General features: G+C 39.0%; 4 protein-coding genes and 1 non-coding gene across 7 annotated transcripts; 2 read left to right on the forward strand and 3 right to left on the reverse strand.

Annotated features, from left to right (window-relative positions):
* Nucleotides 1-2,226: 2,226 nt before the first annotated feature.
* LOC131326910 (uncharacterized) lies at nt 2,227-3,937 on the reverse strand. Its single transcript, XM_058359817.1, has 2 exons — nt 3,122-3,937; nt 2,227-3,043 (listed from the first exon to the last, which is right to left on the reverse strand). Exons 1-2 carry the CDS (start codon nt 3,878-3,880, stop codon nt 2,423-2,425), a joined length of 1,380 nt encoding a protein of 459 aa, XP_058215800.1. The 5' UTR covers nt 3,881-3,937; the 3' UTR covers nt 2,227-2,422.
* A 20,082-nt stretch (nt 3,938-24,019) lies between these two features.
* LOC131326565 (dicarboxylate transporter 2.1, chloroplastic-like) lies at nt 24,020-30,446 on the forward strand. The gene is made up of 4 exons (XM_058359392.1): nt 24,020-24,943; nt 26,214-26,527; nt 27,093-27,541; nt 30,127-30,446. Exons 1-4 carry the CDS (start codon nt 24,122-24,124, stop codon nt 30,240-30,242), a joined length of 1,701 nt encoding a protein of 566 aa, XP_058215375.1. The 5' UTR covers nt 24,020-24,121; the 3' UTR covers nt 30,243-30,446.
* On the reverse strand, nt 29,417-29,528 carry LOC131328119 (small nucleolar RNA snoR100). Its single transcript, XR_009200400.1, has one exon. It is a non-coding gene; the product is annotated as a small nucleolar RNA snoR100 (small nucleolar RNA).
* A 1,112-nt stretch (nt 30,447-31,558) lies between the features above and the next one.
* LOC131325755 (uncharacterized) lies at nt 31,559-48,724 on the reverse strand. Of its 3 annotated transcripts, none has more exons than XM_058358180.1 (14): nt 48,444-48,724; nt 45,820-45,896; nt 43,585-43,743; nt 42,649-42,862; nt 42,172-42,258; nt 41,894-42,033; nt 41,424-41,504; nt 40,894-40,958; nt 40,390-40,565; nt 37,775-37,905; nt 37,583-37,670; nt 33,610-33,823; nt 33,283-33,389; nt 31,559-32,362 (listed from the first exon to the last, which is right to left on the reverse strand). In XM_058358180.1, exons 1-14 carry the CDS (start codon nt 48,609-48,611, stop codon nt 31,868-31,870), a joined length of 2,202 nt encoding a protein of 733 aa, XP_058214163.1. In that variant the 5' UTR covers nt 48,612-48,724; the 3' UTR covers nt 31,559-31,867. The 3 variants fall into 3 exon arrangements, with proteins under 3 accessions (XP_058214163.1, XP_058214164.1, XP_058214165.1); XM_058358181.1 differs by having other exon boundaries at nt 43,585-43,721; nt 48,444-48,490; XM_058358182.1 differs by lacking the exon at nt 31,559-32,362 and adding an exon at nt 32,444-32,856 and having other exon boundaries at nt 48,444-48,719.
* A 17,795-nt stretch (nt 48,725-66,519) lies between these two features.
* On the forward strand, nt 66,520-69,508 carry LOC131326619 (uncharacterized). The gene is made up of 4 exons (XM_058359464.1): nt 66,520-67,287; nt 67,391-68,338; nt 68,433-68,954; nt 69,063-69,508. Exons 1-3 carry the CDS (start codon nt 66,796-66,798, stop codon nt 68,952-68,954), a joined length of 1,962 nt encoding a protein of 653 aa, XP_058215447.1. The 5' UTR covers nt 66,520-66,795; the 3' UTR covers nt 69,063-69,508.
* Nucleotides 69,509-71,602: the final 2,094 nt, after the last annotated feature.

A 71,602-nucleotide genomic window follows, 5' to 3' on the forward strand; every position in this document is an offset into this window, starting at 1 on the left:
GCCTCCTACGAGAAAGGAGTGTGAAGCAAAGTCTCCTGTAACGAAGAAACAGGCGTTAGCCGAACAAGATCCCCTGGAATGGAAGCTGTTTGTTGATGGGTCAGCTTGCAACACCGGTTCAGGTATTGGAGTTGTGTTTTTACCCCCTGAAGGGTCAATGTTAGAATTATCTGTTCGGCTAGGGTTCAATGCATCAAATAATGTGGCAGAGTATGAGGCACTCTTAGCTGGTTTAAGAAGTGCAAAAACCCTAAAAGCTGAACGAGTTAGGGTGTATTCTGATTCACAGCTCGTGGTCCATCAACTGTCCGGGCAATATGAAACCCGGAGCGAGAAGATGGCAGCATATGTACAGGTGACCAGAGATCTACTTGATACCTTCGAAAGCGTGTATATTGAACAGATAAGTTCTGGGAAGAATGCTCATGCAGATTCATTGGCATGGTTAGCCGCAGTTGTACCATCTGAGTTTAAAAGAAAAATAGCCGTAGAGTATTTGGCTGAGCCGAGCATTGGCAGAAGTGTAGAGATGGTCTTGGACGTGAACCAAGGACCAAGTTGGATGGACCCAATAGTGGAGTTTTTACGAGATGAAGTACTCCCTTTGGACAAAAAGGAGGCACATAAAATCAGGACCAAATCTGCTCGGTTCTGGTTATCCCCAGAGGGAAAACTATATAGGAAGTCTTTTACAGGACCCTACTTGCTTTGTGTGCATCCTGAGATGGTGCAAAAGTTCCTCCACGAAATTCACGAGGGGACTTGTGGAAGCCATGCTGGTGGTCGGTCCATAGCCCACCAAGCAATCACCCAAGGGTATTGGTGGCCGTACATGCAAGAAGATGCTAAGGTGTACGTAAAAATTTGTGAGAAGTGTCAGAAGTTTTCACCAATGATTCGAACACCAGCCGAGGACCTGGTGCCGCTGACAAGTCCCTGGCCGTTTGCTCAATGGGGAATGGACATAGTGGGTCCACTACACAAAGCAACTGGGAATCGAAAATTCCTATTAGTTGCAACAGATTACTTCACTAAATGGATTGAGGCTGAGCCGTTGGCCAAGATTTCTGAACCTATGATAGAAAGGTTTGTGTGGAAAAGCATCATAACTCGCTTTGGGGTACCCTATTCGTTGATTACAGACAATGGGACGCAATTTCAGAAGAAATTCAAAACTTTCTGTGCCCAGTATGGGATAAGAAATTATTACTCGACTCCAGCCTACCCTCAAAGCAACGGACAAGCAGAGGCTTCGAATAAAACGATCCTTGATGGGATTAAGAAACGTTTGGATAAAGCAAAGGGGAAATGGCCCGATGAATTGCCATTGGTCCTATGGGCATACCGAACAACGCCTAGGAGGTCTACGGGAGAGACCCCCTATTCATTGGCATATGGAACGGAGGCTGTTATTCCATTGGAAATAGGTCTGCCGACCAACAAGACCACTTTGGTTGAAAGTGGAGGAAATGAAAGAGCCTTGGAGATTGAGTTAGACTTTGCCGAGGAACGACGAGAACGGGCCTTGGTGCACTTGGCCTCATACCAAGAGCAGCTCATCAAAAGTTATAACAAGAATGTACACCCACGAGAGTTTGGTGTTGGAGACCTTGTGCTACGAAAAGTGCTCGGCAATACTAAAGTGGCTAATGAGGGAAAGCTAGGGGCCAATTGGGAGGGCCCATATCGAGTTACTGAGATTGTAGGCATTGGGGCTTATCGACTGGCAGACCTGGATGGGAACCCGGTGCCAAGGCCTTGGAATGTCCATAATTTGAGGAAGTTTTTTATATGAAAAATACTTTTTCTTTGTACACATCGTGATTGTGTGAGAGTTACGAATAAAACTCTCTTATGTTCTAGTTCTGTTATTTTAGCTGCACGGGGTACGAATAACGCCCTCTTGAGCTCTATAGCTTATGAATAAAGTCGCCTTTTTTTTATAACTATTGTTGTTTCTGGTATTTGTTTTAAATACGAATTACGAAGTAAAATTCCCTCATTCGTATTGGGGAGCAGGGTATATGACATCCATTTAAAGTACGTGACACTTGAACACAAGTTCGAAATACTTGTGTAAATTGAACACAAGTTCGAAATACTTGTGTAAATTGAACACAAGTTCGAAATACTTGTGTAAATTTCAAACATTTACGTACGTGAAACTTAAACGTTTAAAGTACGTGAAACTTAAACTCTACGAGACTATGCAAAGCATATGAATACATGCATAAGCATACGAGAATATGCACAAAACTGTTCAAATCATACAACGAATGTGCACAGACTTAGAAGCATTCAAATATATGCATAAGTACGAGATACTTAAAGACAAGTACGAAATACTGTTAGAATTTTTTAAACACTTTGGCTAGGCCCAGAAACAGAAAGCCAAACATATTGTCACAATACAAAGACATATTCACTCATCTTCAGTCAGGTCTTGAACGGTTGTAGGAACAGTTGGAGGAGCTTCAGCTGCAGTTAGATTCTCATCTTCAAGTTGACCACCACTGGCTTCCTTTTGGCCAGAGTTGGTCATATCACTCTGAGGCTCCACTTCGGTAACAGGAGGCTCCGCTGTCTGCAAGACCTGTTCTTCATCTCCCTCTTCAACAATTTCCTCCTGATCACCAGCTGCTGCGCTTGGAAGCTCAATGTTGGTCCAAAGTGGAGATGACTCAGGAATCTCTGCTTTTTCAAGGCAGGCCCTCCAAGACGGCACCCAAACTTGATCCTGAATTCCAGGCATCTGGTTTGTGTAGCTCTCTGTGGCAACTTTGATTCCTTCGTTATATCCCTTTTCAAAGGCAGCCTTGGCTTCATTCTGGGACGTCTCGAGCTCCTTCAAAGTCTGGGCAAGACTGTCCTCAGTCCCCTTCAACTGTCCTTTCAGGCCATCTGCAACCCCCTGGGCCTGGTTCCTTTCTCTCTCAAGCCTGATGATGGTACGTTGGAGCTTGGAGTTTTCACTGACAAGTTTTGCTCGTTGGGGCTCTGATTGGCTAAGTTTTTGAGCCATGGCCACCATTTTTTGCATCACCTGGAAACATTCAAAACAATTGTGATAAACATAACTGTTAAGTTCTGTGTACACTATGATCACAAAAAGAAATTTTACCTTGGCGTTGTGGGACATGAAGGAACTGAGAAGATTGTCTGGAGACATTGCAACTTCTTTTTGCATGTCCCCAGGCAACAAAAAGGCCTGGGACAATGCAAGGGCAGTCCCTTCGGTCTCGACAGTGTCCCGAGCAGTGATAGCTCGGTTCCCATGAGAGAAGGAGGGAGCCCATATTGGAGCAGGAGACGAGGAGGAAGGTGGGGGTCTTTCTTGAGGCTGTTCCACCCGTTGACGTTTTTCTCTGTGGATGGCCTCGATTTCTTCTGGGGAAAAGCCAGGAGGAGCATCAGTCTGAGTCTGAGTACGGCGGCCACGACCTTGGCCATCTTGGCCCCGAGCAGCGCCACGACCTCGACCAGGTATGGTGAGAAGACTCCCTAAATCAATTGGCTGGTTCATTGCTGGAGGTGAAGGCGTGTAACCGCTGGAAGAAGAACTTGATGTGGGACTGGAGGCTTCTTCGGCAAGGGGAATTGGTTCGTCGGAGATTGGAGGTGTCCGAGAACGCCTTTCTTCGGGAACAGGTCTTGAAGGACCAGCCGCTGCAAGGTTGTCCGCTGCTCGGGTACGCCGATCAATAAACCCCCCGTATGACGCTTTGTAACTCAGCAGAACCTGAGCCGCTCTTGCTCGGCCAGCAAGGTAAGTCCCTTCGCCGTTGAAAGCAAGTGCTCGCTTGATATCAGCTACGTGCACTTGAGGGGTTATGATATTATAACCCCGGTTAATGTTCGAAGCTGCAGCCGAGCAAAGCATAAATAATTAGAAAGCATGAAAAAGCTTTTCCTATGAAAAAGGACAAGGATTTGAAATTAGGGGAAAGCATTAACGTGGGCTCCCGAATACATGAGGAGCGTGAAAACCAATCACTTGGCCGTCCTCATCTCTGGGTTCGAAGTTGCCCGTGACAATCAGGAAGTCGTCGTCATCCCCTCGAGCAGAGTCAGGGAGTTCAAGGACAAGCTTCTTCCTAGAATCCCTACTCTTTAAATAATATGTGAGGGCATCCCCGGTTCTAGAGATACTATATAGGTGATGAATGTCGTATAAACCTAAAGAGGTCCCTAACATCTGATTTATGGTGTTGATGCCCATAACTACTCGGAAGAAGTTGGCAGAGACTTGCATTGGGGAAAGTCTATAATACGCCAAAACTTGGCGAAGCAGAGGAGCCAAGGGAAACCTAACTCCGCCTTCAACGACGGCTACTACTGGAATATGAAGGGTGTCAAAATCGAAGCTTTCACGAATGGCATCCTCAGGAGCCAAAACAGTGGCTACGTTGTCAGGAATCCCATATCGAGATCTAAAACTAGCCATGGTTTAAGGAGTATTACAATGTCTACGAAATCTCCCCATTACCAGAAAACCTTTTGGGGTTCTTTGAAGTATAAAGAAAGGGGACGATGAAACCCTAACGAAAGATTGTGAACAATCTACCAAGAGAAAAAGAGCAGTAAGGAGAGGAATGATGACTTACGACAAATAGTCGATTGAATCCCTAAAAGCAGAAAGGAGGAGGTCTTGAAATGATGAACAGAGCTTCAATGGCGGGTAAACCTTGAAATCGCCTCTTTCTGCTGAGGAAGTCTAAGAGAGAGATTGAGATTTTTGAAAATGGGACGAAAACCCAAAAATACCCCAAAAGTGGGTGGCGTACGTGAAACGTCATCCCAGACGCCGTTTGAGCGTTCCGTTTTCCCATAAACACGTCTGTTCGTATTTAATGAAACGCAATACGATGATCGACGCGTGTAAAGGTTAGGGCTAAAAGCCTGTGACGGCCACAAGAAAAGATGATTTTTTCTTAAGCAAAGTGATGAAACATTGCACCAATATGTGAAATAGGGTGCAGAAACAAAGTGAATTTGTTCGGTTAAAAGCTTTACTCGTCATCTGAGTAAAATATAAACGAGCAAAGCTGGGGAGCAATTGTAGGGAGGTATTCCCGAGCAGATACATTTAGTTACCAAACACGTGATGTTTGGGAACACGTGGTAAATACGACTGGACTTATCGCCGAGCAGTTCGGTGAACAGCGATATGGACCAGTGATATGAGAAGTCATGGCTATAAATAGACTGTTCGGTTATGATACAGCCGAACAGATGATGTAAAGAACCTAGCACGTGATACGAGTGATCACGGGTTGAAAGCAATGCAATCGATATCCGAATAAATGGTACGTGGGACCATAGTTTGAATATAGACAGGACAGTCATCATGCTAAACAAGTGTTCGGCAATATGGACCAGTGACATGAGAAGTCAATGGTCCAGGAAGGTTGTACGGGCTCAAGGACCAGTTACATGTGAGGTAACTAGTCCAAGCCGTCTGTTCGGCTATGAGATGGCCGAACAAAGATGGAACTCCAATCGAGAGTAAGAGCAGAGAGAATACTCTGGAAGATTCCAGAATAGTCATGTCTCATATAGGGATAAAGATCCCAAGAATATAGGATCTGAGAAAGATACCCAACGAGTATGGGATGTTCGGCTCTTAAAGGAAAAGAATCCTAAAAGGACTCTTTTCCATAAATTGATAAAGGAAACGAGAATCCTTGATATCCTGGGTTTCCTATACGAGTTGGGAATCCTATGGCAATAGGGATGCTTGGGCACCAAGCATCCGAATGTCTATATAAACAGAGCAAGCCTAGAGGTGAAAGGTACGCAATACACTGCAATCTTATTGCTTTCCTACTGATAATTAGGGTTTGATCATTAGTACGAAATACTAACAAAGGCATCGGAGGGCCTTTGCCACGAGAGGCAAAGGTGCGCTCACTCCTTGTCTGTTTTGCAGGATAAGGGTTTCTCTGACGAATTAGGGTTACGTTCAAGAGGCACGTGGAGCCGCTGCATTCCAGTGCTGTTCAAAGCACTACTTGAATTTATCCACCTACAGGCATGGTGAGGCCAGGCTCAGGCACTCCAGCAGATTGCGGCAGAAGTGAGGTTAAGACATCCAGATAGGGTTTGACGAAATGCATCCTTGTGTAACCTCCCCACCAACTATCAAATTTGGCCCCTTTATCAGTGCGTTCAGCATAGCGATGAAGGGCAAAGGTCTTTCGAAGCTCAGGGAGAGTGTTCCTAACCCTTTCTAGGTCATTTGGTTGAACGACTGGCCTGTCTGTAAAATCCTCATTCAGGGACTGGTACAGAGGTAATGGAGTGAGTTGACAAAGGCCGAATTGTTTGGCAAATTGGGCTGCATTATAATATTCAACTCCACACTTGTAGTTGGTGGGAGTGTAGGCCATGCCATACATAAGGTCCCTGGAAATTAGAAAGCTGCTCCAAATTTCGAGATGGTCATCACCTGAATCTGAGGCTTCTTGTTTCAGCCACCAGGACACCGTGTCCCTAACAAAGGGCAGCCAGGACTTCCCCATCCCAGTGAGTTCATGGTAGAAGAATTTGAAGTAGGTCCCAAAGGCATATCGAAGGCCACGAGCATCTGTGTAATGGAGGCCGTAACAGGTGTGTTCTGGCTTTTTGCTCATGGGTGGGGCAAGTTTAGGAAAGTAAGACCATAACCATAAGGTCATAATCCACAGGGGTCCAGGGGCAAAGATAAATTTATTGCTAATCAGTTCCTTCATACCACGGTAAAGATGGGCTAAGACCAAAGGGCCTAATGCCAGCTTCTGCCCAGAAGCTAGGGCACAGGCCAAGTCTATAAAATCCTTGGTGACTCTATTCGCAGAGACATAAAAGATGAACTTGTTTAACCAATACAGAAGGAAGGCCACGTGTTCACTATCCTCAACGAGGCCCTTTTTGGCATAATGATTAATGAAAGGGGCAAAAGACAAGGGTTCTTTATACTCAAAGTAAAGAGTTTTCTGTGACAGAAAGTAATTGGCCTCTATCCCATGGGGACGGAGGCCTGTCAGGAAAGCCAAGTCCTGAAGGGTAGGGCTCATAAGGCCCACCTTAAATTGGAACGAGTTTGTGGTAACTGACCAGAACTAAGAGGCAGCTAGGAAGAGATTTTTGTCCATATCAATAAGTGATCGACTGAGTAGAATGGCATCTTGGATCCCTATTTGCTTCCACAGATCGCCTTTGGCCTCGAGCATTCGATCAAGCCACTCCACATACTTGGCATCAGGTTTATGCCAAAGACGATTGGGGATATCAGAGCTAAAACGATTCCAGTCAAGGGATGGAGATTCAAAGGGAAGAACTTCCTCAGCTAATGGGTACATCGGTGCAAACTGAGAAGGAAACCCTAGTTGAAACGCAGGCCCCAACCCAACTCGATCAGCGTTAGCAATAACCAGGATGTCATTAGTGATCGCTTTACGCTCTTCGTCAATGATCTTGCGTATTTGAATGGCGAGGCTGTTAGGATTTGGTGGAGGAGCGTTAGCTTTGTGGGTCGCCATCTCTGGTGCAGATCAGAGGATTTGAATGGAAGAATGGCGGTTTAGGGCTTTTTCTGGACTTCGTTCGTGCAAGAGAGGATGTAGAGAGAGAATGAAAGGAAAGAATGGAGCTTTGTGGATCGCGGCACAATTGGTGCCATTGGTTTCTCTTTCTATCTCTATCTCTTTGATCGAGATTGAAGAAGCAACTCAAGGGTTGGACTCTTGATTGACGCAAAGAGTCCTGACGGTTTTGAAAAGCTGCATGGCAGCCAATGCACGGCCTGAGGTGATGCCACGTGTCCCTCAGGCCTAAAATGATGATAGTTGTTGCTGTCAACAGGACTCTTTAGGGGGTTATTTATTTCGGAAACTGTTGAGATTCAACATGGAGAATTCAAACCCAATTGGGAGACGTGCTTTGGAACTTAAAAAGTTGTTAGGCTTAAATATGGCCTAATTATCTTTTTAAGTGTAAAACATTTGAACTTTTGAAAAATTCTTAGGCTATACAAGCCTGATTATTTTTCGAATCTAGCGATAAGGACTCGTTTGGTTATGCCAAAAACCGTACTTTGTCCTAATTTACAAGCCTAGATCTTGAACAAGATCAAGGCATGGGGGGGCATTGTTTACACCCGTTTTTGGCACTCAGTCCTAGACTAGCGTTGCGCGGCCATTTAATTGAACTTCAATTAAATTGGGCTTAGAAATGGAGTTAATTGGGTTTAAAATTAATGGGCCAAGGTTGTGTTCAATTGGGCCTGATTAATTTTAATGCAACTCAGTAATGGGTTTAATTTACTTGGGCCTCGTTATTTGAGTTCGGTCAGGGAATTCTATTATCCACGGCTAAGAAGGAGAAATTCCAGAATGTTCATTAAAATAATTGTATCAGTTATTTACAAAAGGCTACTTGACAAGTCAAATGGCCCATGTCTCCTTAATCCCCACGAAAACAGGTAGTGGAGGAAACCCACTACTTCAAGCATTTCCTCTTGTAACTGCCGTTAACTACCCACTCACACATGATAGAAGTTCATGGGACACTTGGCGCGACAAGAAGCAAGGCTGGAAAATTGCTCCAAAACCGTGAAGAACATTTCGGCCTATAAATACAAGTTTCGAAGGCTTAATCCGGGTCCACACACCAATCAAGCTCAACACTTAAACCAAAGCCTTCCCAGCGAAGCAATTATCTCATTTCTCTCCCATTTCTATCTCTCTTGTACCCCAACTTTATTATTACTACATAATAAAGTTATTCATATCTCCCTTCATCCCCTACTTTATTATTACGATATAGTAAAGTAATTCTACGCTGTTACTTTCTTTCCTACACGGTTAGGAAATTATTAAGTCCTCGCACAAAGAGGCAAAACCACGGACCTTCACTGCAATCCAGCCCTTAGGTTGCAGCGTTATCGCCCTCTCAGATCTAGAAGTCAGAAAAAGGACGCTCAGCCCTTTACGTTAGACGCGACAAGTCTTAGCACGCCCGCTCAGTCCTTTGAGCCACCTCGCGCGCAAACATAAAGACATCATACGAGGGTAGTAGAACACTGTTGATATGGATACTGTTATGAAGTAACATCATCTGAAAGAACCTAATCTGTAGACATAATATTCGCTCAAAGATGAAACTAAAAACTCTCACAGAAAGGAGAGACAAACTCTCACAGAAAGGAGAGACAAAACTCTCACAAATCAGATGATAAGTCATTAATTTGAAGAGACACGAGAAAAACAAACTATGAACTAGAAAAAAAGGAGATTGATAACTAGTGTTATGGCTTTCCCCTCCGGCCGCCGTATTAGGGTTGTGAAACCCGTGGGGTGGGGGGGAAGGGGAGGGGCGGAAGGGAAAAGAAAGGTTAGTGTGGCGGCTAAGGTTTTGAGAGAGAGAGAAGGGGGGGTGAGGGGGGGATTTGTAGGTTTAAGGAGTTCAAAACATGTGTTCAAGTTTTTAACAGTGCACACTTATAGACACCCCAATCTGAGTTTTCCAAATTAGTTTAGTTACGGTATTTGATTCCTCAATGATGAAATGGATCAAGAACACACCGGGAATGATAGCATGATTGACCTTTGAATGTTCGATACCCTGTTAAACCCAGCCAATTTAAAAAAGCCAAAACCTTACCTGCACGCGTTCGTCTGATACCAATGCGCGTTGGTCCAAGTGCCACGTGTTGGTCAATGGCCAGCTTTGACCATTGATCAGGGCAGGGGCAGTTGGACCTGCGAGCTCAGGTCAACTAGTAGTGCACGCTGGTCAAACACCAGTCCCATCACCTTTTCTCAGCCATGATCATAGGACTTTTGGGGCACCCTTGACCCTTTTTATTCGTCTGAAAGGTGATCTCAAGGCAAAGGATGTCCCCTTACCCCCTCTTATACACATCCCATCACCGTTCCCTGTCATTAAGTCCTTCCCTCCGAGACAAACCAACCATTACTTCGTTGGTTACTCCTCTCCACCCCCTATAAATACCCCTCATGTTCACCATGCTAAAGGGTTCATCAGGTTACAAGGTTACAACACTTAGTTATCAACTTTGTACTCTTCTTTGTTCAAAGCACACTAAAGAGATACAAAGGCATTCAAAAACATAACACTTGTTCTTCACCCTCTAACACACAACCATCCTCCAAGCATCATCAAACCAATCCATCCATTCAAAACTCAATCACTCTTTCAAACCCAAAAACCAAAGGTATAACACCTTTGAACTGCATTCTGTTATGATCCCTGAGGGGGGCTGGCAGGAAAGCTAGTAATCAATACCAAGTCCTGGCCCTAAAGGTAGCAAGGTTTCAAAAATCGTGTTGCAGGTGACCAGCACGCGCTGGTCCATAACGCGCACGCTCTGTGGCTGTGCGCAGATCTTGCATGGAGACTGGAACCCTGTTATTTTGTATTCTCCTTTGCATATACATCACTGCAAGTATGCTAAAAACTAGTTTGCTGCTTTCCTTGGCTAGAACTGTTAGTTTTATTTCAATACTTATACCTGCTGCAATGGAATTCCCCTGGGGCCTTTCTAGACATGTCCTAGAAACATGTAGAACCAAGCACTGGTTTGTTGACTCAAACCTGCGCGTAGCAGTGGTCTACCCGCGCATACAGATCTAGTCTCGACTAGTGGCTAGCCTTTGCATGGGTAACTAGGCTTTGGCCTCTGTTTTTGTCCCCACACAGTTTATAAGGTGTTTTATTCATTTGGTGGCTTTGTAGTCCATTCAAACTGCCTGTAACTATATATTAACTGCCATACAAACTGCATAGTTTGTCCTGGGTGTGCACTGGTTATTCCAGAGCCCAGAGGGTTGAGAATAAGAACTATGGGTTTGAGCTTACTGGGGCACACAGGTCGTGTTAGTGGCACGCGTAGGTTGGGCCAGCATGCAGTGACTTGTTCGGTGCATGCTGGTTTCTTTCTCCGCACAACACTCCAAAACGGTGGCCTTTCAGTCTGTTTAAATTCTCACAACAATATGTTTTCATCCTATACTAACTTTTTCAATAAGCGAGCATGCCATCTATCACATCCTGCAAACTTGTTACAGTTTTAATCGCCTTAAATTGTTCGCCCGCCCTAATTGGCTAAATTAATTGATGAGAAAGAATTGCAAACGTTTTGCAAATGCCCGAGTAGAGACCGATCTCCGGATTGGGCGAAAGGGGTGCCTTAAAACCCTTCCCCTCGTGTAACTTGGCTCCCGAACCAAAGATATCAAGGTGATGATGTACCAATCTACAAGCCCTTTTCAAATCAAACAACGTGGCAAACATTTCAAGTTCGGTTCCTTGGGTGGCGGACCTTCAAACCAAAGTGGCGACTCTGAATTGATCATTTCGCCGCGCTTTAAAAAGTGGTGCACCCACTTATCACGTACGATTTTCAGGGCATGTGCCCTCAACACTATTCCAAGCCTGGTGGTTGGTTTGTTAAATTGTGCATTTCTTCAGGAGGAAAGTGAATCTTGGAATAGTGTGTTGGCACACATGCGTTAACATAGAAAATTATTACTGCACATTCCCGTCACTTTTTTTCTTCCGGCGAAAGTCAGTAGTACTTAGTGTGGTTTGAACCCTAGTCAAATATATGGGTGGACATGGAGCTTACGATTCCCTTCACGTGTTGGTGTGGTTTAATCACTCATTTCAAGTAGTGGTGCTTCTATGTTCATCATCATCTAACCCGTTGTTATCTTGGCTTTGAAAACTCTCTTTAAAAGCTTGACCACGAGTAAAATTAGCTCGATTTTACATCCAAACAAATAAAAAGGTAGATTTGACAATTTTAAACTAATTTAGTTTTTAATTTTTTGTACTGTAATCTCACTTACTCTTTAATAAGCTTAGCTTCGACATTTTTTCTCCTTTAAACTCACAAAGGTTGTTAGAGAATCAGTTGTGGATTGAGCAGTTCTATCTTCAAATGTATTTGAGTCCGTTTGATTGGCCAGAAAAATATAATAAAAAATAAAAATGGGAGAAAGTAAAATAAAATAAAATAAAATAAAAAGAAATTGTATTTTTTTTCTCACATCTGTTTGATTAGGATAAAAGTTTTATAAGAAAATAAGTGAGTTAGAGTAATAGTACTCCTTTCGTCCATTTTTATGTATTCCGCTTCTTAACTCCAACTTATTAAAGAAAGATCATCACTACACTACTCACATCAACTTTTATCTTCACTTTCCTTATTTACCCTCTCTGTAGACATCATCATTATACTTTTATTCACTAAACTTTTCAAAATGAAATCTATTTTCAGGGGCAAAATGGAAAAAAGGAACAGAGGGACAGCCCAAAATAGAATATTGAACTCTAAAAAAGGAACAGATGGAGTAGTTGATACTCACAACAAAATAAAATTTTCTTGCACTTTTTGTGAGAAAAGGTAAGGCAAACTCTAGTTTAGAGGGTTATACGAGAAAACTTGCTTTCTTCCATTTTCTTGGACATTCTTGCTAAGTGAACACCAAAAAAATGTATTTTTTCTTTTTCTTTTTCTTGCACTTTCCACCATTATCTTGCTAATCAAGATAATGAAGATAATGGTAGTAAATGCAACCAAAAAAAAGCTAGCGACTTTCTGGTAATCTCACAAACAGACCCTTCTCTCTATATTTTCTCTCTCTAAAAAAGAACCACAGTTTAGGGTTTCAATTTTAAGGGAGGTAGCCATCGACAACACACATCCCCCCCCCCCCCCCCCGCCCCCCCCCCCCCCCCCCAATCTCTCACTCCCCATGTCATTCCTTTCATTTTCTTCCGTCTTCAGCTCTTCTTCCTCACGTTCATTTTCTTTCTCTTTTTTCCTTATTCAAAAATGGAACGGCATCAGCATGGACATGGTTAGCGGCGACAACAATGATGGATGGTGCTAGCGTTAGGGATCTCAACGCCCATTTACCCCTGATTGTTTTTGGGGGCCGAAGTTGCGTGCTTCACGGCGACATCTGATGGGGATTCGGACGTCCAACGGAATCAGCGTTTTGGTATGTTTCTTCTTCTTCTCTGTCTTATCCCTCTCCTCTCTTTTGTTTCTGACCCCCTCCCCTTTGCTGTTCGAGTCTCTTCCTTTACAATCTGGTTCACCATTGCTATCAGTCACGACTTTGCTATCTTGTCCCTATTGAGCTTCTTTGGTTAGTTTTCTACTAGGTTAACTAATTTGGGCCTAACGGTAAGGGGTTGCTGATGGGTGTGGTGGCATGGCTTCCATCATGTTTCGCTATTGAGCAGCATGGTATTCGCCAAACGGCAGGGTTGAGCTCCCACGACAGATCTGTTTCTATTGGGTTTCGTGCTACTTCGTTGGTGGTGAGTGGTGGCATGGTGGTTGGTGGCGGCTGCACGGTGGTGATGGGGGTGATCTGTTCTGATTCTAATGGATGATGGTGATCTATGGTTGTGATCGAAATTTCTCAAATGGCTAGGATTAGATTTTGGGTTGGGCTTCATTGCTTATTTTGGGCACTTTAGGCCTTTGTTTATGTGCTTTGATTGTATTATTTGGGTTTTAAACCCATGAATGTATTAGGTTTTGTCCCACAAAGAGTGTTTGGGCTATGTTTCCAACTGGCTGTATGTTCTAACTTTTGGTTGGAATTCCCCTCCCCTTTCCCATTAATAAAATATTTTTGCCGTTTCAAAAAAAATGCCAAGTAATCCGGGATTATCGTGAAGCACAAGTTCTTTGTCATGTTTTTACTAAAAATGGGGAAATTTTTTTGTGAGAGACTATACATTTAGAGTTCGTCTTATCGATTCTATAAGTTCCCTAGATGAGTTCCAAGTATTTATTTGTGAGAGATTACATATGGCCACGGCTATTCGCAGCCCGCTTCTTGCTACTCGCAGTCAATTGCTACTTGCAACATATCACCTTATAAGAATTTGCTACCTACAACCAACAAAATATTCCTGATCTCCCCATTTTACCCTCTATACTTGCAACCCACAAAATATACAACCCCACAACCCTTCTATACCTACAAACCTTCCTTCTCCCCTCGTTTTTTCTACCCCAGGCCTTCTCTTTCTACCTCAGGCCTTCTCTTCGCTGCCCGCCGCCAGCCAACAGTCTGCCATTACCGCCACACCCACCACACGAAACCCATCCCCTTTCACCAATCACCACTTCCAACACCAAACCCACCCCGTCTATCTCTCTCTCTGTCTCCTCCCATTTCTTCTTCTCCCCAGTCACCACCATAACACCACACCACAACAGCAGCACAGGTTTGAGGCGAAGGAGATGTGAGAGAAGAGCACAACACGCCGACATCACCAACGATTTCGAAGTTCAAACATCGGTAAAATTTTTGCTATTGTTATTACGTGCCTACGCGGTTTTGCCTTATTCGAATTTTACTGTTTGATTTTTTTCTTCAGAAACCACGAGCGTACTGCTATTTCGTGTATCTATTTCATGTATTTCAAATATAATCGAACATTAGAGTCCGATTGTTTGACACAATTTTGGATATTAAAGTCTGATTGTTTGCCCCCTATTCGGATTTTAAGATTTGAAATTTATTGCCTTATTCGGATTTTAGTATCCAATTGGCCGATTGGCCCCTATGTATTACAGCAGCAGCTGAGTTTGTTAGCATAGCTCATTCGGAATGTAATATCTGAATTTTTTTGCCTCATTTAGATTTTAATATCTGAAATATTTGACTCCATTCGGACATTAAATTTTACCCGAGTCGTGTATGTATTTTACCCCAATTCTATAATGGGTCTCTGTAAGTTTTCTACTCTAGACGTTTTCATCATATAATGTGAACCGATTAGACAATGACACAAACCATTGACATTGTCCAGGAATAATTGACAAAGTTTTCAGATATTAAAGTCTAATTATTTCCTCCTATTCAAATGTTAATATCTTAAATTTATTGCCCCATTCGGATTTTAATATGTAGCTGAATTTGTAAGGTCATTCGGAATTTAATATTTGAAATGTTTTGCCTCATTTGGATTTTAATATCCAAAGTATTTTACCCCATTCAGACATTAGAGTCCGATTTGTCCCCTCTATTTCAACCTTTAGAATCCGATTGTGAGTAAGAACCTATAAACATTCATAACATTACCCCACTCGGAGTTCTTTCTTCTTCATTGAAAAAGAATAAAAAAACCCTAGTTTGGCTTGAAGAACTTGAAGTAATCTCTTGGAGTTTGACATGGAATCTGAAAATTTCTCTTCTTATGGTAAGAAATCTTCCTTAAACTATGAGTATTGATAAATATGTGCATGTAGAATCAACCTACATGGAAGAGATTTAAGAATTAGGGTTCTATAGTGCTTACATGATGATTTTATACCTAATTCATTTTAAATTCTCAAATATTGTTAATTGGTACGGATAATATGATTTTGATCATGGAAACCCAAGATTGATGCATGTTAGTTGGTATATAAATGGATCATGAGCATGAACTTGTAGAATTTTGAAGTTGCTTACTACTATTGATGTTGAGGAATTTTAAAAAATCTGGACAGCATCCAAAGCTACGTTTTTATCAAATTTGTTATACTTAGACAAGTTTATTGGTTATGAGTCCTTTCGAGTCTTAGAGATTGTTAAGTTGGTATTGTTTTGGCGATGGAATCATCGAAAAATATGAAGTACACGATTTTTAATGAATATTCAATCACAGATTCCTTTGCTGAAAAACTATCTTTCCTGCACAGAATTACCGAGAGTGCGGAAGAGCGCAATGCAGCGGCTTTGGCCATTTTGGACAGTGTTTTGGGTGGGACTAGGGCTACGACTTCAACTTGCCCGTATGATCTACGACAAGCACTTGTTGAAGTCAGAGGACTTTGAGGGGACTGGAGGCTGCTGAAGCGAGCATAGCAGGCCCTAGTTCGGATCGTTACTCGAGTCGTTACACTACGTGCTAGCACCGTGACTATACTTGAGACTTGTCTTTTCCATGACTTGTTTTTGATGGACTTTATGACCTTGTATTTATTTTGGACACTTTATGGTCATGGTTTATGGACTAATTTCCGTGGTGGAATGACTTTTGTTTTATTGCGGATAACTATTAGCATATTTGTGATAATTGGATACCGTGAAAATATGAATGCTAAGTAGGGCACCAAAACGTAAATTTTATGGTTTGAATCATTCTTGATACTTTCCTAGCCACAAATAATTCGCTAGACAATACTTGTATGTGAAAATTTACATTTAAATGAGGAGTGCCGTACGAACGGACAATGCTCTAGACAAACATAGAACACTACCAAAAAAAATGGTTTGCCTAAATTTCATATTTTACAATAAAATTCTACGAACTCAAATTTTACATAAAAGTCCTTCGAGCCAACCTAGTCTAGTTCGATTATGTCCGTCGTTGCCACATCGTTCCCCACTATGTTTTTAAACTCTTTGATCTTGTCACAATATTGTGTATCCCATCCATCCGCGAATGAGTAGTGATGTATATACCAATTCCTTGCAATAGGCGGGATGGGGGAATTTGGTCGCAAATGAACTGTTACAAAGTGATCGCTGTAAACGTGTCCGAGCGCAATTAAACGTCGACTCTCAGGGGGAAGGGGCGGATATCGGGAAAGAACACGTTTTACGAGGAATAAAATTTTTACAAATATATATTTTCATGTTGGCACATTATATGAGGAAGAATTACATCTCATTTTAACCAATAATAAATAAGTGCGTTGATTTTCAAACTCCCCTTTTAATATCCACACTCTTTTTTGTCCATTACAGTCCATTCATTCGGAAAAAAAATTAATTTTAGAAATAAATATTCGAAATCTATAACAAGATTTGGACTTTAATTTCTGATTTATGTACCAGTTCTTAGATTTTAATTTTCCAGGTTTCTCTATCACTCGGTACTTTTGTCGTCCATTGTATACGGTTTTGATAGACGTTACGTTCTCAAGATCTTGAACCTTCAAATGGGTTAGGATTTCTCTGGGTTTCACCAAAGCAACTGACAAATCAACCACCGTGCTAGTCTGCTCTGCTAACAACCTCCCGGCATACGAATGACCCACCACTGGAGGATGGTTGTGAGTGCCATTGTGGATATAGATAGTCCAACCATCATTGCCCTTTACAGCTTTCAATTCAAATGGGTATTCACATTTTTGGTGCCGTGGACTGCACTCTCTTCTTCACAGCTACCTCCTTCCCATCAACCTTCTTCACAAATGGCCTATACTTACCACTCCTTTCACATGAAAACCTCATCCAAGGTGTGCGATTCTTAATACATTTCTCAAAACCCTTAATCACAAAGATAAACCCGTGTTGTTTACCAGTGCATCTTATCCAATCTACCAATGCTTCATCGGATGGAAAAACCTACACACACATGAAAAAAATTATAGCCCGTAATATAAGATTGCACATGATAAATGCTCTATCAAAAAACACTCACCGTCTCCGTTGTAAATACTCCGTATAATCGTATGGAGGACAAGTGGAAGTAGGTATAGTCGATGACACTACATAACTACCAAGTGTTGAAGTGTCACCCTGTAACACCCAAAGGCAAACCAGGTAAGTGCCGAATTCTCTACAGTTTCATTCAGATATTAATATCTAAAAATTGGCACCAAATTCCGATATAAGAGTCCAACAATGTTGACAATATTTGGATATTAATATCCGAATAGTTGTCAATAATTCAGACATTAGAGTCCGAAAAATTAGTAAAGTTTTGGCACTATGTGTCCATTTGTGTCGGGCCAGAACTGAAATTCAAAATGGAGGGCTTCTGAAATTAAAAATGGAGGGCGGGCTTACCTCTTTCTGTGGTTTTTGCTCCATCACTACAACATCTGTGACTTGTTTCTCAACTTCCATTGTGTGATCTTCTAACTACAAATCGTGGTGTATTGATGGGTCAACTATTTCTTATTTATCAATGGAGGGAGAGGAAGCAATCGAGGTTTCCATTGACAATTTAAAAGGAAGAGGAGGGGAGGAGGATAAGCAGATTTGGCTGCTGGTGGGTGATAGCAGCTGGGTAGAGATGAAAATGGAGGAGTTTGAATGAGAGGAGGGAGGAGACGTGGTCTGGGGAGGGAGGGAAATCAGGAGTATGTGGTTGTATGTAATGGGGTAAAATGGTCAAATAGCATGAGGTCTTAGGGGTATCATGGTCAAATTGCACAAGGGCATTTTTGTCCGTAATTGATAAAAGTTTTAATCAGCGGCGAGTAGCAAAAATTACGCTGCAAATAGCAGCGCCCTTACATATTCTTGGCTTCATAAAATATGATCAAAATCCTTCCGTAATGTCATACAAATTAAGACTTCTGCAATCAATTTGGATTATCCAGGACAACAAAAAAATATCTGGAGAGATATTTGGGTGGGTTGCAATCAGGAGAAACCTAAAATGAACCAATAAAATTTGAACTAGATGTGGATGGGTGCACGGGTCCAAGGCTATAATGCATACCTATTAAAAATTTATACTAAAAGTCTTGCTTTTATGTAAATGAATTAATATTTAATTGTTTATCTATTAATCAATTTTATCCCTTTTGATGAGAATCTTTTTATGGGCAATATTCGCAATAATATTACCATAAGGGAAATTTTCAAAATAGCACCTGACCTTTCACACAAATCACATACAGGCACCTGACCTTTTAAAATTATCAAAAAAACACCTGACCTATTTAAAAACCCATCAATTTTACACCCGCCGTTAACTTTCCATCCAAAACAAACGGAAATGTTGAAAATGTGCATTTTGGCACGAATATTGGCAAAACAAAATTAAGGCTCATTTTGGCAAAACACAATATTATACTCATAAACAAGATTAAGGCTCGATTTGGCTTTAAAAGTCAATTAATAACTTAATTTTTGTCTTTATTCAAAAGAAAAAAAAAACGCATTTGTTAGTTTGCGTCAAGACGAATTAATAAGTCACAAAAATTACTTAACTTTTCAATCCAAATCCACCCTAAATAAGGAATCAAGCTTAATTTAGTAATTAAATACCCATAACTATGCAACCAAATAAGATTATTCTGTATTAAACAAAGGAAAAAGGCAAAAACAAAAAATATAGAATAGTCAAGCTTAATTTAGTAATTAAATACCCATGACTTGTCACTTTTCACACCTACCCATGACTATTCTATGTTTTCTGTCAAGCTTAAAACTAACAAATGCGCTTTTTTTCTTTTGAATAAAGATAAAAATTAAGTTATTAATTGACTTTGAAAGCCAAATCTAGCCTTAATCATGTTTATGAGTATAATATTGTATTTTGCCAAAATGAGTCTTAATCTTGTTTTGCCAATATTCGTGCCAAAATGCACATTTTCAGCATTTCCGTTTGTTTTGGATGGGAAGTTAACGGCGGGTGTAAAATTGATGAGTTTTTAAATAGGTCAAGTGTTTTTTTGATAATTTTAAAAGGTCAGGTGCCTGTGTGTGATTTGTGCGAAAGGTCAGGTGCTATTTTGAAATTTTTCCTTACGATAATTTATGCATGTGTGAGATGATCCGGTTTGCAAAATTCAGCTTACACACAGAAGATCGGATCATCGGTTCCTGTGGAAATATAAGATGTGGTTCATAGTCTTAAGTGGTACTGAACACGCCATTGATAGGATTGCGCTACAATGTTTTAATAGGTCTGTCTTGACTACGGAGAATGCTACTAGTTCCGAATCATTGCCTTCGCCAGTATTCCTTGTTCATAGTAGCCGTTTGAATCAAATCGGGCATTCTGTCCATTTTCAAGAAATTGAAAATTTCTAACGTACACTGTCCACGTGGCTTACGTCAGTTGCATACATCCATACACACACAAAACAGAACCTCTAGCAGGGTATTTCAAACAGTCCTAGACCAGTTTTTCTACATATATAAATATTTATTGTTAGATCAAGCGCTTCATCTTATCAAAACCCGTAAATTGTAGTAAAAGCACAACTTTGTTTCTTTATACTAAGGTATAGTAGACTCCAAGCGCCATGGTTCGACCCACGTGGGCAAGTTGTTAGCCCGCGACCAACACCTGTCTTTTACCCTATGATTTGATTCCTCCTTTGCCTACGTGTTTGGCTAACTAATAAATAATTTCAAACCTCCCATGAACGAATAAAGACTACCGAAAGGTTAGGTGAGGCGGGTGCCTAATACCTTCCCACTTCGTAACTCAGCTCCCAAATCCAAAACTAAGCATGGATGAAATGATTCACCGGATAAACCTTTAAAAACCCTAAAGTGTACAGCGGTACAGGAGCCCGAACAATTAAAGGAGCACGCGCATGAGTGAAATGCGGTCATGGTCTCGCCCCGAGGGCGACACCACGATAACCACAATGTGTCGGTAAATTAATTTTTCGTTCAAAGTCGCAAGTAAAAGTCTCAAAAGGTTTGATCCACCAATCTTCCATTGGGCTGTGCTGGGCTCTTTGGTTTGAGCTGACTTTGGGGGGTCATTTTATACTTGTCAAGTCACTACAATTATTTTCTTTTTATTGTTTTAAAAAGACAATTTCTTGTCAAATAAGTTACTAATCCCAATCTATCAAACACGATTCAAATTGTATATAAAAAGTATTATCACTTAAAATGTAAAAAAAAAAAATCAATTAAAATATAATAAAATAGAATGAGAGACAAATTAATTGAAATGGTCATAATAAAATTGAACTCAAATTTTGTGAGAGTGACATAGATGCACTTGGTTGATTGCGACGGTTAGAGAACATTTTTAACTTAAATTTAGTGAGAGTGACATAGATACACTTGATTAAAAAAAAAAAGAAGAGACAAAGACGCACTTGTTTTACTAACAAATGAGTGAAATGATTCTCACATGTTTCCAAAAAAAAATGAGTGAAATGAAGGATTCATCAGATAAAACTAATAAAAGTCTAAGCCGTTTTGGGTGCTGGAACTTCTGTTGCTTTGTTTAGAGGAAAATTTTAAAACTACAAATACATTACACAAATGCAATACACTCACATGGGTATGTGAGTCCCACACACACTGCGACAATGTGTTTGTAGTTGTAGAATGATTGTTGTTTGGACCAGGTCCATGTTTTCTTTTGGCATGTCGACGTAGTCACATAATATTTTGGTAGGACTTCAATTTGCGCTCAATTTTCGCTATTACAAATTTTAGTAGTTTGAAATGCTTTTGAAAGACATTTTCACGCTCGCGCTTGATTAACCATTCGAACATTGAGCGTGAAAAAAAGTCCTACAAGAAGATTATGCTCTTGATTGTCAAGATGAACGGTCGAGATTCAACTGTAGTGGTTTATTGTCGACAGCCCAACTGCTGAGTCCTTAGGAGGTGTTCTCGGTAGTGAATAAGTTTTGAGAAAAAAATTGTTTCAATCAAATTGTTTGGTGTTTTCGATAGTGAATAAATTATTGACAAATGTCAAGTTGTTTACAGTAGTGAATAAGTTGAAGATGAGTGAAAAAAATTTTGAGAAAAAAATTGTTGTTGACAAGTTATTAGTTGGTGCGAACAACAAGCTAAAATGTCAAAACTGGATGATTAGTATGAACGAGATGGTTAAAGATGTCTATGTTTTTTTTTTCTAAAATTTTTAGAGGAAACACCCCCTTATTTAGTGATCTCGGGAGACACTCTTCCTTATCAGGTGGATACGAGCATCTCCAAGAGCCTAACCAAAATTTTAGCCATTTTGGAAGGAAAAGTGCAATTTTAGCCATTGACTAGTAACCAAACAAATGGGCATCTCACTCAACAAAATCATAAGACTATATATATACACACACACACACACACCTAAAAAAATACCCCAAAGTTTTCAATCAAATTTTGATGATCCTAGCCGTTCAATGTGTTTAAAACGTGTTTTTAAGGATATTTGCTAGAAATCAGTTTAAAATATGACCGAAAAGTGCTCGATCCAAACAGTTTTTCATAAAACTATATATATAGATATTTATGAAAAGCAGTTTGGATCAAGCACATTTCAGTCATATTTTGAGCTGATTTCTTGCGGGTACCGTTAAAAACATATTTTAAACACATTGTACAGTTCGGATCATCAAAATTTGATTAGGAACTATGAGATTGAGATTTGAAATGTTTTTTTAGGTGTCCCTGAAACTACCCCGATATATATATATATATATATATATATATATATATATATATATATATATATATATATATATATATATATATATATATATATATATATATATATATATATATATATATATATAACAACATCTCCACCGTCCACATCACCATACCCGACAACCACCACCGCCTTGCCCCCTAAAATCACATCACCATACCCGACCACCACCACCGCCTTCCATCGTCCACCAAAATCAGGCCAAAATTCGACCAAAATTAGGCCATAATCGTGTTCATTCGTCGTGTTCTAGTCCATTCTAGGACTTCCAGATCGTAGGGTTTCCAGATCTTTTTCTTTCTCAGGACAAAATCTAAGGTTTCCAGATCTTCTTCTTCTTCCTTTGGTCTCAATGATTTGGAGGGAGATGAGAGAGATACCTAACGTGAGAGAGAGAGAGTGTGTGACAAAGGGAGAGAGAGAGGGGCCTTGGCGAGGTTACCCTACCTTGCTGGCCTTAGCGATGTGGGTAGCGAGGTTGCTGGGATTGGCATTTTAGGGTCTCACTCAAGGAAGAAGCGAAATGGAGCATCATCTTAGAGCATCTCCAATAGTATAAGCAAAATCCTAGGCAAAATGTCTAGAAAAAGTGGCATTTATCTACTTTAGCTAGCTATTCAACATTTAGGTACCCAATGGCCTAGGCTTCCAAAACGCCATATGTACCAGATTCTACCCCATCACCCTTTCTCTCTCTCCTCTCTCCTCTTTCCTCTCACTCCGAACAAACCTAGAAACCTCAAATATAAAGAGAGAAGTTAAAATCCAGCCAAATTTATACACATTCACACAAATTCATATCTGCAAACTCAGAAATTGAAATTCATATCTGCCAAGCATAAATTGAAACCCACAAATTCATGTGTGTGTGTACACACACTGTGAGCTTCCTGTGAGGACTTTAAATAAGCTCCTTAAGTATGAACCTCCCCATTTCTCCCATTTTCCGATTGAATTTCGATGATCCGAGCAGCTCAATGTGATCAGAATGTGATTTTAGGGTACCCGCTAGAAATCGGCAAAAAAAATGACTAGGAATGACTTGATTTGAACAGTTTTTTTTTAACCGTTCAATAAAAAACTGTTCAGATGAAGCTCTTCTCGGCCATTTTTTTTGACGATTTCTCGCGGGTACCCTAAAATCACGTTCTGATCACATTGAGCGGGTCAAATCACCAAAATTCAATCGGGATCTATGAGGTCCGCACTTAAGCTATGTAGGGGATTCCTCATAAGAAGGGGACTCATATACAGTAAAGGGGACTCTCTCCCTCTCCCTCCCTCTCTCTCTCTCTCTCTCTCTCTATATATATATATATATATATATATATATACACACACACACACACATATATAAGCCACTAAAAATTCAATTAACTCACTAGAAAATCCGCTAGGAATTTGAAGCAAACTCACTGGAAAAAGGATGAACAATACTCGTCGGAGTCAGCCTCGATCTGTACTCGTCCGTTCGGCCTCAATCTATACTCGTCGGAGTCGGCGCCGATCTGTTTTGGGGTGAAATTCGTTCACATCAGAGAGAATGAGAGGCCCAGCGAGGCTTCCGTACATCGCTGGGCGTGGCGAGGAGTTGGAGCGAGGTAAAAAGTGGCGAGCTGCAAGCGAGGCTGCTGGAAATCCGAAAACACAACTTTCGCTCGGCACTTTGACCTCTCCGGAGCTTCTCCGAGGCTATTGAAGGTGCTCTTAGGTTGGTAGAGATGCTCTAGTACACCTCCTACGTTTGGTTGGGGGGTGTTGACACCACAAGATGGTGCCATAAACACCCAATAAAATTTTCCCGAACACTTCTTATGTTCTCTCTCGTCCTTGTAATTTCCGCTCCTCATCAAGAAATTGATTCTCTCCCTCTCTCTCTCCTCTCTAACCATCATTTCAAAATCCTCCACTCCTCTCTCTCTCTCTCTCTCTCTCTCTCTCTCCAACAATGGAGAGCTTCACCCTCCACTCTCCGTCCTCCACCACCACCCCCTTCTCTCACTCCTCCCGCCTCTCCTCCCACCTCCGCTTCCGCCCTCTCTCTCTCTCCAAATTCCCCCCTCAGTCCCTCCTCCGCTCTCCCCCCCTCTCTCTCTCCTCCTCCTCCTCCCGCCTCTCTCTCCTCTCCCCCAACCCCCACCACAAAATAAAACCCATCCAAGCCGCCTCCTCCTCCTCCTCCTCACCTCCCCCCCCTGCACCCCCCACCACCCAATCCAACCTTCAACCACAAGGCGCCAAAATCCTCCCCCTCATCCTCTCTCTCTCCGTCGGCCTAATCCTCCGCTTCCTAATCCCCAAACCCCCCGAACTCTCCCCCCAAGCCTGGCAACTCCTCGCCATCTTCCTCTCCACCGTCGCCGGACTCGTCTTTAGCCCACTACCCGTCGGGGCCTGGGCCTTCCTGGGCCTCACCGCCTCAATCCTCACCAGAACCCTAACTTTCACAGCCGCGTTCAGCGCCTTCACGAATGAGGTGATTTGGCTGATCGTGATCTCCTTCTTTTTTGCTAGAGGGTTTGTGAAGACGGGCCTGGGGGACAGGATCGCGACGTACTTTGTCAAGTGGCTGGGGAAGAGCACGCTGGGGTTGTCGTACGGGTTGACGCTGAGCGAGGCGTTGATTGCCCCGGCCATGCCCAGCACGACGGCGAGGGCCGGCGGGGTTTTCTTGCCGATTATTAAGTCGTTGTCGCTGTCGGCAGGGAGCAAGCCCGGGGATCCGTCGGCGAAGAAGTTGGGATCTTATTTGGTTCTCTCTCAGTTTCAGGTTGATAATTCGATTTTGGGTGTTTTTCTTTTGGGATTTTAGTGTGCATGAATGATTTTGTTGGGAATACCCTGTTTGTAACATTGTCACTTTGGGAATTAGAGTAGTTTTTTTAGTTGGAAGGAACATAATTAGCATGCGTGTGTTTTTTTGATATGATTTGGATATTCGGGTCAGTTTATGCGCATCTTGACTAATCTTTGTTGACCAATTCCATTGTTCAGTCGTGGGGGCAGATTAAAGCCGGGACCAAGGCCCCTATGGACAGACCACATAACAGTTGATAGCAACTTGGAGATTACGAATTTGAGATCTAGGAGGGAGCAAACTAGGCCTTGACCACTAGGACAGACACATAGTGCAGATTGAAAGTCTGTTCAGAAAATTTTCCCAAGGTTTATTCCAAACACATGGTGTAGATGTAATTGGACCTGTAATATGGGAATTGTTTTTTCAGGGGCCATTACCCACAACCCCTACCCCCTCCGGCTCTGTGTTTGGTCCCATATGCTGAAAGCTAGAAACTTTCCATTCTAGAATGCAGAGACAGATATTGTCTCTCATTCTTTGATTAGAAATACAGAAGGCCTGTCCTCTCATTAGTTTATCACTATATTATACTTGTAACCGTGTTGGTTTATCTGGGATTTACTGAAATACGAAAAGTTATCACATTACTTGAGAAACATAACCACATCAGTTATCATACTTTAGCATTTTCTTCTCTCTTTTTTGAACAACTGGGAGTGATCCCAGACAAGGAAAGTTCTCACCTTACTTGAGAAACATAACCACACGGGCTGAGTAGAAATATAAAAGGCTTTTCCGATCATGCTTTATGCATTTTTCTTTATCACTTTTTTTGAATGAGTGGCATCTTCTCCGAAAACCGGGAAATTTCTCACATTATTACTTGAGAAACAATGAAACATAACTCCATGGATTGAGTTTATTATAGCAGAGTCCCTATAGACAGAATCTGTATTTGGTTTATATCTTGAAAATGCACACTTTGTCATGCAAGTATGTTCATTTTTGTAAAGGGCAGAGCTTTGTCTTCTTGTCAATTGATTAAGGAGCAAGGTCTTACTTCTGTCTTTATGCTTATGTTGATCACTTTATGCTTATGTTGTGATCAGTATTTGGATTAATCTACAATGCATATTACCAGAAGCTGTGAACTAGTGTGTATTTCTTTGCTTCGCGTAGATGCACGCCGTCACATGCTATAGTTGTGACTTATGCATTGCTGTTGTCTGGTGCTTGACAGTCTGCTGGTAACTCTAGTGCTCTTTTCCTAACTGGTGCAGCTCAAAACCTGCTGTGCCTTAAACTAGCCGAGGAACTTGGGGTGGTAATTGTAAGCCCATGGGTCTCTTGGTTCGTGGCTGCTAGTTTGCCTGCAATCGTTTCTCTCCTTGCTACTCCTTTTGTCTTATACAAACTTTATCCTCCCGAAACGAAAGACACACCAGATGCCCCTGCCCATGCTGCACGAAAGCTGGAGCTTATGGGTCCAATCACAAGAAATGAATGGGCGATGGTTGGTACCATGCTTCTTGCAGTCTCCTTGTGGGTCTTTGGGTAAGTACTATCTCCTACTTCATTAATTCGTTTGGGATCCTTTTGGAATGTCTTTTGAGTGAAGGATCTGGAACTTACTAATTAGTTATTACCCTCTGTCCCACTTTAAATGTCCCCTATAGGAATTCGTGCATTTTCAAACCCCAAAAAAATATATTTCTATTTATTTATTTTTTTTGTTTTTTACTTTAATTTGGTGTAAAAATTTTAAAAATATATATAGGAATATATTTTTTGGGGGTTTGAATATGCATGGATTTCTGTTGGGGACATTTAATGTGGGATGGAGGGAGTATGAGAAACAGTTATAACTAACCACAATAATGGGTATTATAGTCTATGTAAGGGGCGTTTTTTTTTTAATCTAGTAAGAGCAGTCATTTGATGGTATTGTTACCAGAGAAACAATTGTCCAGGGCACAGTGGGGTGTTTATTATTAATTTTTTTGTTTTGCATTTCAGACATCAGAATCCAATTGTATTAAACTATTTGTGATTTAGTGAACTCCTATTTCTGCCAAATGTTACTTGACTAAGCAGTGCCATTGCTTTGTTTTCCATACAGAGACGCTCTTGGTATAGCAAGTGTTGTTGCTGCTATGCTTGGCTTATCGATACTCTTATTGCTGGGGGTTCTTGATTGGGACGACTGCCTGAGTGAAAAATCAGCATGGGATACCTTGGCTTGGTTCTCAGTTCTAGTGGGAATGGCAGGCCAATTGACTAACCTTGGCATTGTGTCTTGGATGTCTGATTGTGTAGCCAAATCCCTTCACTCTCTCTCTTTGAGCTGGCCTGCTGCATTTGTTGTCCTTCAGGCTGCGTACTTCCTCATCCACTACATGTTTGCAAGTCAAACGGGCCATGTGGGTGCTTTATACTCTGCGTTTCTTGCTATGCACTTGGCATCTGGGGCTCCTGGTGTGCTGGCGGCACTTGCTTTAGCTTACAATACAAATCTATTTGGTGCTCTAACACATTATAGCAGCGGTCAGGCTGCTGTATACTATGGAGGTGCGTATGTCAATTATCTTTTTTAATTGTTATCATAAATTTGTTTGGTTACAGTTGCATTGTATTCTCGCATGCATATCCCCCCTTTTCAGGAATCAATAAAATTTACTCCACCATTGATGTGTGTTATATACCCATCTATGACATGTCTGAGTAATGAGTTCATAGATTCTTTGGCCTCAAAGGTCAAGAAGCTATGTAATATGGACTCTTCTAAACCCTTAAAGTACCATGTTGGACATTTGAGACTCAAATACGGGTATGAGATCTGTGTCTACATTTTTAGTTGGACATTCACGTGGCAAACAGATCGGATTCAAATTTACCATCAATTATGCATAGAACTCCTAATTGAGTATGAAATGTTCCGGTGTTCTAAAAGATCGATTTGGTGTTCTAAAAGATCGATTTAATCGCCGATAAATTAATTGGAAATTTGGCCTAACCGATTAGATTAATGCCTAGTCGGTTGAATTAGTAGGTCAGGAGGTTAATCGGAGTTAGTCGGTCGGCGTCTAATGGCGATTAGTCGATTAATCGGTTAATGGGTGATTAGTCGGCTATTCGGTGATTAATAGGGGTAAAATCTATAATTTTGGAAAATCAAGAGGTGTAACTGTTATATACTCATACCAGTTTAAGGGCTTCGAATTACAGTTTTTAGGGCTTGTTCAACACCCAGTCATCGATTGATCGATCTCGGAGTCACTTGTCATATCTCTGTGAAACCCAAAAACACGAGATCTCCGAGTCGCCTATCGCCTCTCTCTCTCTCAAATTCGAGATCTCCTCTCACTTAGGGATGAACATGGTTTGGATTGGTTCGGTTTTATAGTAAACCAAGAACCAAACCAATATTTACGGATTATGAATTTGGAGAACTAAACCAACCCACGAAAGCCATAGAACCAAACCAATCCAAACCATTAAAATTCGGTTCGGTTTCGGTTTTAAACCACGGTTTGCTTTGAATTATGCTATCATCTTCAAAAAAATAATGCAGAATACCAACAACTATCTCAAGTCTTAAACTAAGAAAATGAATTACCAGTAAGTCATTAAAATGAACCAACTTATAATACCAACTACTAACATCTTGACAAGAAAGAAAAACTAAATATTGTGGTGGATTGAATAGGATCAATAAATTACTAGGAAAGTATTTGACTAAGGCTCCCATATTTATTTGGTGATTTCATAATTAAATTATATATATATATATATATATATATATATATATATATATATATATATATATAATGTATTATACGGTGTGGATCGGTTTGGAACCATGACCATAAATGTGAATCCACAAACCAAACCATATACCGCGGTTTCTAATTTTTTTAAAGCATGACCAAACCATGCTACTAAAAAATCGAACCAAACCTTTCAGTTTGGATTGGTTTGGACTGTATTCGCGGTTTGACGGATTTTTTTCTCACCCTTACTCTCACTCCACGTCTCCACTGACCTCGAATATTAGTTTTTTTTTTTTTAAAGCCCATGCCCATATTGATTCTGGAAATAAAGTGTAGTAATATTTTTTATTAAATCTTAACACAAAGTGTAGTATTATTTGGTGTATATAAATAAAGTTATTATAATTGGTAAGTGACTAATAAATGAACAGCCCATACCCAGTACCAGCTGGTGTTATGATTATGTTAACAGTTTTCTGTAAAAGAGAGATTTCTATGTCATATTTGAAAAACAATTGATGTTGATGGATTGATAGATACAACAACAGAACCCATATAGTCCCCAATCATTGGGGGTTTGGGCGGGGGAGGATTGGAGACAGGCCTAACTTTTGGCGATATGCACAAAGTGGCTGCTTTCAAAATACCACTAAAACAATGGCCCCACTATACCTGTTTTGCTGCGGAACCATGCCTCCAAATCAAAGCCGAATGGCATCAGAGAAGGCAGGCCTAGAGACCCAATTCAATTTATTTATGTGCACATTACCATGCTTCCTTCATTGATAGATGAATGTTCAATTTTTTATAAGAGTTGTCATTGGGGAGTATTTATATATAAATAAATAAAAACCCGACTAATTGCTACAAGCCAATTAATCGGCGATTAATAGGTCTCAAAGCTCGAAGGTGGTCGACCGAGTGACGAACGCCGAGCGACTTTTAAATCATTGAAATTTTTTAAGGAAGATTGAAGCTACACAAGTACATGAATGTTATGGCATGTCCCGGTGTCTCTGAGATAGAAATAGATGAATCCAACTTTTAGGCCCACACCTACAACCGCGCACCAGTACCCATGCCCATGAGACATGGACAAGAAGATGGAATCAATAACTAATAGCATCTTGAGGATTATTCTCTTGTCAATTTCGTTGGCGGATTGATGGTGCTTTATCTTTCTAGGGTTGAATACAAGTAACGACTTTTTACAAGTTATCTTCCATTTTATAAACTAGAAGCTGTTGCGGGAGGTTCTCTTTTTCTTTTAATCGGAGTCCTTATATATCATTTTTATCTTGAATCTGTTGATGTATATCGTTTTATATCCTAGTATCTGTTGCATTGCAAGGACTGACATTGTTCTCTGCTATGTCTGAACAGCTGGTTACATAGATCTTCCTGATCTGTTCAGAATGGGATTCGTAATGGCCCTTGTAAATGCCATAATCTGGGGAACTGTGGGGACTTTCTGGTGGAAGTTTTTAGGTTTATATTGATTTCTATTTTTCATGTAAAATTTCCAACAGTTTTTAATACCTTTATGTTTAGGGCATTTTTGTGCAAAGCATCATTTTGCTTCCGAAAGAAAATTACCAACATCATTTGGGCTTGAACTGACAGTCTCAGCTCATATTCAGCAATATTGTAGTTCAATAATGTTCACTGAAATTTGAAAGATATGTTTACTGTTTTGTCGCCAATCGTGATTTCAATAAGTTATTGAGTTCATGCGGATTGGATATTGTAGTTTGATTTTAGTATCACTGTTTGGTTGTTTGTTTCTTCGTTCTCTTTTTTGACGCTTGAGCGATGGCATGATCAGTAATGGCTATACTAAATCTCATCTGTTTATAATTTTGAGTTCAAGTTACAGATTCAATTCAAATCAATTTCAACATCCTCCGTTCAAAAGGGCTAATATGGAAAACAGAACCTATATCCAGTTTTGACATGCATAGCAAAGTGAAACAGTGCAAATGCAGAATTCCAACTCCTTTTTGCTTTATGATTTTCTTTTCTCGTGGGTGAACTCCTCTCTGATGGAAATTGGTTAAAGCAGTGAGATCACCTATTTAAAGCAGTGGACTTTACTGTTTTATCCACCCTCTAAAATGGATGAATAAAATTATAACCGCAACAAGAGGAATATTTAGCACTCTTTTTCTACATTGAATTGCAGTTTAACGAAAACAAAGTGGTAAAAGCAAAAATGTAAATTGGTCACAAGAATATCTGAAAAAGGCCGCCAAGAGATCTGAAACTACAGATAATTCCACGTTCACATTTGAACTTCATCTCCCACTAAGGAGAATGCTATAAATGATTTTGGGTCCAAGCTTCCCAAAATCCATGGCAGCATCATAGAACTACCACAATATCAACCAAGATATACCCGTTTTTTTTTGTTTTTGCTAAAGGTTAGGATAGTATCATTGATAGGAAAAAGTAACCAACACATCAAAGGGGCTATCGTCCTCGTAAAGAGGAACAAAAAGCCGGGGGGGGGGGGGGGGGGGGGGGCGGGCCCCTCCCTCTCACTGCATTCTTGGCCACAATGTGCGCCACAGAATTGCCACCTCTCCTCACAAAACTCACCTTCAATTCTTCAAAACCACTCAATTTGTATAATCACACCAACTAACGAATTCGACTCTTCCTTTTTCTGGATCAGATTTACAATTTGCTGCGAGTCACCTTCCAACTGAATTCGCGTAAACCCAAGCTCTTGCGCAAAAAGGAGACCCTCTCTCCAATTATTGAGATTAAAGAGAAAAAAGCCATACAATAATGCACCGACTTTGTAACCAACATCTACAACACGATGGATTTCAATAACTACCACTTCCTTTTCACATTCGGGGAAAAAAAATTGTATCCATTGACATGACTATTGCAATTGCAGCCACTGACAGGTAAAATTGTTGCGTCGCTGGTGACAAACAGTTACAAGCCTCCAGTGTTCCCCAGCTACATATAAATTGGACCCAGATATGCGGGTTCAGTTTTCTTGTATACAAGTAATGCATGTGTATATTTCTCATGGTGTTTTGAAACAAAATTTAGACCCTTACTGGCTGCACAAGGCCTTTTGGTTAGCTGTGCACTAAGAAACTGATGTACATCACCTGGCGGGCCCTGGCTTCTTGACATCCATTGCATGCTCATCATAATCATCATTATTGTCGTCGTCGACATAAGCTCTATTTTCCACAGCAGGCTGCTTTAATCTCTGGAATATTTCATCAAGTGATTCAGAGGAGGAAACTCGGGAGTGCTTCGTATCTTCAACCTGGCGCAATGGAAGGAATTTCTTGGCTCCAATATTGGACTTGATATTTTGGAAACCGCTTTTCATAGATTGCCACGTTGAGGCTATTCCAGAAGAGGGTCCCACCGGTGTAGTCTGAGAGTTGCCTGTATCAGACACATTGGCATCAAAGGCAGCTCTGCTTTTCTCGGGTAAGTTTTGAGTTGTCTGTTGTGTTCTTACGGCCGTATACTTTCTGCCAAATGTTTCTCTGTTGTGTTGATGCTGGGCTTCTCCTCTTGAAGGTTTTACGATGTCTGTCTGTCGATCCTCTATCAAACTAGAGGTTGCTTTCATTTCAACAGCCACCTTATCCAAACACCATTTCCAAGTAATATGCAAATTGAGTTTATTATTGTGGAATAACAAGAGAAAAGAATTAAGCATGAAATCTTGCTAGAGCCAATATCAGCGTGTTCCACTGTGGATGTGGTCACTGCAGACATGACTGGCCACATCCAAACCTAGAATGATTTTGTTTGGTCTGTCCTTACCAAAGTTCATTATAAAAGAGTCCAAAATACAAACCACTTGAGCTTAGTTTAGAGTGGCCAGAACCTCAAACTTCTCTCAACAGGTGAACCAATAATTAATCTTCGCTGCTCACAGGACTTAACCCTGGTAATTACTTAATAATTGGGACAGAGAAAGATTACAAGTTTGACGGGACTAACTTTGTATCCCGTCCACTCCAACAAAATAGCATCCCAAATGTTTGGCACACTTGAGTGATAGATGACAATTCAAGACATCCCTTCACTCCAGTAAACAGTGTGGTCTCTATAACAACATTGTTTTAGTTTCTGTATCAATGGAAGAATCAAGAAAAATAACAAATAAATAATTTATGAAATGAGTTCCCCAGGAAAAAATTTGAAACCTTCTACTACCAATTTTAAGATGGACACTTCTTTGTGTTGACAGACCATCGAGGTGGGAGGTCAGAGGTATGATCAAAATGTCAATATCTAATTAAACAAGACTTGATAGAAATTGCAGAGGAATTGGCACAATAGATCCATTTTCACTAATTGCACCAATCCAAAAGGATATCCCCGGTTAAAAGCATCCTAAATGGAATAAATTGGAAGCATAAATACTTTTGGCATCCCCAAGAAAAACTGCACATTAAATTGGTATTGCAGCCCTTTTCAAAAGAGAAAAATGGTATTGCATCAAATAAAACAAGATAAGGAAACGACCTAACATCATCAGGAATTAATGCATACCTTGCTGTTGCTGCCAGACTCAAGATCCATACTTGCATTGTTGAAATTCCTTGCTAGTGGAATAACGAGCTCGCCTACTTTATGTCCTTGTTCAAGCCAAGAACGTTCTGAACAGAAAAAATAAGGGGAAATGAATTAATATTTTCATAAGTGGATATTGATACAAAGAAATATCAAGAGAACTGATCTCATTTATTTGTCAGCTCTTCACTTCCATAACTGCTGTAGTGCAAGCGAGAAAAGCCGTGAATTTCAAATGCATATGGACATCAGGATGCCAAAGCATGTTCTACCAGCAATTGAGGACCATGATCTCAGTTTACACACCTTTCTGTAAAATCATCAAGCCCGATGGATCAAATCCGTCTAGATCTTCAGATTCACTCTGCAACCTGAATATCTTCCAGTTTCCAAAGTACTTAATGACCCGATCAAAAAAATTGCTGGCAATCACTATCGTGTATATAACCATGATAAGAGGGTAGATCTTGTTAAATCCTTTCCCGAAGAAAGGTACAGCATCATCAATATTTCCCATTCTCTGCACATAAAGCCAAGATTTGTCACTTACAAATTTTATAACAGTCAAGAGAAGCAAAGGTGTGAGATTTCTATGTTCACAATAAATCCTCACCTACTATTTCCTATTTTTTGAGCATTCACCTAGTATTTTACGCACTAGACTAGTAATTGCCAACTCACCATTCACCAAAATCCTGTGTCGTTGAACACAAGTTTCACAAGTTTGTGATTACTTCTTAAAATCCTGTGTCCATGAACACAAGTTTCACAAGTTTGTAGATTACTTCTTACTAAATCAAATCCTACAACCATAAGAAGTCGAATAGCCCCATTTTTTTGGTCACGGGATTTTCATTCCCAGGGCACCAAAAACCCTGTATTTTCATTCTCTGTACTCTACCCAAGGTTCTGAATACCGTACCGGACAAGGTACCCGTTTTGTTTTGTTATTGGTACAGTACGAAACGGTACTGGTATAAAACCGGGTACCGTTTTGGATTGCTCGCTATAATTTTTTCATATATATATACGTAAAAATAAAAGAGCAAAATAGGTGTGTTGTGTTGTACCCTATCAAATCTCTAAAATATTAGAGTCCCAATACAAATTTTCTTCTTCCAAAGTCCTACTTCCTCCCTTTCTTCCTTCCCCATAAACCTTATTTTCTTTTCGGTGCTTTTTTTTTTGGTTGAATTATTTCAAAAACCCTGCAATAAGTGCATAATGGGCTTAAAGTCCTTGGCACAATGTCCCAAAACATCACGTGGCAAATTCTAATAGGACCACTAAAACTAAACCACTATCCGTTTCTTTCTCAAAGTAAAACAGAGAGAGTACATCTATTTATGTATACTAGTGTAACTCTACGTTTGTGTGCTCATTGGTGTAACTACTAACTGTTCATGTATGTAAGATAGTTCAAATTAAGATATTGTTATGGAAATAAAGAAGTCGTAAGAGTAAGTAATTGGATGAAAGGTCATTTTTACAAAAAAGAAAAAAAAAAGATAGTATTTTATAAGCAATACAAAAGGAGTTCTTGTACGGAAAAAATAACATATAGAACACTATTTTGGAGTACCAAAATATTTTTTAATTTTGTAGACTCAAATAATTAATTAAGACTATTGTAATTTCATAGATCATGCAAGTATTATGCCTTGTTCTCTTTATAATTCAAAAAGAATTTTTCAAAAAATTCCCTCTAGATTCTCCCTACTTCCAAAATTTCTCTATCTCTCTTCACTTATTACCCCTACTATTTTTCAAATTTTTTTTCAAAAATCAATCCAAACATAGCATTAATTCAACATATGCACTAAAACTAAAGAGAGTCACAAATAGCTCAACCTTGTTAAAAAAAAACGATCATAAGGAACGGTATATCTGATTCCATCAGAACAAATTAAACATTGCATAAACATAGATTAAAGAAATAGGTCTTCGGATTAAAATATAAATTCCTTCTCAAACAATAGCAACAATAATCAAGATAATGTCATGGATTAGATTCTAAAACTGTGCAAATAATGAGGCTTTTTCGTCTGTGTGTTTTGGAAAATAACTATAAAACCTTGCCGCAAGAGAGCCTTTCTCAAAAAATATCGAACAAAATTAGAGCTCGGTTTGCTGAGAGCACACAACAAACTATCAAACATTAATGTTGAAAAAAACAGAACCATAAAAGTAAAACAATAAGAAAACCCCAGAAAGAAGAGACCACTCAAAATACTTATGATTTGAAGAAGTTCTAACAAAATCATAGTCTAGGGTTATGAAATCTAAGAGAATCTGACCACATAGTTGCTTCTTTCTTCGTGTGTACGAATCTACGATTGAGAAATTGATGTGTCTATCTTCATTTGAATTATAGAGGGATCGATGAGAGAGATCGGGGGAGATCTAGGAGGAACGAGAGAGAGAGAGAGAGATATTTCTTTCTTTCTAATGGTTAGATTGAGAAGATGTATAAAGCTTTTTCTTCTTAACAAAGCAAAGAGAGACCTAAAATACCCATGAAATGCCTTTTCTTTTTTACTAAGCAAAAGGGGACCTAAAATACCCCCGAAAAGCCTTTTCTTCTTGACTAAGCAAATGAGGACCTTAAATACCTAAAATACCCTTGAAAAAGCCTTTTCTTCTTGACTAAGCAAAGTAGGAGCTAAAATATCCCCAAAAAGTCTTTTCTTTTTGACTAAGCAAATGAGGACCCAAAATATCTAAAATACCCTCGAAAAGCCTTTTCTTCTTGACTAAGCAAAGTAGGACCTAAAATAACCTCAAGACATCCAAAAAACATTTGACAGACGAAATCTACAAGGGTAATTTTGTCTTTTAACATGGTAGCTTGGCTTGCCTTAAATTAGGGAAAAGAAAGTTTTTTTTTTGTACCTATAAAAAACAATATCCCTTAAATTAGGGAAAAGAAAGATTTTTTTTACCTCCTTTTCTTCTTGACTAAGCGAAATACCTAAACACTGAAATGCCTAAAATACCCTCATATCTTAACTCCACCATTGACAAACTACAAGGACAAATTGGTAATTTCACATTGTGGCTTGGCTAGCCATCCAACATTCTTTTAGATCTTTCAAACAAGGCGAAATGACGACCATATCCTTCAAATCAAACTACAAGGGAAATCCTATGAGGGGTAATTTCGTATTTTCACGAAGTGCCTTGGCTTACCATCCTATCTTCTTTTATTACAAGTGTATTGATCTAGAAAAACTCAGTCCCCCCAAATTACTTGTATCCTTCAAATTGCCCTAACAGATACAATGAGAGAGAGCGAGGCCTGAGTACTTGGAAGTTCGCCGGAGATGAGAGTACATGGAAGGTCGTCGGAGGCAAGAGAACGTGGACAGTCGCCAGAGACGAAGGAGAGAAGAGAGGTAAGGACGACAGGTAGGGGTGCGAATCAAGGCTTTGCAAAATTCCAGCCGAAATCATCTCGACCGATATTGTCCAAAATTTCCGGTACCGACCGGAAAGGCCCGGTGTTGAGGCCAGGACGGTATTGTAGGGTTAGAGTACCATTTTCTCACAAAACCGGTATGTACTGGCTGGTACGGAACGGTATTCACAACCTTGACTCTGCCTCTTTGGTTGCTACATACAACCTGTAAACATCTCTATCTTGTTTCCGCTTTGTCAACCCAGAAAAATCAATTAAAATCACCCAAAAGCCTACTTTTCTGCAGCATCGTCAGTTTTGAGCTTAGTAGGAGCGTGTTCATTGCTTTCAGGAAATGAATTTGGCACAACCATCAACGAAGTGGTGTACTTGGTCCATTCAACACATAGCAAATTTAAATTAATTCATCATCACAAAATACATACAGGTATATAAGAAATATTTGATACTTCGCACTATAAAAAGGTTGAGTTAATTGATTAATGTACGAGAGAACACTGAACCCAAACAAGAACTAGGGGGCTCATTTGGCTTGATGCTGGTTAGACGCAGGCCACGTCGCGCTCTGGCACTAACCATAGTGTTCATAACATGGACTTTGGGGTAAGGTCATTGATTGGGTTTGGGTGGGTTGTCAAATACATGGAAGAAAGCTCTTTTTTTCAATCCAAAAGTACCAGCCCATCCCATTACGCCTGATGGAGCCAATCAGCCATAGCAATAATTAAAAATATCAACTATTGTGCAGAACTGATGAATGGATGCTAGATTTGTATCAGAAATTAAGACATAGTTAGAAACATGCCTCGTCTTCCCAGTAAAACAAGCTGACAACCAAGAAATGTATAAAGAACGGCTGACCTTTTCAAAGATGGTTTTGCGGTCCACATCAAGACGAATTAGATTAAGAAAGTTGTAGGAAATTGGAGGCGCATAGCGTGCAACCATCCTGGAAAAGACATTGAGTGCAAATTACAAATTATTATTCTGTGAAGAGTATAGAACTCAGAGTTGGAACAGTCTTCCATTAAATAAAAAACAGGAAAAACATACGAGCATATCATAAGCAAGCTGACTGAACTTGTTTGTCTCGGAGTGAATGAGTAGAATGTCAACATTCCAATTTTGAACAAGGAATAGTAAGTGCATATGCACATATACATGAGGGGAATGAAGGCGGCCACCTGCAAACAAAAACTTATAATAATTAAAAGCGCTACAAGTAGAATGCCAGGAATAGATGAGAGATGATGTCAGGGAAGAGGCTACAGCCCCCAAAAACTGCAAGCAGGAATAGATGGTCTGACTTTAAGTATATCATTCAAGAGTCAAAACAACGCAGCACCTTAACTAGATCAAAACTAGGGAAGAGAGTAGGCAAACATTAGGTCAAGGACTCAAGTGAGCACCTTCAATTGTTTTTTGTCCCTTCAATTGTTTAAAATTACCAAACCTAGAGATATTACAGATTTAATTATTAGTTGTCATTCCCACTTTAGCCAGATCATAGGGACAAAGCATGCAGGAGGAAACCCTCCCCAGGGATCAAGAGCAATTAACACCTGTTTACCTTGGGAACAGAAAGACAATCAACATTTAGCCCCAAGGATCAATCCAAAACACCAGTATCTAATCTTTTTCAGACTTCCAGTTCTTTAAAAAGGTCCACAATTATATGCAAACACACTGTCTTTCACGTTCGCTTCCTTTTTTTTTATTTGGCAAATAAATATACCCGAATAAAAATGCAAGGTACAGAAAGGGAGAATAAGAAGTCTACCAACAAAACAGATAAGACCCAGATCTCTCTAACATACAAATGGCTCTCAAATAATTGGAAGTAGAAAATATAAGGACCCCTTTGAATTGAGTAGATGCCAGGAACCAAACTTTCTCCCAAATGCTATTAATTATCATCAACCTTCTCCTAAAAGATTCTTGAATTCCTTTCAAGCCAGATAGACTAAACGACTGAAGCCACCACTCTCTCAAAGCATCCCCGGCTCCGCGCTTTTCGGTAGATCCAAAATCCCCAAACTCAATGCCCAACAAATGTTCACAACAAGAAGGAATTACCAAATAAACCCCTGCCACTTCAACAACTCTCCATCATAAAGATAATGGAAGGGGACACTGAAGAAATATGATCCATTTTTTCCCATAATCCTTGCACATAACACTGTTGAGGCTATGGTTGTTAAAATCCTACGATACAGGATACAGGGTACGTATTCTACGATTTGTATTGTCTCCTTCCAAAAACACTACGTATCCCACCCCGTATCCTTTTTGTATAAAAATACAACGATATGACCACGTATCCTACGATACATTCACGCATCACGATTCAGTACGAATCTTACAATTACGTATCAAAAAAAGGTCATACCATATTTTAAGAAGCGGAACCTCAAAAACGTTTTAAATATTTGATCTAATTATGGCAACCTTCAAACCATTTAAAGAAAACCAAAACTCAATCTATTAGAGCTCGAATGGAAGGAAGAACATATTTCGATCAAGGCTCAAGAAAATCTCAATGTTATAGACCCCACTTGGGAGACTTGAAATGTTTTCATTCCAAAAACTTACTTTTCGTATAACAGAAGATTTTTAGCTTGTAATTCGGTATAACTAGATTTTAATTGTATAGAAGTATTAGTTTTTGCTAACATATCCTACAATACGCGATATGTATCCCGATTCGAAAACATAGTTTCGAGGCTATAACGCACAATTCGGTCTTCTCCTTTCAACAGTATCATTGTATTAAGTTTCTATGAGCCAATGTCCGTGCAGGCACTAAGGATTTGCTAAGATGGAAACAAGTTCACCAATTTCACACTCGTTAAGATTTCTAAAGAACCGCAAATTCTCAACAAATTGGATACGAGAAATAAAGAGCCCAGCAACCAATAGGAAAGAAAGAAGCAAATGAAGACTCCCCACTCGATACATCTTCCCGAAAACGAATAAACTCCCCATGACCAACAACTAAAGCAGTAAAGGAAATTAATCTATCCAGGCCTTTCCTTCCTAATAACCCATTCACTCCAGAACCCTTTCAACCGGAAGGTGATCCTTTAAAGCATCTTTGGAAAGCCTTCATAACTTTAGGCCTTAGGTTCCGCCAAAAAGATGAAGACCAAGAGATGCTAATCCTTTTCCCTCAACTAGCCAATATCAAAAACAGAAAACTTATTCTGGAATTTCAAATTTCTACAAGATTACCTCCGGATCTTCTAATTTAGCCTCCACATTTAACATAAAATTACTGTTAATTTAAGGAAGTTCTAAATATTGTTTCCCAGAAAAACTCTGTAACCAGATAGGTGTGCGACGAGCAACCCTTAGTGATGTTCTCTACAACCATATATAGTGTAATAACAATACGGTGTTCTTTGTGGCTATCTAGGAATTATAGGCGTTGCTATGTGATTCATGCAGCATTAAAACACTCCCTAAAAGCATTAAGCAGAAGAGTAACTTGGCACTGCAGAAGACTACTCCAGGAATGTCATGATGATATAGTTGAAGTTTCCATAGTCAAATCAAGTCAGACTATGTTAGTCGTTCAAGCTTTGACAAGCATCCGAACATTTGATATTGGTAGATATTTTGCAAATAAAAGAAATATTTATTCTTACTAAAACTCATACAATATTTACCTGCACAAGCACTTCCTGCTTTCCTACAGCATTTATTAAAATAGAGAATAGAGATAAATCAACTCCACTTGGCAATATAGTAGCCTCAGCCAGAAGAATTGCAGCTGACATGCAACCAAGTATCACGGCTAAGACTTTCTGAAGTTGCATCCTAAGAATACACCGCCAAACCAACTCTGCAAGGAGTTACCGATTAAGATTAGAGTTGTTATTTATGCAAGAATGAGCAAATTGTATCATACGCCAAATGAACCAAAGGAAGTGCAAACCTTGTTTCTAGTTAGGGCTTATGCACGAGAAACATAACAAAAGGCAACCTAGACAACAGAAGCTACAGTACCAACACGAGTCAACTGATATAAACAGGGACCTACTCTGCCTATCACAAACACCAAATGAATCTATCCATCTGAATGGCATGATAATCCCAGAGTTACAGAAATGAAAACTGTTTCAAATGCAATTGATAGCATGATTTAGTTCAAGAATAACATTGATATTTACCAATCATATCTAGAAACGACCCTAGCCTGCCTGCTCGCTCACCCCTGAAGCTTGACACGTATTTCCTGCAAATTTACAAAATTGAGATATTATATTTGAAAATGAATAGACAAACTAGGAGTTAGTACCCAAGAAAACTAAGGTTCTGGGTGGTATCCGCTTTGAGAGACAAAATGCAGGTAAACAGAGAGAAATTTAATGAAAGAAAAGGTTACTTATCCTTGTTTCACTTTCATCATAAGAAAAAAGGCACGGAAATATTTTTTCTCACAAAACACATATGGTACAAGAGAGATAATCAGCAACAAGAATTGGCAAACCAAGTGATGATCACAAATAAAAAGATTGGGCAATTTAGCGGACCAAATCGGCCTTATCTCCTGTATAGTTCACGTGTCTCATTTTTAAAATAGACAGCAGAATATTGGAAGACATCACCAGATGAAAGAAAGAACAAGAAGAAAAAAGGAAAACAAAGAGAAGAAAAACTGAAAAAGAAGATGCCAAGATGGTATGGATTAAGAGCAAACCATCCAATGGCATGGCGATGCTCGTAATTCTTCATTGTATCCTCCAACTCAAGGGCTTCTGTCACGGAGTTCATATATTCACTGCAAAAGATAGTTACAAATTTATGTTCGCTATGTTGCACTTGGATTCCATCTAGCATAATTAAAATTCAAGCTACTGCGAGAGGTGTGAAGGCTGAAGCTTTGAGACACACAAAGCGAGGAGAAGGCTGGAATGAAAATGACGTTGGAATTAAATGATCACAACCACCTTAAAACAAATGGATAAAATATAAGCCAATGCAGGTGAGCCTTCGATGATATCATAACTAGTATAGACAAAGTGAACAACAAAAAACAAAATACATAAACATACATGACAAAGGAAAATCCGGGTATGCTAGGGGACTCAACCTTCAAATTTCAGAAGGATTAGGTCAAAACAGAAAACCCAAAAAGGCAATTAAGTTGTTTACTTAGAAACTGTGTACCTTTTGCATCTATAGTACTCCTCTCGAGCTATCTTCAATTGACGCCTAAGAGCAGCCATTGATTTTTCATCAGTATCATAATCCATATCATTTTCTCCTAGTCTTCCACCTTGTGGCTTGAAAGATGGATCTTCACTAAACTAGCAGCAGAATGAGAGTATTCGTTAAAAAATAAAGAAAGCACAGAGTAGCACGTTCGTTTTGGAAAAAGCTTGGTGCACATACACAAGAATTTCGAAACATAAAACACCTCAGGCATGCACAAGAAGTGTAATTACCATCTGAAGCAACATTTTGTCAATAACACTCATGTAGGGTCTCAAAGGATCACGCTTGGACATTTGCTTTGAAGTTGCTTGGGAAACCTAATGCATTGAAGCATCAAAATTTGTCACGAAAGATTAAAAAAAATCCAGGACATGATATAGCTCAAAATTCATATGCTTCGAATAATTGTGGACGCAACTAAATGAAGAACAAAGAACTGATACAACAAAAGGCCTTTCTATTATGCTGAACACTGGAACAACTATATTCACCTCCCCTAAGAACACTTGAGCTGTATAAGCTCTACGTTTCTTGGTACACACGTATAATTGCAGTACTAGCATGTTGAAACATCAGCTTAGTTATGAGAGTATGCTATTTTGTTCCTCCTCAGGAATTACGATCATGGAGAGAGAGAGAGAGAGAGAGAGAGTAGAGCAAATACATAAGTAAAACCATTAAAATTGTCATCAGGGGATAAAACTTACTACAATAGCATTTGAAAGTTCTTGATGAGCATCATCAAGTTTCACAGCCCTTTTAGCCACTTTATGAGAAAGAATCTTCTGACGGATAGTCCAATCAGCATTTTTCCAGATGCTCTTTGGAATCTCACTCAAACCAAAGCCAAGAAGAAATGCACCAGTAACAAGTCCAAAAGTATTTGAGCAAGCCATCGCAAAACCCAGAATCCCACCACTCCTGCAAATACAATATCAAGATTTGACAACAGGGAAGAAAAAGGCTACACACGTTAAACCATGCAATGCTTGTGGTTAAAAAGGCAAATAAGTAGGTGTCCACTAACAGCTTAAAGCCACCATCCATACAAACTGAACTCAACCATAACACGGAGAATATTTATTACTCCAAACATGAAAACGCCACAAGGCAATGTTGATACTACAGAACAGAGTGACGAGTTAATCAAATGGTTCCAGCATAGAACATTTCAAACATGTTAGAATATTATTAGTAGTCGTTAGTCTTGTAGCACATTGGTTAATGTATTCTTGTGTCAAGAGATGATATACTAATATAATAACACATGAACTCTTCCTCCCACTAAGGGAAGAGGACTCACTTCAAGAGCGAGGTTTTCAATCCATAATTAACACCCTATACACTTTCTCTTCTTCTCCCCAAACAACAAAACAAATAGTGGCAGTGCAGATGAAACCAAAGACAATGTAAAGACAGTTGCATCAGAAGCCGATAGGTGCAAAAAATCAAATGTTTTCCATCCTTTGCAGACAACGACAATTCAGAATAAACCCTCCAATTCATGTCTTATCACACTGCACCATTAGCGAAACTTGTAAACATGCCAATTGAGCACTAAGTCTAATCAGCAGAGAGGATCCTAAAAACTTAGGACTCATGACAGAAAGAACAACATTTAGTCTAGAAGGTGAAGAACAAACCAGCTTTTGTGCCAAATAATGAGCAGTACAAGTCCAAAAAGACCAATAGAACCAACACAGAGGTAGAAGATTAAGTTTGCATGTACACTTGTCTTCAATCTTTCTGCCACTGTGAAGTCCCCAGCATCTTCATACCCCTGAATTATAGGCACCACGGCCCTGCTTAGAGAAATAGTTTCATACAACTCTATGAGAATATGTGTATGTTACCAATGAAACTGCTAAAAGAGTACCTTAATCCCTTAGGCATCTTAGCATATGAAGACAAAGAAATGGCAAAGGAAACACAGAAGTTAGGACAACCATAAGAGGAACAGAAAGAGAAGTAACCTTTATCATCATCAACAGTCAGAATTGGAATTAAGCCCTTACATTTCTAGTGCTTATCCTGATTGGCTTTCGCTAATTAACTGTTTTAAATGATGAAACAAATGCAAGGGCAAATGATAGATCCATATTTAACAAAAAGAAAACTCTCAGAAAGGACTCAAGACCTTTACAAAACATGAATACACCAATTCAACTTACGAAAACAAGAATATACATAGATAAGTAAGGAAATTTTGAGGCCAACAAACACAGAAGAATGACTAGTTTCATAACTTATGTTCCAGTTTCTCCTACATCGGCAATTATCACATCCAAAAACAAGTAAATGCTTTAACACTTAGGCAGGATGTTTCAAGCAGGGCTGTTAATACCGTTCCCTACCGGCCAGTACGTCCCATTTTTGGAAGAAACCGGTACTTTCAAGGTCTGATTCTGTTCCGCTTCATTTTCCGACATTTACCTTCGGTACCGGAGAGTTTCGCTATGTTTCAGACTTTACCAGCAAGTTCCGCCAGTAAATCCAATCGGTGACAACAAAAAAGTTCTGAAGCAAAATCGAGTTTAGAAACAGATCAAGCCATGATTGATTACTTCTGGCTTACCAAAAATCAGCGATGGAACATCGTGTCGATCTGGTTTGAAGGGATGAGCTTAACCTTCCTTGCAGATTCAGAGCAATGCGAGGGAGATGAGATTAAGCTGCCATCCCTCTTGCAGGCAGAGAGAGAGAGAGAGAGAGAGAGAGAGAGAGGCGCTCATAGGAAAATAAGGGGAGCATAGTGGAATTAGCGTTGGAAAGAAAGGAAGGCATCTGTTGCAACACATAGTTATTATACAATGGTAGCTGTATTTCTTTGTTTATGAGGAAACAAGAACATAATAAGCTGTATTTCTTTATATATCAGTAATTGGTTTGAGTGATTCAGTAAACGAAAGCAAGTTTACAAGTAAATGTACTATATATATTTACATATTAACTTTTAACGGGAAATCCGAAACGGTACCCGATAACATACCCATACCGGTACATACTATACCTATAATAAAAACGGTACGATAGCCAATACGGTATTCAGAACCTTGGTTTCAAGTCTCAAGTAAGCTCAATGAGTTAACTAAAACTTTCTAGCATACTAACGCTTTTTATGACACAAACCATGAACTTGACATAATATTGGGTGGCTAAGAACCAGCATTATTAAAGAAACAAGGTCAAAAGAAGAGTCCCAGATGGACGTCTGGTTTCGTATCCCATTAGAAGGCACGCAAAACAAAAGATGGACACCTGGCTAATGGAAGAAATAATAAAATTACAAGGCACCAAGAAGTGGAGATAAAATGACAACCAATACGATGGTCAAACACTAACTTGCTAAGACAATTTTAATATAGTGGAAGGAGTTAGTGGAATTTCCACAAGGGTAACCATAGGAGAACAGGGCAAACTAACATGGGTTAAGATAAAAGGAAGAACAGAGCTACTCGTTTAATGGTAGTTGGGATTTACTATTTTTATACATTGGATACTGCCAAACAAGTTATGTACCAAACCAAAAATGAAAATCCTTTGTCAAGTTGATTGAGAATAAGAACTACATGAAAAAATGTTGTCTAATACCACTAAAAGAGCACCTAGTCAATGCAATATCACTAAAATCATTCCATGTGCTACGAGACATCCAAACCAAAATTTAGTTTATCATTTATGTCATTTGTTTATTAGACGACGCATCCCCTTACTCTTATCTAATGTTTTGAAACTTTTTTGCTTAGTCTGTGTAACCTAAAACTTGGAGTTCGATGTGGCATACCCCAAGGTATAAATCCGCACCTGAGACCATCTTACATAGTTCACAGTCTTTAACTAGGTCAGACAAGTAGCAAATATAAAAACCGAAAGCATACCAAGTAAGTAAAAAAGTACTCCAGTATGACCAGCTCCAAAAGAAAGAGATTCCTCCATTCTCACGACCAATTATTGTCTGCAACAAAATGAAAGATGGGTCAGTTACTCCATAACACAAACCAAATTTTAAGCACCACCACATTCAAATGCCTGTAGCTCAAGTTCAGATAACTCAAAAATCTTCTAGTATGTTTATTTCCACTCATGTTAGGTAAAGTCATTTCCATCATATCATAAATTCCGGATAAGAAAAAAAAAAAAAGCCTCCGTTTGGATTCTACGAACTAATTGAAGTTGTGATGCAGGGCTGTCTAAGGAAGCTGAGATTAAGAGCTGCCTACAACTGGTTTTGCAGTGGCTTTAGGGCGAGGAAAGCCTAAAAAGTTAGGCTCCCGTCAGATAGAACTAAACTGCAAAGGTTGTAGATTACAAGGGTTGGTTGAAGAATAATCAGAATTGTAATCTATACGTTAGAAGTTTCTTCCAAGCAATTTTTTGAAAGGTAACTAAAGTGATATGCAAAGGGATTGGGGTTGACCAGGAATCAACAGGGCCACAGTTCCGAAGCTGAAAAGAGTAATGTCAGGGAGCATTAATATAGTTGCCGATAGAAGTACCCTAGTCGTTTACTGAAAGTAAAAAAGAAGAGCACAAATAATTTACAAAACTTACCTAAAATCCCTTCAAAAACAACTAAAACTTCAGACTTACTTGCTGCTCAAGAACACTTCTAGATCACACTCATCAACTAAATTTTGACCAACTAAGGTATGCAAGTCTTACTAACAAACTCCACAACCGTGAAATAAACTCTGAAGTCCATGGTCTAAAGCTCTAGGAACTACGAAACTACTTTGATGACAAAACGTTTTTAAAGACTGATAAAAGTATCCAAAAGCAAGCTAACAAATGAGGCCCAAATGAAGCTTCAAATAGTTACGAAGTCGCAAAGCCTCTTCCATCTACAATTTCTAATATGTACCTCTAGTTTTGTATCACGCTCCACTTCAAGTTCCATCACTAGCCCATTCTTCAATTTGGGCTATAAAAAATGGTCTCACCTTGAACTCATGATAACCTCTCTTTTTTTAATAATCACCACCTTAACTAATAACTACATCAGATCTCCCAACAAGTACCAGAAGAATATTAGACGATATGTTCAACACGTGCTTAAATGGAAAATAATCCTTCCCACAAGTTATCAATAGTCAGCTAAGAGAGGCTTGCCCTGGGGAATTCCAACTTAAGGAGACAAACATTGCATTCAACTGCAATTCGAAAGGCACTGATTCAACAGTCTTCCTTTGCACAGATCATAGCCATCAGTATGGGATAGTATGGCAATAGTAGAATACTTATACTTTGATTTTTCTAAGCCGGCTAACGATTTGGGCCACTCATTGCACACTGTCTTCCAAAGTTTGGACACCCAACCGAAGCTTGTTGTTTCATGGTTCATCCGCTCAAATTAATTTTAATAAATACAACACCCAAAACAGCACTCCATTTTCACATGTAATATTGACATGGGAAGGTGGAATTAGGGGCACAGATTTGGAAATACCAACTCCCACCACCTGCAATTGCTTATCACAGTCGAACATTGGGTTTAAGAAATGTTCTTCAATATTCAGGGTTCCTTAATATCCATCTTTCTAGAGTCAAACTTGTCAAAATGACCTTTTCGTTACATGCTACTGCTTGTGTGGAAGATTAAAGCATCAATCAACATTTGCCGTAGTCACAATCTGATACAAGAAATAACTTTTTGGTTTACTATCACAACATCGAAATAGAATTCTTAGCCCTTCTTTGAGATTGTAAGATTGCCAAGACCGTGGTTTAACAATAGCTTTTGGGAAAGGTCATTCAAATAGGATATCTGCTGCCAGCAAAGTACATCTTGGGGTCTTTCATAGCAAAGTATTACGAAACAGAGGCTCTGTTTGGAACAGGTGGATTTCAAATGAAGGTATTTCACACTATTTTTCATATACAATAGAATAGTTGATACTCCGCTTAGATCATGTAAATAGGAATTTTGATATTGATTTTGACAACACCACTGTCCATCATGAAGGATTTCAATAACTATTTAAGAGGAGTGATATGATATCCTTTCTGTTAAGGATCATATTATACAATAAACACATTTTTCCTACTTCTAAGCCATTTTCTACAAGAAGTAAACAAGCCACCTACGACAAAACTCCTAATACTTTTGTTGAAATTAGGCATCAAGTCCCTCCAATTGCAATTTACTTCTACGCAAACGGAGCCTAACATCTTTATGTCCCACAACTTTCAATAAGGAACTGCATCTGGCAACCTTGTTCCACCAAAAACTTGAAGAACGAAAATATCGAATTACCCAACGGATCAGAAGGAATCCCAAATTCGGTGTTCCCAGTCGAAATTAGGGTTTAATTTCCATTTTTTCCCTGAAAAATGCAGGTTTCCGTGATCATGCTGTAAATTGCAACATGATCTAATTCATAGAAATTGCTATGAATTATGCACGCATACATATATACGATATGTGTGTGTGTGTGTGTGTTTGTTAAAGAGAGAGGGAGAGGGAGAGGGAGAGGGAGAGGGAGAGGGAGGGAGAGAGTATTACCGTCCAAATGTCGGCTGGGACTAGGATGATGATGGAGAGAGAGCAGAACCAGGTGTATCCGACGGTGAAGAGGACGTATCGAGGCACATCTGGTCCCGCGAAATACCTCAGAGTCAACACCACCATGCCCATCGTTAGAGGCAGCGAGATCAGATAGAACACCCACATCTCTCTCTCTCTCTCTCTCTCTCTCCCCTGGAAACGCCTCTCTACGTATATATATGTATGTATCTTGTCTCTCTAGTTTCTCCGGGAAGAGGAGAATTTTTTCAGGCGGGTTTGGGAGGAAAAACTCTACTTCTTGAAGTTATAAGACCCGGTGCGGATCAAAAAAATAAAAAATAAGACCCGGTCAATCGGAGCACCGATTGATGCTTTACGAACTTCCTCGTTCATGGGCCTGCCTATTTGAGTTTTCTTTTTTCGCCCAAGCAGTTGATGGTTTGGAGGCGGCTTAGGGTTAGGGCCGCAAACGAGCCGAGCCGAGTTTTACTATATTCAAGCTTGGTTATTAAGTTTTTAACGAACAAGAGCTCGAGCTTAGTGAAAACTTAACGAGTCGAGCTCAAGCCGAGCGGGCCTTGGCTTGACTCGAGCTCGAGCTTGTTCACGAGCCTTAACAGACCAACGAAAAATGTATATATATTCTCGCATAGGCCTAATACAACCAAAAATATTTTGATTGTGAAGGTATGTATCTTTCATTTTCCTATGGAGGGATGGTGTGCTGGTGTGCGTATGCTCTCGCCTCCCTTGATTGACTGGAAACTGAAAACGAAAAGACAAATTATGAAATAACAATAAAAATCCTTAACTTAAGTGTATATACCCTGGCTCGTGAGCCGAGTTTATCCTAGCTCGAGCTCGGCTCGTTTACAAAACGAGCTGAAAAAATCAGCTCGAGCTTGTTCGTTTGACTTCCAAGCCGAGCTTGAACGAGCCACTAACGAGCCGAGCTGTGAGCCGCTCGCGAGCGGCTCAGTTCGTTTGCAGCACTACCTAGAGTGGTGCAAACTAGGGCAGAACAAAAAATTCGGTGATAGTGAAATCGATCCGGATCAAATTGATCTGTATCTCTTTTTTTTCATGGATTAATGATCCGGACACAGATTCAAAAATTAAAAAACCGTGAGATACGGATTAGGATTGGCTTTTCATTTAAAAATCATGGGTTATCCGAACCAGAACGTGAGATATTTAAAATTTTCAAATATATATAATATATAGGTAACATATAGTAAATAATTGTGATTTTATACCTAGTTTTATAAATTATTTATGACTATTTGACCATATGCTATATCAATATAAACTGTTAAATCTAAGAGGGTAAAGTGCAATTTTAATTGTAGGGGAAAAACCGTATATATTGTTTGAGTCGTTTCTTTCCTTTTTAACCCTAAATTATATCAGGCAACGAAGCCACTTCTCTCTCTCTCTCTCTCTCTCTCTCTCTCTCTCTCTCTCTCTCTCTCTCTCTCTCTCTCAAAGTGCAATTTTAATTGTAGAGGAAAAATCGTATATATTGTTTGAGTCGTTTCTTTACTTTTTAACCCTAAATTATATCAGGCAACGAAGCCACTTCTCTCTCTCTCTCTCTCTCTCTCTCTCTCTCTCTCTCTCTCTCTCTACATTGTAGTTAAACTCACACAAATTAGGTATCTATACTAATCTAGACTAATCAACTAGTTAACTCTCCATTTTGAAGACTCAGTTATGGTTCTCTCTCGAAAAACGTGAAATTTTGACGATCGATCTCTTGGTTGATTCAAGTTCAAGTTCCTTAACTAATACATACTACCATACAATAATTTATAGTTGGAACCTGGAACTAGAAGTGGAATTCTTGCTTGGGATAGTTGATGTGATAACTTGATATAATGTGTTTTAGAACCTGGAATACTTGCTAAATGCTTACTGTAATCGTCTGTTTACATTTTTGGAGTATAGAATCATGTATTTATAGGTGATGAAGTACTTGGTTGATACAATTCATGGACAAAATCGGAACCTAACCATGAGACTTTTGGTCCAAACACGAATTTCATTTTTAAAAAATCATGACTCGCGAATTAGGATTGGATTTATAGAATTCCAAACCGTGCGTAGCCCTAGTCAAACGAGACAAGCTTTTTAATGTTTGATCTCGGCTCGTTTGTAAGCCTTTTTAACAAATCAAGCCAATTTGATTTACTAAATGAGCCCATACAAACAAGTCGAAAGTCTATAAAAGTGAGCTGAGTTTTAGAGTGCAAAGCTTAGCTCGTTTATTGCATGAGCATAAAACTCGTGTTGGAGTTTAGCTCAATAACTAAATGAGTCGAACAAAATCGAGCCCTTAACAAAACAAGTTTCAAGCTTCTCAAATCATACCTACATACACTCAATCCAGTTTCTACATCCTCATATACTCATTGTAACGTCCCAAAATTTCAGCCAAATTTTTTTGGAATAAAATATAACATTTTTTTTTACTTAATTGTCATTACTCATTAAATTAAAGTGATTATTTTTATTATAATCTAACCCTAGCTAATTAAAACCCTATTTGATTTACCCTAAAATTCTATAGGTTTCAACTAGATTTTGTACCATACAATCCATTGTGCAAATCTTGAGTGAGATATTGTGGGTGTGTGTGTGAGCCAAGATTAAGAGGATGGAGGAGAAGAAGATGTTCCCTCTTGTACCCATGGATTCTCACGTAGAAAAATCCTTAAAATTCCTAAGGATTTGGCTATAAAACCATACTTGATTGCTAAGTTTTTGCCTAGGATTTGCTATGATTTACCATGATTCTTTTGTACCCTTAAAATCCCATTGATTGGGGAGCAAGCAAAACATTGGTGCATATGTGTGTTGTGGTCGATCGATCGATCGAGAGAGAGAGGAAAGAGTTAGATTTGGTTAGTACAAAAAAATCTTGTCCTCTTATTTCATATAATCACCTCACCCATCAAACACTCAATTGCCCAAGAGTTAGCCATCCTCACCAATCAAAATTTCCATCAACTAACCTAAGATCTAATAACAAAAGGGAGAGAGAGAGAAAGAGAGAGAGACAGAGAAGGGGGGGAGAGGAGGGAGATTTGGTTAGCACAAAAATCTTGTCCTATTGTTTCATATAATGACCTCACCCATTACACACCCATTTGTCCAAGAGTTCACTACCATTCCCTGTAGACACCCCAATCTGGATCTCCCAATTGTTTTACTTCGTTTTTTGGTTTCTTGTTTCCCCGATGATGAATTGGATCGAAAAATAGTTTTGAGAATGAAATGGTTTGAGCTTGGAGCGAATGGAACCTATCTTAAAACCCCAAAACCCTAAGTCAAAACCCTGACCTTAGGTTTGACCATCGTGCGTTGAATTGGAACTCACGCGCGGTGATCCATCTACCAGGTGTTGGTCAAAGTCAAAGCCTTGACTGTTGACCAGCGCGCGGGTTGCTAGAACACTCGCGCGATGACGTCACTTCATTGCACACTGGTTAACACTTGTCACTTTCACCTTTTTCCAGCTAGATTTTGTGATGATCAGGGGTCTACTGACCTGTGGAACCCCATTTTCGTCGTCTGAACAGCGTTTTGCAGGTGCATGGGTTGCACCACCCTCACAACCACTCCCATCAACTCGTTGGCCTATTTCTCCACCAAGAGAGGCTGGCCAGTCTTGTTGGTTGGTTGCTAAGCCTATTTCTCCACCAACCTTTCACCTCCTCTTGCCCTATATATACCCCATTGGTCTTCCAAGTCCAAGGTTACAAAAAATCAAGCAAAAAGCTATACAAACCCTAATACACTTGGTCTTCCATTACTCTTGCCATCTTCATACACTTATTACACAAGTTCTACCACCTTGTTCAAGCCATTTTCATATCACTCAAGCAAAGGTATAAGTTTGCTGCCTGTTTACTGTTTTGATCCCTGAGGGGGGCTGACAAGGCCAAGGCTGGTAATCAATACCAGTTCTGGCCCTAAGGTCAGCAGGGTTACAAGAACCGTGCAACCGGCTCTCCCACGCGCGATGGACCCATATACGCGGGCGACTGTTTTAGGTAACGCGCAACAGTTCACGTGGGGATGGGATGCTGGTTGTTTTACATTTGTATTGTACTTTAAATTACTTGAAGCATGATTAGAATTAAACCACTGTTTTACATGTTAAAATCCTTAGCTTAGCTTAGGTCATTTAATATTTCACTCTGGAATGCCCCTGGGTTGCTTCTGAAGATGTCTCAGAGCCCAGGCATGCAAAGCAATTCCTGGAAGTCCAGTAGGACCAATGCGCGCTTGTCCCAGTGTCTCACGCGCTTGTTTGACTATTTCCAGTGGCTGCTTTTGCATGGGCAACTTGGTCCCTGACCTCTATTTAAATACCCCCACTGTTTAGGGGTTGTATTTCGATTTCATTCATTCTGTTTGTAATAATTATTTACTTTCAGTACATGTAAATTGCTTGGTTGCCCCCTGGGTGAGCACTGGTCATTCCAGAGCCCAGAAGGAGATAAAACTCAACCTGTTGGTAGGATATCAAGCAGCGCGCGATTGTATGGGTTTGTCACGCAAAGGTGGGCTTGCATGCACATATATCCAGGCTTGCAAGTTGGCCACTGCTTGTGTCAAATTCATACAAAAGCACTGTTTCGATATCTAGTCACGGTGTTGGATTTTATCTCATTTATTTTCTAACATATCATCCATCCATGCTATTTTTCGATCACATCCTGCAAACTGTTACAGCTTTAATCCCCGATAAACTGTTCCCCCGCCCTAATTGGCTAAAAATTGGTTAATAAAAGAAGAATCGCAAAAACTATTTTCACAAAATGTCTAAGTAGAAACCGATCTCCGGATTGGGCGAAAGGGGTGCCTTAAAACCCTTCCCCTTTCGTAACCTAGCTCCCGAACCCAGGCATGGTTATGACGGACTGGTTCCTTCACTTTTTCAAATCAAATAGCGCGGCAGGTGCTTCGAAATACGGTTCCTAGGGTGTCGGACCTTCAAACCCGAGTGGCGACTCTATATTTTTGAGCGCTTGCCATCAGCGCTCACGCTCCCTCGATCCGGGCCCGTGCATTTTGGAATCCGAAAATTCCAAAGGGCATGCTGCCCACATTCCCCATCAAATTTTCCAACACCCTAGCATCCAAGAGTAACAAGAGAGAGATAATAATGGCAACACATGCCATTTCTTTTGGCCCAAGCATTAGCCGGTTATGAGGGGAGAGAGAGAGAGGTTCAAATTAATGCCTATAAATACCTCCCATGCATTCTCATTTCACACACACCTCTTCCACACGTCATGTATTCATTTGTTACAAAATTGAGATAAGTTAGAAAGAGAGAGAGGGTTCGGGTCTTAGAAGGGAAGAGAAGAGCCAACCCTGTTTCCATCACCCCACCACCGAAACACTGCCACACCACCACCATATTGCCACATTGATCTCCAAAGTTCAAAACATAAAAATTACTAGTTGTTTTTTATTCTAGAAAAAGAAAGTTATTTCTTTTTCTTCTGAATCGAACCTGACAAGTCGTCACTCTGTTCGCATTTCCATCCGACATTCCCATAGAATCTACTACCGCCAAGAAGAACGGTAGAAATATGTACTCACCTAAGTATAATGTGGATGTGCTATATGATTAAATATTGAAATTAGGATTTTTATGCATCGCATGTTAACATTAATATAATGATTTTAGAAATTAAATGATGAATACCGTTATAATTGATCGCGAGGTAGAAACCTCCTATCTACTTACCTAAATATATAGTCGTTATAATTTTTGTTGAAATATTGAACTATATAGTTTTTATGATAAAAGCATGCAAAATAAAAACATGATAATGGTAGTATACCTCTTAGAATCTGGAAATGATATCATAAGGAAAATGTTCTAGACTTGCTAAGTGTACTGTTATTTTTAAAAAGAAAGAAAGAAAAGAAAATGATAACTAGATTGTTTGTTGAATAGTTGTTAGAATTGATACCCGTAAACTTTAAAATGGTATAATGAGTAGGAATTATGCTAAACCAAAGATTCACTGTTATTAGTTAAGTAAAGCACAGTTTTAGACTTTGGGAAATGAAAATGGAACCAACTGTTTTTATGAGGTAAAATTTTAAGTGGAAAGTTGCCAAGAGTGTTACCGCTAATATAATAGAAATGTTATTTTTATCAAGATACTGTTATAGTCTATAAATTCGTAAAGTAGAAAAATAAGATATTAAGTGTTTATTTTTATCGCATGATTTTAGCAAGCTTGGAATGAATAATATGAACACAAGGAAAAGATGCATGGTTACGAGACACGAGAAACGAGAAATGAAATATGAAAAAGGTTTAATAATTGTGTGAGCATTAGAGCCCGAGTGGAATCTGAAAGAATGGTTAATGGAATCATGGCTCGGGTGTGCGTCTAAGAGCATGAGAGCTCGATGGAATTTGAAAGAATGGTTAGCGGAATCATGGCTCGAGTGCGGGTGTGAGAGCATAAGAGCCCGATGGAATCTAAAAGAATAGTTAGCGAAATCATGGCTCGAATGTGCGTATGAGCTTGGAGCCCGATGGAATCTGAAAGAATGGTTAGTGGAACTAGTGTCATGTGTAAATATTGAAAGAGCTGATGAAGTGAATAAGATTGAAAACCCGATGGAATCTAAAAGAATGGTTAACCGAATCAGTGGGTGGAAAAGTCTAGGTTTAGTCTGGGAGCCCGATGGAAACTGAAAGATGGTTAGCAGAACCAGTGCTCGAGTAAACTTAATGAAAAGTGAAATCGATACTTTATATATGATGACACGAATTGCGATACGCTGCGTTGACTCTGAAAAAACATTGAAATTTTTTTGTTGAATTGGTGTATAGGTTGAACTGTTAAATTTCAGTATTTTACATTGCTAAATATATGCTATTTTTGCTAGAGTAAGGGACATAGGGGTAATAATTGTGTGAGTAAGGGACATAGGAGAAATGAGAAATGAAATATGAAAAAGGTTTAATAATTGTGTGAGCATGAGAGCCCGAGTGGAATTTGAAAGAATGGTTAATGGAATCATGGCTCGGGTGTGCGTCTAAGAGCATGAGAGCTCGATGGAATTTGAAAGAATGGTTAGCGGAATCATGGCTCGAGTGCGGGTGTGAGAGCATAAGAGCCCGATGGAATCTAAAAGAATAGTCAGCGAAATCATGGCTCGAATGTGCGTATGAGCTAAGAGCCCAATGGAATCTGAAAGAATGGTTAGTGGAACTAGTGTCATGTGTAAATATTGAAAGAGCTGATGAAGTGAATAAGATTGAAAACCCGATGGAATCTAAAAGAATGGTTAACAGAATCAGTGGGTGGAAAAGTCTAAGTTTAGTCTGGGAGCCCGATGGAATCTGAAAGATGGTTAGCAGAACTAGTGCTCGAGTAAACTTAATGAAAAGTGAAATCGATACTTTATATTTGATGACACGAATTGCGATACGCTGCGTTGACTCTGAAAAAACATTGAAACTTTTTTGTTGAATTGGTGTATATGTTGAACTGTTAAATTTCAGTATTTTACATTGCTAGATATATGCTATTTTTGCTAGAGTAAGGGACATAGGGGTAGGAGTTAGCGACTGAGCTTTATAGCTCATGGTGTTACTTTTGTGACCCTGGCATGTTATGCCAGACCTAGATGATGAACAGGGGATGTATTATAACCTAGAGGAGTTTGGAGCTGAGCAGACTGCTGCTAAACAAGACGGATGCCCTGAAGAGTAGAATTTACCGTAGTACCCTTCCCTACCATTAAAGGATTGTAATTCGAAATTGAAAATATTTGGCTTGTAATGACATATTATTTAATAAATGTTTAACTTGGATTAGAATTTATTAAATTAACGTTCCCAAAATTTGGGGCGTTGCACTCATATTCTTCCTCGTCGTAAACTCATATTCTTCCCATGGCTTCCAACGGAGAACTCTTTAAAATCTTCTTATAGCTTCCTACTAAATCCATATTCAAGCTCGCATCCGTTGCAAAAATCTTGCATTGAATTCTCTTCGGAGGACTTCTTCATCAAGAATAAATCTCAAAACCTGGTTCATAAAAACGATTCTATATTCTTCATATAACGAAATTTGTGATAGAAGTACGAGGGAGAACCAGAATTTCACATGTTGCCAGATGAGAAAAACTTCTTCGAAGTGCCAAATAAATCGCTGGATTTTCTTAAGAAATTTGGTCACCTCTTTGATTTGTCCAATGGGTTGGTTTGTCATAGAAATTCAAGTGAAAAAATCAATTGACAGTCAACTATTTATTTGTAACCCCACAACTCAAAGGTGTCTATCCATACCCAACCCTTAGAAATTTTAGGACCCAAATTGGCAGTTGAACATTGTGCATTTGATGAGTTTCCAAGCGATTAATTTTTTATGGTAGTGCAGGCGAGTAGTGGTCTTTAGACCTCATATGCAAAATCTACTCGCCAGCTGAAGGGATATGGTAAGAGATGGGGGTGGTCAACTTTGGCACTAGAAAGATTCTTTTCGAATCCCTAGTATAAGCGTATTTCTATTGGAATATTTTAATAAAAATAAATTAAAATACTTATTACTTATTATTACTTTTCCGTTGCAATATTAGTGCATAAATATTATCTATTACAAAAGCATAAAAGTAATTTAATTCTATCATTATATATGATAATAATTGAGACTTAAATAGTATGACCTCGGTATATATGGGTTTTTGACAAGAGAGAAAGTTGGGTGAAAATAGTGAAAGTAAAGGAAGAATTTGGAGATTACACATAAATAATGAAAAAGAGTTTTAGAATATTCTTATACTATTTTCTATAGAGTTGGGCAACTCGGTTCATGATTCCTTCAAACCTCTCGGTGGTCGTGAACATCGGATGAGGAATGCTTGTAAGCTCTTGGGTTTAATTTTGGGGCTAGTACACTTCGATAAAACCTTCACGAGTGGAGGAATATTAGCCTTAAGATAGTGACTACATGACTCTCATTCTAACAGACAACATCTTTCCTATTTTCATTACTTGTATATTCTCTCGTATCTACTTGTGTTTTTATGTTTATGTGTACCTATAATTCTTGTGATAAATAAATATTTATGAACAAAAATTCTTGCAATTTAAGGCTAATATGTTTCCCTCTGTGGTTAGGAGAAAAGAAGTTGTCTTTATGTGTAATTATCTAAATTTGTTCGTGAATTTGATGCGTGTTTGTTGGTCTTGCACGATCTATTGAATCTGCTACGCTGTATCTTGTTCGCGTTATGGTATCATTGCTATTTGCTCATGTAAATGCTAGAACTTCATCCAAGTATGTGAAAACATTCTATTATGTATATGTGCACCTAAGTGTTATTTAAGTCTAGTTATCTGGAGATTTGATCAAACAGTTTGGCTAGAGAAGACTTTAAAGGAAAAGAAAAATATGGTTTTCATTAATTTGTATTTGCCGAAAGATAATACCATAACTAAGTACTAGTGTAATTTCACGTGTTTTGCACAGTGTTGTGTGCTCATTGGTGTAATTGTGCATATATGTAAGATAGTTCAAATTAAGATTTAGTTATGGAAACAAAGAAGTCGTAAGAGTAAGTAATTGAATGAAATGTCAATTTTACTATAAAAAAAATGAAGAAGATAGTATTTTATAAGCAATGCAAAAGGAGTTCTTGTACGAAAAAAATAACATAAAGAACACTATTTTGGAGTACCAAAATTTTTTAATTTTGTAGACTCAAATAATTAATTAAGGCTATTGTAATTTATAGATCATGCAAGTAATTTAATCTAACATATGCACTAAAACTAAAGAGAGTCTCAAATAGCTCAACCTTGTTAAAAAAAATGATTATAAGGAATGGTATTTCTGATTCCATAAGGGCAAATTAAATATTGCATAAACATAGATCAAAGAAATATGTATTTAGATTAAAATATAAACTCCTTCTCAAACAACAGCAATAATAATCAAGATAATGTCATGGATTAGATTCTAAAATTGTGAGAATAATGAGGCTTTTTCGTCCGTGTGTTTTGAAAAATAACTGTAAAACCTTGCCGCAAGAGAGTCTTTCTCCAAATATCGTACAAAATTAGAACTCAGTTTGCTAAGAGCACACAACAAACTATCAAGTATTGATGCTGAAATAGACAAAACCATAAAAGTAAAACAATTAGAAAACCCCAGAAAGAAGAGACCACTCAAAATACTTACTATTTGAAGAAGTTCTAACGAAATCATAGTCTAGGGTTATGAAATCTAAGAGAATCTGACCACGTGCGTATTTCTTCGTATGTAAGAATCTACAATTGAGAAATTGATGCATCTATCTTCGTCTGAGTTACAGAGGGATCGATGAGAGAGAGAGAGAGAGAGAGAGAGATAAGGATTTCTTTCTTTCTAATGGTTAGATTGAGAAGATGTATAAATCTTTTTCTTCTTAACAAAGCAAAGAGGGACCTAAAATACCCATGAAATACCTTTTCTTCTTGACTAAGCAAAGTAGGACCTAAAATACCCCTAAAAAACTTTTTCTTCTTGACTAAGCAAAAGAGGACCTTAAATACCTAAAATACCCTCAAAAAATCCTTCTCTTCTAGACTAAGCAAAGTAGGACCTAAAATGTCCCCAAAAGCCTTTTCTTCTTAACTAAGTAAATGAAGACCCAAAATATCTAAAATACCCTCGAAAAATCTTTTCTTCTTGACTAAGCAAAGTATGACCTAAAATAACCTCAACTCAAGACATCCAAAAGAAATTTGAACGACGAAATCTACAAGGGTAATTTTATCTTTTAACTTGGTAGCTTGGCTTGCCATAAATTAGGGGAAAAAAAGGTTTTTTTTTTTTTGTACCTATAAAAAATAATATCCCTTAAATTAGGGAAAAAAAGATTTTTTGTACCTCCTTTTCTTCTTGACTAAGCAAAAGACCTAACACTGAAATGCCTAAAATACCCCCATATCTTAACTCCACCATTGACAAACTACGAGGACAAATCTGTAATTTCACGGTGTGGCTTGGCTTGCCATACTACGGTCTTTTAGATCTTCCAAATAAGGCGAAATGACAACCATGTCTTTCAACTCAAACCACAAGGGTAATCCTATGAGGAGTAATTTCATATTTTCACGGCATGCCTTGGGTTACCATCCTATCTTCTTCTATTACAAGTGTATTGATACGATCTGCTGAAAGATATGTAAAACAACTTCTGGAGAATAGCATATGTCACAACTAATTATTAGTGAAGGGAGAAATAGAAGAAAAAATAATTATTCAATCGTTAAAAAATATTCGCTTTGTATATTGCTTTGTTCTGTTCATAACAATTTGTGGGGAAACAATAGTTTTCTTTGTTTGCATTGTATAAAAAACAACAACAACAACAATAATAATAATAATATTCATCTATCAATGAAAATACTTTATGTTAAGTAAAATGGTCTCCATAAGAAAGAGAGCATAGGGTTTCATAAGAGTTTCTCTATATATTTTGGATAGACCAAATTTGTCTTACTCAAACCTTGAACAAATTATGATGGTCATGTTTCATTACAATGTTCTGTCATGGTGCTGGATATTTTTGTGTTTCATTAGTTTCTCCATAGTCTATTGTAATAATCATAAGGTGAAATATTTACAAGAGAAACTATGCTTGGATTGCATCTCAATCAATGCATGCAGTTAATAAATTTTGCGGTAAAATATATGCTTGGATTATCCCAAGTTGTGTTCAATGAACGGACCTGAAGAATTGGTGTCCATGAATTGTTTCATCTTATACATAGTTCTAATTCCTGTCAACAATTTTTTCTTTTAAAATATCTTAGATTGGTTGTTAGTAGTCTATTTATTTTTGCTTAGACCACTACTTGTTACTTGGTTAATTAACTGGGAATTCGTTGTTCAATATTTTGTGAATGTAGTTATTGGAATTGATTCATACTTAATAGGGGGAGAAAGTGGTTTCACGTGAAATGTCAAAATGGTGATTTTGTTAATAAATCTTTTGGACTCCTTCAATATTAACAGATTTGGAAGAAGAGTAACTGACAAGATTGACCTCTTTCATATGTTATAAATGCTTATGGGTGATAATCATCATTTTAATATCATGTATTGTGGCCGTTATAGACATGAGATTGATGATCGTAAAATACTTGATTAATACTATGTGATGGTATTTACGTGTAATCAAATGTGTTTATTGGGTTGTTTGGACTATTACATTTTGACAATTATTGACATTTGCTTTATGGTACATTTATGAGTCATTCATATGTTTTGATCAATTTTGCATGTGAACAAAGGTGACTCACATTCACAAGATATTTAGTAATGACATTATCTCAATGTTGCATATGCCCACATTTGTCGTATTTAAAAGCTCTTAAATGAGATTAGGAATTTTAGTGTTGATAAAAAGAGGAAAAAATTGACAACTCATTTATACAAGAGTGCAGTTGGTTTTATTTTTGCTTTATACTACTATTTCACTGAGATCCTAAGGGTGGAACAAAGAGGGGAAAAACATAGAAAAGTTCTATGAGTAATGCAGGTTTTATTTCAAAAGAAACTTTTAATAGTTTGTTGTAAATAAAATTATATTGGAAACTATTTTTGTTATTTCTAGTAGGGGTGATCCAATTCAGTTCGGTCTAGTTTTTGGCTATGTTTCGGGAACAAACCGGTTATTTGGTTTGGAGAAATGGGAAACCAGAACCGGTCAAAACATATTCAGTTCGGTTTCATTCGGTTTATCTAGCTTCGCTCCGATTTATCCGGTTTCTTGCTCCACCTTTACAGAACCAACACACACCGCTACAACCACCATCAGGCCATCCCCGCCGCCACCACCATCATGCCCAAATCACCATTGAAGGGTTTCAAAGCTCTGATTCAAGGGGTTTTGAAGTGAAAATCAATGGATCTGAAGGTTTTTCAATCGATTCAATCGAAGATGATGGACGAGGGGAGTGAGAATGAGAGGGGATGATGGGTTTTGTTGATCTCCTACTTCCAAATCTGTGGTGTGTGGGTGTCAATGTGGGTGCGTGTGTGTGTGAGAGAGAAAGGGAGAGGGAGAGAGGCGGAGAAAGAGAGACTCACCCTCTGCCAAATTGCCATTGCTGGAGGAGGTCGAGTGAAGTTGGCGTGTGGAATGAAGGATGAAATCTAGAAAAGATGTTAGGGTTTGTATTTATACAGTATCGAACTTTTATGTATGTAAGAAATATATTTATTCTATGTAAAGCACACTACAAGATGAATGGCCAAGTGGTAAGGTGGGTGACTGGTAAGTCGTAGGTCGCGAGTTTGAGACCCACTCCTTGCAATTTTGACATATATGCACTAATCCGGTCTGGTTTGGTCCAGTGTGTAACTCCTTCAAATCAAAAACCAGCCCGAAATTAATTTTTGAGATTATTTAAAACCGGAACGATTTTATAAAAAAATCAAAAAAATGGGTTGGTTTGGTCCAGTTTTTCGGTCTGGTCCAATTTTTCAATTTTTCATAACAGCCCTAATTTCTAGTATTATCGATCACTTCTCGATCTACTATTACTGGGAACATTAGTTTTTAATAATAATAAAAAAAAATCATTTCTAGTCTAATGATAAGAAAATTTATATGTTCATATAATTAATTGGATTAGCTAAAGTTTTTTTTTTCTTCCCTAAAACTCTTAAAACTTTTTAAGTTTCCACATTAAAGTCAGCATTTGGTTCTCTGGAACCTTAACTGCTACTAAGAGTTTGATTCTGAAGTACTATAATTGTTAATGTCAATATTAATTGTTTTTCGTTGCTACTTATGAACCTTTTGATATTTTGTAGAGACCCATATAATTTTAATCATTAAAATGTTTATTAAATGCCTAATTGGGAAAGTATGGCTTAATTGGTGGTTAATTGAATTGAAGATTGAGGGAGTGTGGGTGTGATTTAAAGATATAGGGGTATATAAAGGGGAGTGTGTGGTGTAGGAGATAACATTTCTCCCATTCTCACACACACACTCTCTCTCTCTCTCTCTCTCTCTCTCTCTCTCTCTCTCTCTCTACCGTCCTCTCTCCAGCCGAAAATCTCTCTCTCCTCTCCTCTCACTCAAAAACTCCACTCTATCTCACCAAAACCTCAAGGATCCACCCTCATTTCACCCCCTCTACGTGATTTAGGACTCGTATCTTGTTGGGTGAAGCTCGGAGAGAAGTTCTTGGGTGATTTCAGAGTTGAAAAGTCTAGGGTTTGCTTGCTTGATCTCTCGTTTGAAGCTTCCATCTCGAGGTAGGGACTTCTTTGCCACTTTTATGAGTTTATATGTTGATTAGGTGTGGAGATCGTGTTTTAAATCATTGGTTATTGTGTTGTGCTTGCCCTTGAGTTTTCTGCACAAAATCGTCGTTCGTAATGTCCCCGTATCGTGTATCGATACGCTGAAGGAATCTGCATTCCAGTAGCTTCAGAATCTGTCGTAGTGTTCCCGTATCGAAGCAATTATTTTTGTATCGATACTCCTTGGCTTTCTGGGCAGTTTTGCCCATGTTGCTCTGATTCGACCATTTTGACTCAAATCACTTCTAAACCCTTTGGACACCTCCTAATCTATTCCAAGCATGTCCAATTAACTTCCTTTGATTCATTGATGTTATCCTTAATCCGTTGGCCTTCCATTAGTAAGGAACGAATAGAAATTTACTTGATTAAAACCGCGTTAAAATGAAACTTATGGATTGATTGATTACTTGAGAGTATTGGTGGCATTGTTGGTATAACGTATGATGTTTCATGTACAAATATGATCATGAGAAAGTTTTAGTTTGCATATTACATAAGAAAGTAGTTGTTTGGGCCGGAAGTTGAGATAAGGAGTCTCGTAACGCAAGGGGTCGTAATACGGAGACTCGAGTGGGTCTCGTAACGCAAGGAGTGATAATATGGTGATCCAAGTGGTTAGGGTTCTTTGTAACGCAAGGGGTGGTGATAGGTGCTGAAAAGCACCATTTATTCCTATTGACTTAGGTTTTTTCGGTCCTATCTAATGTTATTTAACGAGCTTTAATAGGTTTGTGGTGTTTCAAGGCTTATGGAGCATTCGGAAAGGATTTGCAGTAATAATCGTGAGTTAAGGATGTTCCGGAGGGATCCACGACAAGAAGAGGAGCAAAACAACAAAAATTGGTCTCGCTGGTCTGGACCAAGGCATGGCTGGTCCGGACGACCAAGGCTGGGCACGATTTGGACAATCTATTTTTCTGGTCCAGACAAAGGACCTGTTGGTCCGGACCAGCGGGCAACAGCACATCAATTTTACGTTTCGATCGTTTTTAAGTCTTATTTGTTTTGGGCCGAGACTATAAAAGGGAGGCTTTAGTTTATTACTTAGGTTACTTTTACTTTTCCAGAGATGACAGAAAGAGGCGCGATAAGGAGATTTGTTCATGTCTTCCATGTCTTCTTCAATCTCAATCACATCTTTCTTCTCCATGGCCGGTTAAACCCCTTGTCTAGGGGGAAGATGAAACTTCGCACCAAGTAACTCTATTTTATGTATGGGTTTTAGGTTTATTATTCGGATCGATTGTATAATTAAGAACCCTTTCCGTTTCAATTGAATGGAATGATTTTGATGGTTTTAATCTATTGAGTATTTGTATGCATGCTTTCAAATACGAGTTATACAATGGTTTTCATCGATTGTGGTTAGAGTTCTGAGATAGATTATACTCGTAAGACGGGCCGTGCCGTTAGGTAGCTAAACCGTACTTTTGAGACGGTTCGTGCTATGAGATAATCTATATCTTTTAACAACTCAATTATTTTCTAAATGATTATTGCTAGGGTTTGTAAGCTCTAATAATAATCCCTTCTGATTGGGTTATTTACAAGGACACCCCCCTAACTATCACGTTTTGTTAACATGACCTCCCCATCTTCAAAACTCGGCAAGCTGATCCCACCCCCCCACCCCCCAACTATCAAAATTCGTAAACTACACCCCCTTCCCATAATTCCGTTTAAAAATTGGACGGAAATAGACGAAGGGCTAAATTACCCTTTTCTTTCCGTCTAAAGAAAGAAGTAGGGTTAGGGTTTGGGTTTGGGTTTGGAAACATCAGACCGCATGCCTCCTCCTCTCCTCTCCTCTTCCCCGCTCTCTCTCTTCTCTCTCTCTCTCTCCTCGAAACGCAAACCCCAAACCCAACAACAACAACAACCTAATCCTCATCTCCATCACTTACTCCATCACTCACGTTCGAAACCTTAAACCGAATCTCGTCTTTCCATCTACTCGTTCGTTCGCTCGATGCCAAACCCAGTTGCAGACCGTACAAGTTGAAGCATTGGAAACCCTAATCTCCTCGTTGAAAATCATCATAAGTTAAGTTGTAAGTTCCTTATTTATAACTTTAGGCTATAAAATCATATACATTTTGGGGGTGGGGGGGATTTGGAACCCTAAAATTTCGATTGGATTTTTTTAATGTTGTACCTTGAAATTAGGAGATTTACGCCTATAAAATACCTTGAAAATATGTGATTCACAGTTGTAAAATACTACACTGAAACTTCGATTGGAGGAACCCTAAAACGTCGATTGGAGTTTTTTTAACATTAAAAAAAGACATTTTTGGGGAATCTATTTTTTTAATCAGCAACTACAAATTACAATACTACACTGATTCTTTAATACACTGAAGTCTCTCATTTTTTTTCCACATTATTGGATCTGACGACATTAGGGGTATTAAAAAAAGTGGGAATTTTTAAGTTTTCAGTAAAATAGTCCTTTCCCGAAAATCCAAATTGAGTGGTCCCTCTTTGTATGGTTTTCATGTTTTTGTTTTTTTTAGTTTCAGTTGACATTTGTTAAATTTTAATTTTTATAAGTGTTTGTATGCTTTCCATGCAGTTTTTTTTGTAAGTCTCAGTTGAAATCATTTGATTAATAAAGTGTTTGTATGGTGTTCATGAGAAATTGCATCCAGTTATTTTATAAGGCTCAGTTGAAATCTTTTCATTAATAAAGTATTTGTTTGGTGTTCATGAGACTGTTCCATTTTATAAGACTATGGGTGGTTTTGTTGGGGTAGTTTAACTTGACATCCTTTTATTTCCCTAAGTATTTGTATGTTAGACTTTTTTTAATCAACTCTTGTGTTGTAGATGCAAAAATGGAGACACTTGACTTAAGGTGTACTTTGTTAGCTTGTGTTGGTGGTAAGCTAGTCAGAGGGGCCCACTGGGAATACAAGGATGGGGTTACTGCTGAAATCAAGGTAGACCCAGATTCCTACACTTTTTACGAATTCATGGATGTAATTAGGGAGATAGGATATACAATTCAAGAAGATAACATTAGTGTGTATTATACACTTCCACCTGACATCAACAATGGGGTAGTTGCATTGAGAAATCATGATGATATGGTTAACATGTTTGCAGCACATTTGTTGAATGGTATCAAGTATTTCTCTATTGATATTTATGCTGACTGTCCTAACGTGGTTGATTCAGAGGATGAGGAGTTGATAGAGGAGTTGATAGGTGTAGACCAGGGTTGCATAACTGAGTTGAGAGGTGACCAACAAGTAGGAGAAGGAGAAGAACAGGGAGATGGTGATCAATATGGAGAAGTAGGAGAAGGACGAGGAGGTTGTGATCAAAATGGAAAAGTAGGAGTAGGAGAAGGATAGGGAGGTGGTGATGAAGATGGAGAAGTAGGAGTTGGAGTTGGTGAAATGGATGATGATGATAGTTCAGACACTGAGTGGTTGCCCTATGATGATAGCTCTACTTCCACTGCCTCTTTTAGTGGGGTAGAGGAGTCTTCTAATGAGGAACAAGAGGAGAGTATTCCCTTGGTAGGTTTAGGGAAAAGCTTACTTAGGAGTTTAGGTGAACAAGAAAATGAGGGTAGTTCTGATAGTGATGATGATAACATTGCACCTGAATTTGATGAAAATGGGAGGCCTATTTTTCCTGAGTTCAAACAGAGTTACATGAATAAACCTCAGTTAATAGAAGGGAAGAAATTTCCTAATGTGGTGACTTTTAGGAAATTATTGAGGGAATACCACATAAAAGAGGGGTATCAGTTCAAATTTTTAAAGAATGAGTCTAAGAGGGTGACTGTAAAGTGTGCACTTGATTGTGGCTTTAGACTTCATGCTTCTCCCATGTATGAAGAGAGATCCTTCCAAATTAAAAAGATAGATCAATAACATTCATGTACCAGGACATACACTAATAATAATGCAACCTCATCTTGGCTTTCCCAAAGGTACTTAGCCAAATTTAGTGATGCCCCTGAGACTAAGGTCAGTTCAATGAAGAAAACAATTAGGAGGGAATGGTTGTTGAATGTTTCAGAGAACAAAGTGTATAGGGCAAAGAGAAAGGCACTTAAATTGATAAGGGGAGATCATAGAGGGCAATATGCCAGGTTGTGGGATTATTGTGAGATGGTTAGAATACAGAATCCAAGTAGTACTGCTAAAATTAAGGTGGATACAGAATCCTTGCCAAAGGGAGGACCAGTGTTTGAGAGGATTTTCATAAGTTATGATGGACAGCTGAGGGGATTTCTATCAGGTTGCAGACCTATAATTGGGTTAGATGCCTGTTTTTTAAAAGGTTCCTTTGGAGGTCAATTGATGCATGCAGTTGCAAGAGATGCCAACAATCAGATGTTTCCTTTAACATTTGCTGTTGTGGAGTCTAAAACAAAAGCTAGCTGGACTTGGTTCATGGGGTTGCTGGTAAATCTGATAGGAGATCCAGAGGAAAGAGGATGGTGCTTTGTCTCTGACAGGCAGAAGGTACTTTATTTGTAATTACTGTATTTCATTACTTAAATAACTGCCATCTGTTTTTTGTTTATGTTTACCGAACATCTATTTTTTATTTTTTTGTTTCACTTAGGGCTTGATACAAACATTTGCAGAGTTCTACCCTAATGTTGAACATAGGTACTGCATTAGGCACATGTACTCAAATTTCTCAAAAGTATACAAGGGTAAAGAATGGAAAGACCTAATGTGGAAGGCAGCATCAGTGTACACAGTTCAAGAGTTTAAGTACCATATGAATGCCATTAAAGAAATTGATGAGGGTGCATATGAGTACTTGATGAGTGAAGACCCTAAGACATGGGCTAGGTGCATGTATGGGTTAATGTCAAAATGCAATAGAATGGACAACAACACTAGTAAAGCATTCAATCAAGCAATCAAAGATGTAAAGGATGAACCAATTCTGACCATGTTGGAAAGTATTAGAAGTTATCTCATGACAAGGTTGCAAATTAGGAGGCAAATGTGCATGGGCTGGGAGGGTACCCTATGTCCAAGGATTAGGAGAAGGGTTGAGAAAACTTGTAAGCTGATGGGGGAATGCCAGGTTATTTACAGTGGTGATAAGATTTATGAAGTAATGACTACACTCAGGACATTTGTTGTGGACTTAAATGAGAGAACCTGCACATGCAGGAAGTGGGATGTGTGTGGGATACCATGTCAACATGGAATGGCAGCAATCATCACTGACAAATCTAATCCTGAAAACTTTGTTGATGAGTGCTTCCATATTAGTACTTTTGCCAAGATATACGACTTCACCATCAAGCCAATTCCTGACCAAACAATGTGGGTTCGTAAGGACTTAGATCCTATAGAACCTCCTCTTTTTAGGGTCAAGAGTGGTAGACCAAGAAAGACTAAGAGGAAAGGGCCTGATGAACCAATGAATCCAACAGGAGGTCCCTCAAAAGGAGTCAAGAAGTATTACGCATGCCTCAAATGTAGAATTTGCAAGCAGCCAGGCCACAATTCTAGGACATGTCCTCAAAAACCAAGCACAACTGTTGAACAAGTAAGAACATAAATCATTTCATTAATTCGAAACAGGTTGTTATTAATTTTTGTTTCCTTGAGTCAAATGAGTACCATTTTTTTTTTTTGTACAGGAAATGGCAATGGCAGAGGACTTGGAAATGATAATGGCAGAGGAAATGATAATTGCAGAGAAAAGAGGACTGGTTCCATGCACAAGTACTGGAAGGGAAAAGGACAACAACACTGGGAATGGTAGGGGAGCAAAAGTAGGAAAGACTGGTCCTAGTGGAGGAAGAGGAACAGGAACAAAAGGTAGAGGGGGGAGAGGGAAGGTTGGTGGTAGAGGAGGTGGTGCAAAAAAAACTGGTAGAGGTGGCACAATGGTGGTTGGAGGGACTGGTAGAGGTGGTGACCCTGCTCCAAACAAAGGACAAGTGGTGGTTGGAGGTAGAGGGAGAGGTGGAAGCACTCCTGCACTTCTTGGAGTTGTTATCAAAGAGAGATGTCAACAAAATGGTGGACGCAATGGAAAATGTCAAGAACCAACTATTGGGAAAGGTAAAGCACCAGTTATTGCAAAAGCCAAAGTGCCAATTCCAAGGTTTGGAGGTGCAGAAATTGTTGCCCCAAGGGTTGGTCTACCAAACCCATAGGTATGAAACCCAATTAATCTCATAGATTTAGTAAGTTTCAGTTTATAGTCCATACTATAAGGTGTGCATGACATATTTTTGAACTTTCATTACATGGTGTGAATGTAGGGATGGAGGAGATCCACTAGGTTAGGGAATGCAGTTTTTTGGAGTCAGCTATCAAGTTCTTCTACTGCATCATGTGCAAGTGCTAGTGGAAGTGGCAGTGCCACAATGCCAACCACTCCAATCCCCAGGCTGGACTCCCAAGGAGCAACTTTAACCCCAAGTTCAACACAGAAATCTGGAATTTGAATATGGTTTAGGGAATGGTTTAGTTAGGATGAAATTTCCCAATGTGTAATGGGTTTGTTGTACCTAATGGAACAAGTACTTTCTTTTTGTTGGTTCCCAGTACTGACTGTAAATATTTGTGGTTTCCAATACTTTAGCTTGGTTGCCATGGCAGTAAGTTGGTTGCTTTACTTGAACAAGTATTTTTTGTGTAATCTTGGAATGTAATGTTGCCAATGGTTGTAATGTCAGTACTGAACTTGTTTTGGCAGTAAGTTGGTTGCAGTAGTTTAACAAGTATTTTTTTTTGGTAATGCCAATACTTTAACAAGTATTCTGAATTGGCTATTCCCATATCTTCTGAATTCTCATGTTTGCTGTTTTCGAACTGTCATTTGCTATTTAGTAGGCATTTGGTGTTTATTATTACCATTAAACTGCCACTTACTGGCATCAAAGCATGGCACTTGGTCTGATAAACACTTTGTTGTTGCTGCCATGGATAATCTGTTTGTTGTTGCTGCTGTATTACCATTCTGAATTCTCATGTTTGCTGCTTAGGCCATGACTATTTTCTATTAAGAGAAATAATGGTTATCTGGTGTTCATTTTCTTATTGAACTTGTTCTTTCACACATGCTTGTATGTCTTTCAGCATCTACAGTTACTCTTATAAATGTCACAGGTTATTGAATTAGTCTTTGTTCTCAATTGAAGCTCAGTGGATGGTTACAGTGATGATACAACAGGTTTTGAATATGACGATGATAATGACCAAGGATCATGGGATTACTTACCTTTCTAAAATATTGCTGATGAACCATGGCACTTGCCCTTTTGTGAGTGTTTTTATGTTATGCAAGTTACCTATGATTTCAGTACATCTATTTGTCTTACAGAGTCTCAGGGAAGATTCACCATAAAGAATGCTTTCCCTCTGACCGTCTGATACATCAAATGAGAGCTGCAACAACAACATCTCTCTTGGTGGCGCTGCTGCTCGTGCCAAGCTATTGGCCAATCAAGAAGATAGGGGAAATACATTGTTTAGTTGCAACCATTATCGAAAGGTAAGTGATAATACTTCTGCGTTTTTGTTTCTCTTTATAATGGTAAGCCTGTTCACTGTATGTAAGAAGCTTAAATGCTATTTTCTCGTTTGTTGGTCTCTTATAGTAGTTCTGTTGTTTTCTTGTGCACTGTTAGGTTGAATAATCTGTTATGCATAATCTGGAAATACCATGGTGGAAAAAACATGCTTTTCATTCATAGCTAAGGCAAATACAAATATTTTCCGTAGGGGTATTATGGTTCACACTTGACATAAGCACACCAATCACAAACACAATGACTACCACTACTATGATGATGTTCCTAAAATAACTTGGTCCTATCTCTCTAGTCTTCCTTGCTCCAATCTGTGCATAGTAGTTGTAAGCTTGACATTCATTTCAGTCAAGTCTGCCAATTTGACAACCAGTGCATCATTTTCTTCTTCCACCATTTGTTTTCCTCTTTCCAACCTCTCAGTTATCATTTTCAATTCTTCAACTTGTTTCTCAAGTTCTTCCTTTTTGGCTTGCATGATCTTGCATATTCCAAGCCTCTAGGACACGTTTCAGGATCTATCCAGACAAAGAAATTGCATCCATGTTTTTTTTGAAAATAAAACATAAGCATATTGCATTGTCTAATATTTTTTAAATGTCCTAACAGTTAGATAATTTGGTGTATTCAAAAACTCAAAAACTCAAAAACTTACCTTGTAGTTTGTACACCCAAGGAACCTTCTTCCTGGATTTTTCACAGTTATTGAAGTTTGCATCACAACCCTTCGACCATATCTGCATTTTTCATCTCCATCATACTGAGATAAGTTGGTGGTGTAGCTAGAGCTAGAGCTGCTCATGGAATCTGGGTTTGGATTTCAAATCTGGGTTTGTGTGGGATTTGGAATCAGTGGGTTTTGGGTTTGTGGTTTGACTGAGAGTTTGATGGGGAGATGGGGAGGGCAGGAGAGATGAATGAGTGAGATGAGAGAAACAAACCTGGGTTTTGAATTTTCAAAGATTTTAAATGTGGATTTCTATCTATAAATGGGGGAGATGGGAGATGGGGTTGGAGAATAAGAGAAGAAGTAGATGGGGGAGCAAAGACAGAGGGGAGCAGAGAGAGAGCAGTAGAGATTTGAAAGAAATAGCTGCTTTGGTGGGTGAGAGAGGGAGAGAGATGAGAGAGGTCGGAATGAAAGAGAGAGAGAGAGTATGACGATTTGGGTTTTGGAAGAGGGAAGAGGTATAAATACCCCAAAACCAATTTCCCGCCCTTAGCAAAGGGTATTTTTGGGTCAAATTTCATTTTTCCATCCAATTTAG

The sequence above is a fragment of the Rhododendron vialii genome, chromosome 5a (genome assembly GCF_030253575.1).
Source record: "Rhododendron vialii isolate Sample 1 chromosome 5a, ASM3025357v1".
NCBI classification, from domain to species: Eukaryota; Viridiplantae; Streptophyta; class Magnoliopsida; order Ericales; family Ericaceae; genus Rhododendron; species Rhododendron vialii.

What these genes read in the sequence shown, in the direction of transcription:
- LOC131326910 (XM_058359817.1), bottom strand. Translation starts at nt 3,880, where the DNA reads ATGCTTTGCTCGGCTGCAGCTTCGAACATTAACCGGGGTTATAATATC. An exon ending in TCATGTCCCACAACGCCAAG is followed by an intron (nt 3,044 to 3,121) that starts GTAAAATTTCTT and finishes GAATGTTTCCAG; the next exon opens with GTGATGCAAAAAATGGTGGC.
- LOC131326565 (XM_058359392.1), top strand. Translation starts at nt 24,122, where the DNA reads ATGGAGAGCTTCACCCTCCACTCTCCGTCCTCCACCACCACCCCCTTC. An exon ending in TGGTTCTCTCTCAGTTTCAG is followed by an intron (nt 24,944 to 26,213) that starts GTTGATAATTCG and finishes GGTGCTTGACAG; the next exon opens with TCTGCTGGTAACTCTAGTGC. An exon ending in GTCTCCTTGTGGGTCTTTGG is followed by an intron (nt 26,528 to 27,092) that starts GTAAGTACTATC and finishes TTTTCCATACAG; the next exon opens with AGACGCTCTTGGTATAGCAA.
- LOC131325755 (XM_058358180.1), bottom strand. Translation starts at nt 48,611, where the DNA reads ATGTGGGTGTTCTATCTGATCTCGCTGCCTCTAACGATGGGCATGGTG. An exon ending in GTCGTTTCTAGATATGATTG is followed by an intron (nt 40,566 to 40,893) that starts GTAAATATCAAT and finishes AACTCCTTGCAG; the next exon opens with AGTTGGTTTGGCGGTGTATT. An exon ending in AGCAGGAAGTGCTTGTGCAG is followed by an intron (nt 37,906 to 40,389) that starts GTAAATATTGTA and finishes TTTTGTTTGCAG; the next exon opens with GTGGCCGCCTTCATTCCCCT.
- LOC131326619 (XM_058359464.1), top strand. Translation starts at nt 66,796, where the DNA reads ATGAAGAAAACAATTAGGAGGGAATGGTTGTTGAATGTTTCAGAGAAC. An exon ending in TTGTCTCTGACAGGCAGAAG is followed by an intron (nt 67,288 to 67,390) that starts GTACTTTATTTG and finishes TGTTTCACTTAG; the next exon opens with GGCTTGATACAAACATTTGC. An exon ending in CAAGCACAACTGTTGAACAA is followed by an intron (nt 68,339 to 68,432) that starts GTAAGAACATAA and finishes TTTTTTGTACAG; the next exon opens with GAAATGGCAATGGCAGAGGA.